The sequence below is a fragment of the Cibotium barometz genome, chromosome 45 (genome assembly GCF_041138505.1).
Source record: "Cibotium barometz isolate CiBa-2024 chromosome 45, ASM4113850v1, whole genome shotgun sequence".
NCBI lineage: Eukaryota > Viridiplantae > Streptophyta > Polypodiopsida > Cyatheales > Cibotiaceae > Cibotium > Cibotium barometz.
In genome coordinates, this window is record NC_141090.1 from 42,320,306 (window position 1) to 42,392,394 (window position 72,089).

The 72,089-nt window shown below is 40.4% G+C and overlaps 2 protein-coding genes across 2 annotated transcripts; one reads left to right on the forward strand and one right to left on the reverse strand.

The window, feature by feature from the left end:
• Positions 1 to 10,640: 10,640 nt before the first annotated feature.
• On the reverse strand, positions 10,641 to 33,738 carry LOC147612781 (beta-ketoacyl-[acyl-carrier-protein] synthase III A, chloroplastic-like). The gene is made up of 8 exons (XM_086783392.1): positions 33,217 to 33,738; positions 32,745 to 32,893; positions 12,203 to 12,339; positions 11,935 to 12,037; positions 11,734 to 11,852; positions 11,560 to 11,624; positions 11,212 to 11,434; positions 10,641 to 11,122 (listed from the first exon to the last, which is right to left on the reverse strand). Exons 1-8 carry the CDS (start codon positions 33,474 to 33,476, stop codon positions 10,901 to 10,903), a joined length of 1,278 nt encoding a protein of 425 aa, XP_086639518.1. The 5' UTR covers positions 33,477 to 33,738; the 3' UTR covers positions 10,641 to 10,900.
• Positions 23,999 to 25,730, forward strand: LOC147612782 (uncharacterized). The gene has a single exon (XM_086782871.1). The coding sequence runs from the start codon at positions 24,105 to 24,107 to the stop codon at positions 25,728 to 25,730; it is 1,626 nt and encodes a 541-aa protein (XP_086638997.1). The 5' UTR covers positions 23,999 to 24,104.
• Positions 33,739 to 72,089: the final 38,351 nt, after the last annotated feature.

A 72,089-nucleotide genomic window follows, 5' to 3' on the forward strand; every position in this document is an offset into this window, starting at 1 on the left:
TTCAGGTCAGACCCTCAGCCATTACATTATGGATGGAAAGAATGTTTACCATGTCTCTTAATCTATAATGCAACAAAGGGAGAGAGGCATCAACTCATTGCCTAAGAGATTTCCATTATAGTGTTAACGCGAGTGGTTGTGTGTCTAGTTAATAAGTGCTAGATAATACACCACCTAATCTACCCTCACTAAAACCCGTAGATGTGGAATCATAAATATTGAGTAAGGGGAAGGAAGCGTTACCATGGAGAGATGGAGAGTGGTTTTGGTGTGAGGATCCACAACCAGTAATGCTTCATCATCATCCTCTAATGAGGAAATGGTTCTAAATCTAGCCAATAAGCATTGGGAAGTTTAAACCAATCTCCAAAATCTGCTAAAGGAGATGGCTGAGTATCCTTACCCCATTAAGATGAAGAGTAGACTAGAAGTTGCTTATGAAGGAGAGCTTGCTAAGCACAAATTGAGGAGAGCCTCTCCTAGTTCTTGTTGTAGGAATCCCCCCCTCCTATCAAGTACACCACTTTTGCAAGACCCTATAGAAGCCCTAGAAAGGAACTTGTCCACTCCAAGGTACACAAGTAGCTGGAGGTAATAAAGTTTGAGCTAAGATCATATCCGTTACATAGCAGATCATGATTATAAAATCCACCGCACTTGGGAAGATGTATCGGTAGTTGGCTTTTCCAAACTTTCCCAGAAAATTGTTTAGTAAGAGCCACCAAATCATTATGGCTCATTATGGCTTGCATGTAGGACCAATCTCAACTCCATCACTTGGTGGTGCCAAATACTTTTGTCACTTTTATTGATGACTTCTCAACACCTACATGGGTTTACCCTATGAAGCATAAATGGAGGAAGGATTAAATTATTTCAAAAATTGTGAGCATGACTAAAAATCAAAGTGTTCATAAGCTGAAAACTTTGAGAAGTGATAGAGGATGTCAATATGTTTTGTATGCTTTCAAGGAGTATTGCAAGGTTTGTGGAATCAACAAGCATCAATGCTAAGTTATATACACTCTACAATAGCCAAATGGAGTATTGCAAGGCTTGTGGAATCAACAAGCATCAATGCTAAGTTATATACACTCTACAATAGCAAAATGGAGTAGAAAAGAGAAACAGATATTTAGCGGAGGTGGCTCGATGTATGCTTAAAGGGATTTAAGGTTTAGAAAACATGTTTTGGGCTAAAGCAATGCTTATTGTAGCTCATGTTGTTAACAAGTGTCCAACAAGGGCTTTCAAGGACAAAATATATCTTCAAGAATGGTATGGTACGAAGAAAACTGTGGACTATCTATGAGTCTTTGGTTCAACTGCATATGCCTTTGTGTCTCCTCAATTGAGGACTAAGATTGACGAAGAAGGAGTGAAATGCGTAGTTATAGGATATAGTCTCATGAGAGTAAGGGGTATAGGCTCTTTAATCTCAATACTAGAAACATCATCACAAGGCAAGTTGTAACCTTTCAAGAAGAGGATACTATGGAGCCCACACATGTTCCTATAGTGAATGTTATTAAGGATTTTGATCAATCTATGAAGGATGATTAGCCTCTTCCTCATTATAGCCCAAGCATTGGTCCATATCTTCATCTCCAACCACCTCTACTGCTTCAGCTTTGGAGGGTGCATTCACACTTATCAAATTTCAACCTAAGTGGCTTGTCAATACACTCTGACAATCTTGGACCTAACTTTATCCTCTTTCCTACTCTAGGGTACAATTGAAGATAATTCAGAAGCTGAATACCATCATTTTACTATATCTAGGATAGCTTTCTTATTTTGGTACAAAATAAAGAAAACTAAAACAAGAAGTACTAACCATGCCTAAGGAGAAGATAATCTTCTTACATAATATAACGGGAGAACACAATTGACTTTTTATCATATGCCAAGTGGCGAGTTTTTTTGCCCCCTCTCCTTGCCGTCCAGGTGTCGTGCCGTCCTTGCCGTCCAGGTGTCGTGCCGTCCGCCATCAAGAGGGACTCTGCATGCTTGCCAGATGTGGAATTCTCATGCAAGCCCGCCCCCTGCCCCCCTCCCCCTGACGTAGGCCGCCGAAGGCCATCATTCGTTAAGGATCCTCGCCTCTCTGCCGTCTGTCAGTTGTCGCCTGCCGTGAGGAGTTTGCAGGCCTTCTACGTTAAGGATTTGTACCTCCCTCGTGCTCTGTCACAGCTGCCGCCTGCCATCAGGTGTAATTGGCGAGGAGCACAGTTCAAACTCACCTTTGGTAATGAGCAGGCGATGACGAAGGTGGTGGTGGTGGCTGGCCATCATGCGCATGGTTGGCCAAGAGACCATCCCTAGCAGTGGTGGCCATCTGTGGTCTAGCTGCCTACAACCCCCAAACCCATCCGCGACTGGTTGGTGGGCTCGGGTAGTAGGTCATATGGGCAGTGGTGGCGGGCGGCTGGCGGGAAACATTATAATGTTTCAGACACCACATGCCCTTATTGTGAAGAACATACTAGCGTAGTCCTTACCTGTGCAAAGGGTCTCAGCTCGACTCTAAAGAGAATGTAGGTAGTGGAATCTATGGTAGCGGCAAAGTTCTCTGGTATAGATTCGCCGGTCCCATAGAGCTTCTCTAGCAGAGCTTTCATTAATTGATACAAAAAATGTGTGTGTGTGTGTGTGTGTGTGTGTGTGTGTGTGTGTGAGAGAGAGAGAGAGAGAGAGAGAGAGAGTGTGTTTGTTTGAGAGTTTTTTTTTTAAATGTTAATAATGTTAAAGTTTTTCAAGTTTTTCAAAATGTAAGTATTTTTAATGTGCACCGTGTGTGTGTGTGTGTGTTTCAAAATGGCTTAAGTATTTTTTTATTGGGGATCAATATTTTCCAAGCGCAAGAAGATCCTAGAGATAACTATTCACACGCATGTTGGTTTTATTTTTTTAAATATGTGCACACAATAGCTTAATGTCCCATAGTATATATGAACAATGAAATAGTTTAAATATGTGTGCACAATAGTTTAATGTCCCATAGTATATATGAAAAATGAAATAGTTTAAATATGTGCAAACAATGGTTTAATGTCCCATATTATATATGAAATATGAAATAGAGCATGAGTGCAACAAGTTTGTGAAATGTTCGAAAAAACTACATCATGGTTTAAGATAGGCCTTGATCTCCTTAGTGTGTTGTGAACGCAATGGGTTAAAGGCACCCATATGTACAAATTGAAACACACATGTACACACACATAGTAGTTACAATTATTCATTTTTCACCCATGCGCACGCACATAGTCGTTACAATCATGATTCTTACACCCATACGCACGCATATAGTAGTTACAATTATGATTCATTCACTTGCACATAGTAGTCATGCATCAACTTACTTATATGTACGTTTTTTTTAAATAAAATATTGTGTTTGTCTGTCTCATTCTTTTCATGATTATTATTAATGTATAGTTTGATTATTTCTTATGCAGAACATGGCATTAGACATTCTAAAGTTGACTTATGACAATAATCAATTGTTAGATACAATCTTCTTTGAGGAGATGCCACAATTGGGTTTTTTTGGATAGCAACCTAGTCCAAAATGAGAAGTTCTTGTATTTTATGGATGGGATGATCCCAATTCACGCTATATTTATATAGTCTTAGACCCCTATAGGCTAGATGACAATCTCAAGCTCCTCTTAATCAAAGAGGCATTGGGATTAGTAGATGGCTTTTACATTGTGGGTAACAAATGTAGTAGCTCCGAGGAAAAGCACTTCATTTTTATGAAAATACTGAAGTGCATTCAGTTAAGGAAATTGGTAAAGATAATGTAATAATCTTGAAGATTATTGCTTGATGTCTACATATAGCTACTTTGTCTTTTTTTTCTGTGTATTTGGTGTGAAATGTAGCTAGGACAGGGTGAGAAAAATATACAAACCATAAGAGTTATAATTGCTTTAATGTTTGTGTGTGATTGTGTAGAGGCAAGCACAAGGACGATAGCATCAAAGTTGGTGGTTTCGAATACCGTTCTCTCCTCAACTTGAGGTTAGTTTTATTGTTGTGCTTTTGTCTCTATCTATTTGTGAAGTTGGAGTTAACATGCTTGGTGATATACTGCACATTAAAATAATTTCTATATCTCTTTCTATCTTATGGGTGTTTTAATATTGATGATTTTTATGGCAAATGTTTACGTAATTATGATCTTTGCCACATTTAATACTGTTGTGTGTGCACATAAGTGCAATTTAAGCTATAAACTTTTTCTTTGTTAGACCACTGTCTTTTTCTCGAAGTCTTTACATCTCCCTTTCTTTTTTATTCTGTGGCTCTTACTTTCTTTATCTCTCAACATGTTCTACGTTTGTTATATTGTCTTTTTGATTGTAGAGTAAGAATAGACAGAATATATGACCTAAGAGAATAATCAAATAAAAATTATTTTAGTACCTTGACTATATTAACTATTAAACAGCAGAGAAATGTGCTTGAAAGAACTTCCCAATGGTTGCTAATTTAGGATTTTAGAAAGGAAACTAGGAGGTGTCTACATGTTTATAGTGCCGGTATACAAGGTTATGAAACATGTTGACTAAGATATAAAGAGATTTTGTAAAGTTTAAAGATTATACAGAGATCTTCAAAGAGTGGAGGATTATGCATGATTCATCAAAGACCGTGCTATTCTTGCACCACGAAATCAAGAGGTGGATGAGATTAATGAACTAGCCTTGGCTGCATTACTTGGTCTTGAAAGAGAATACCTCAGTGAAGATTCAATTGTTTCTTTTGAGAGTGACATAATATTGCATACAGTTGAGTACTTGAATAGTTTGAGTCTAGGTGGTGGTTACCCTCCTCACCACTTGCTTTTAAAGATGAATGCTCCTATCATGCTTCTGCGTAATTTGGATCCTCCGGCGGGGACTTTGTAACGGTACAAGACGATATGTAAGCAATTTCACTTAAAGGTGATAGAAGCAGAAATTATTACAGGTACAAACATTGGAGATAGGGTCTTCATTCCAAGGATAACATTCATTCCATCAATGCTTTAGTTGTCTTTTGACATGAGAAGGGTGCAATTTCCTGTGAGGCTAGCTTTTGGTATGTCAATAAATAAGTCCCAAGGTCAAACATTGAGTGTGTTGGGACTTTATTTGGCTACACAAGTATTCACGCATGGATAGTTGTATGTTTCTATGTTACATTTTAGATCATCAGATGTAGTGAAAGTGTGTGTAAAAGATATCCTGGACCATGAAAGCAGCAATGTGAAGGTACGAATGAGTCTACACAGCTAATGTTGTCTACAAAGAGGTACTGCAAATGGCATCTAGAAAAATGTAAATGTAATGTATGCCCATAAGGCAGCCTACAAATGCTAGAGACTTCATTCGTAGCTATCGTTGTATCAATCAAGCAAACATTTGGAAGGAGAATGTTCACAAATAAGTGGCATGTGCAATCTATGTTGTCTTTCAGTAAGTGTACATGCTTTCAAGTTGATTGATGTTTCTTTTTTTAGATTGACATTTTTTTTGTGTGATGCAAAGACATGAAGATAAATAGGAGTTGGATGGCAAAATTCTTGCAATTTATCTCCCACACTGGCGTTTCCATTGCCAGTAATATTAAATTGATATATATAAATATACTTATATTGTCTGGAATAAATGGTTGACATTGAGGTAAAGCCACCATGCAAATCCAGAAGTATGGTATTGTTGCTGAAGGGGTGGTTTAAAATTTTGAGATGGCTATAGGGGCATGGTGAGTTCTTCTTTGTTTTTATAACCTTCGAATAAGAAAATGTTTTGCTTTTGACTTGCTTTCCTTTACTGTGGCATTATTACTATTTCTTGCTAAGTTCTAAATACTTAACGTCGAGAGAGAGAGAGAGAGAGAGAGAGAGAGAGAGAGAGACCCCATAATCATGCGTAAATGATTAGTGAAGGTATTATTATATTTGATATCACAGGTAATACTGCATAGGATGGATGTGGCAAGGAGATCATTTTCATTTATTATGCGATGGACAAGATATTGAAGGTATTGGTCCTAACGTTTGCTATAATAGTCATCATTGTTTACTATAATCTATTTAATTTTTATGGCTCAATTGTAGATCCTCCGTGGTGACAACCAAACACACATGCGCAAACCATTAAAACAATCTTCGAGCAACTGGATTTTCTTTCTTTGAAAGCCTATGCTCCTTGCCGCCATCTATCCAAAATATATATATATATATATATATAAGACAATAACATTGGCTAATAAAAATCATGACAATATAGAAAACCAACCAAGAGGGATGTAGGTAAGATATAAGGAAAGTCGGTGAGAAAAATAAAAATGGAAAGCAAGACAAACAGAAAGGAAATGGATAAGTGGAAAAACCAGGAAGAAATTTGGAGGGAGCAAAATGCTCAGGTCGACGGGGAGGACAAGAAAACTACAGTCAAGAAGCTTGCCACAGAATAAGTCCAATGGTGGAGACAGAACTACCAAAGGTTCAGAATAGGGAGAAGGTACATGTACAAGCATTTGAGTCATGTGCACTACTCTATTACGCTTTGAGACGAGGAGAAGGCAACCTTCTTCTCATTATCCTTACAGAGGAGAGCCCAAAAGTGGTATTTTGAGTACCCATCTTCCAAATTCATAGGTTATGCTTTCCTGTAAAGATTTCAACCAGCAGTTGAGATTATCTTGAATGAGCTAGGCATGTCAAGGCAAACTTCCCAATTTATTGCAAAGAGGCAGGGAGGAAAAGGATGAGAGCCAAGAGCAAGAGGAACATGAGGGGCCCATTCTAGGAGGCTTAAAGGAGGTAGGGAAAATGTGGAACTGAAAGAAGGGGAAGAAAGAAGCCATAGAATTGACTAGGAAACTCTTGGCAACACCTGCAAAACAGTCAAGCTTGAAGGAGTAGAAAGGATAAAATACAAAAAGGAATCTGAATCAAAGAATCAAAGTCAGAGAACTAGGAAGATGGCCCAGATAAGGAGGTGCCAATCAGGGAGCATTAAACCAAAGAGAAATATTAGATCACCTAAGAAATTATTACAACTGAAGACAGCCAAGATCACAGCTGGGTACATAAAGAAAGACGAGACCATCAACCTAGAAAGTCCCCAGTGGAAGAGGAAAGAGGAAACCAGTACTCCAAGTCCACAAAGTGGAGGAAAACGGGGATAGTCATCAATCAAGATCAGAAACAAAGTGGGAAAAGTAACCCAAGATGGTAAAGTAAGGCATAACAATTAAGCAAAGAAGAGTAGCAGCAGTAGAAGAGAGAGAAAAATCAAAGCAGAAAAGCAAAAGGTAGAGGAGTGGAAGGAAAAGCCAAGGGAGCAGGAATCTTGAAAATTGATCCAAATCCTTATCAAAGAAACAACATAAATAATGAGGAAGAACCCAGGAAAGAGAAAAGACAAGAAGAAGACTCAAAAGGATCAGAAGGTCAGAATCAAGAATCATCAACGGATTCCTTCAAGATGCAGGACCTCCGATCAAGAATGGACAAGGAGAACAGACAGGACAAAGAAGTTAGAAACATGAAGACAAAAGAACCAGCTCAGAAGAAGTTGAACAAGGGGCAGGATAAGGACAACAAAAAAGGACTATGGAAGAAAGAAAGCACGAATAGCTTGGGAGACATTTAAGAACTCATCAGCTTAGATCACTTTGGGACAACCCTTAAAACTAGCACCACAGTTCCTACACCTGGTACCCCAATTGCAAGTACAATGTGATGGGCATTGGGCTCACCATTGAAGGGGTCATACCAGATAGCAGAGCATGAGTGAATATTATTTCAGAGACTACCAGGGCTCAGAAAAGCTCCATTTAAAGTAGAACGTGAAGGAATAATCAACAATGTCAACATTCACATAGAGTGAATAGAATTTCAAGTGACATTTATCATAAAGAGATGTAGGAAGCATAAACTTATCCAATTCCACTGGGAAGACCCTGCCTTAGAGCAGCAAGATTCATTCAGAACTAGCAAGAAGACAAATTGGTAATCAAGGGAATTAGGAAATCAGAACCAAGGCTGGACCCCAAAGTATGGGAGACAACTAGAAGCCAGAAACAGCCTATGTGGAAACTAGAAATGATGCAGGACTTGGAGAGAAATTTGTTGTTACAAGATATTGTCCCAATAGGAGAAATAGATGTCAAGAAGTCTATCGGTGACTTAGAAATTCTATCCTAAAAATTTCCACGACGAAAATCACAAGAATTGACCCCGGAAAGGCAGAACCAGGAATGGGGAAAAGAGACCAAAGATCAAAAGATCTAAGGGATCAACCTGGGCACTAAATAAAACCCAAAACCCATCAGGATAAATTAAGAATTACCTGAGGATTTTGTACAAGAATAAATTCATGGGCATATTTTCTTGGGAGCACACGGATTTGAAGGGGGTTGACCCGACTGTGTGTCAATACAAATTCCTCCAATACCAAATGCAAGACCTACAAGATGAAAAGATACATGATGAATCCAAAGTGTGCCAAGAAGGTAAATGAAGAGAGAGATAACTGCAAAAGGCATGATTCATTACACACGTCACTAGCATTGACTGGATTTTCCCAAAAGTGGTGCTCCCAAAAGCAAACTAAATGCCCAAACAATTAAAGATCCCTTTCCACTCCGATTTATTGACACGATCGTAGATGCAATCGCAAGGCATGAGATGTATAGCTTTATGGATTGTTATAGTGGATACAATCAACTTTGTATAGCATTGTGAAGGACCAAGAAGAGACCACATTCATAAGAAAATGGGGTGCCTTCATGTATAATTCCATGTTGTTTGGGTTGTACAATGCTTCTGCTACCTTTCAAAGATGCATGATGGAGTCCTCTGCAGAATTCATGATAATCTTCCTGAATGACTTTGCAACCTTCTCTAAAATCATCAAACATTTGAGGTGCTTGAGAGGAATCTTTGAGAGATGCAAGGAAATGAGAGTCAAGAATCTACCACTGCCCTTACAATTGTGTTTTTTGCATATATCTCTAAGCAGGGAATTCAGACATAGTAGGAAAAAAAATCAAGGCTTTCAAGAAAATGTGGAGGAAAAGCATGTGCATGTATATATACGTGTGAGCCCTCTTGTGCACATGAACTTTGTCACCGACATCACCATGACACCCTTCTGCAGGCTATTGTACAATTGAATGCCCTAACCCTTACTATACAGACATGCTATGTGCAAATAGCCTATACGAACTAGGAAAAAACCCCAAATCTACTTTCTGGAAGATTGAGTCACCCTAAAATCAGTAAAACAAGTGGTTATATAAATTCATTGTCAAAAACATCCTTCTCATGGCCCCTATCATCTTCATGGCCATGTGTAGAGTGGAGGCTACCCATATATATATAAGCTGTACGTGCTTTGGATATAGCCTTGGTCATTTCATTGGGATAGTTTCCACACCTCAAATGGACCACAATGCCTCTTTGGCTTCAAGCCTTATTTATGCTACGCACTAGGTGCTTCTAGATATCATCAGAACCGTTCTTTGACAAAATCCATGGGAGTTTGGAGATTGCTCTAGGCTACCTTTCTCTTGGCCACTGCTCGGGCCTTGACAAGATCTCATGAGAGATTTGCAAATTGAAGACATGCTTATATGTTTCATGGAATTCATGGCTTCACGAGTGTCCTATGATATGTCCTTTTGAGACTTTGTTCTTGGTATTATAGATAACCTAGCTTGTTCCATGTGTGGAAACAAGAGAGCCCCCAAAGCTTATAACCAATAAATACTCCTCCATAATGACATAAATTCCAAGGGGAGTGCCAACCATTCCAATCCCAATGTGGTGTCAGATTCTCATGTGTGCATGTGGTTTTAAGTGGATAGATTGTGTGCCTTTATTTTAATTCTTTAATCACATCAATAGTTGTGTGAATCCTCAGCTTGGTTACAGTTCCATACACCTGCAAGGTAGCAACCTTGGAAAAAGGCAAGCTCATTTGCCCATGAAGGGGCATGACTTTACCTTGTTACTAAGTTCTGAATGCACTCCAATAATGATATGGTTTACCTTGCATGAAGATCATACTTATCCAACATACGTGTGCATGTTTTGTTGAATTTTCAAACTATCAAAACAACCAGAACATGTGCTTGCTACATTCTCTTCAATGTGAAGTATGTTTTGCATGTCAATACCTTGTACCAGATCAATGTAACAGAAGACTTCAACTTAAGGACATCAAAATCCCTTCCTGGCTTTTCAAAGGACTGCCTTGCAAAATCAGAGGCCTCATAGGCTGTTCAAAAGAAGAAAAAAAAGGATGTTCGAAAAAAAACACAGTATAATGAGAGGCAACATCAAGTGTAGATGTTCAGTATCCACAATGAAGGTTATGGGGTAAAGCACCTATGATAATCACCAGCCAACTTGGTGACTTCGTGATTTGAATATGCACTGAAGAGTAATGGCCAGGAATGTTTTAAAAAAAATTCACACATTTTGGATATGCAGAAAAAGGTGTCTGATATGGAAAAAGCACCTACGGATGGTGGAATGGATTAAATATTAGTAGGATCTACTCAACGGAGAAGGAAAAAAACTTCTACACACCTACTCAGACATTTACAACTCCAATTCCAAGGTGGAGAAGGATACTACATGACTTGATCTTCATACTACCTCAAAAATGGTTCAGCATACAATGGGTGAAACTATGATATTAAAATAAAAAGATGCCGGGCTACTGAATCATTTCTAATATACCCAGTGCTGCATGAACTATCAGGAGTGCACAAGAACAAATTCATCCTGTAGCAACTCCAATGAGCATGCCATAAAAAACAATTGGGTCTACAGCCTTGACATTTTGGGTATATAGCCTTGACACGAGAAGTGATCCGAACACTCAATTCATCCCCATTTGACAATTGCAGAACCCCACGTAAGACCAGCTCCAAAACCTGCTGTTGCTAAAATATGTCCAGGTTTAACCTTGCCACTTCTGACCGCTTCATCAAGGGCCAAAGGGATTGATGCAGCACTCGTATTACCATAATTAGCTAAGTTTGAAATGACCCGCTCCGGAGGGATTTGTAACCTCTCTGCAACTGCATCTAAAATCCTCTGATTAGCCTGCAAAAACGAGTAAAATGAGACCAGACCCTGAGGCAAAAAATGCACTTGCATGCTTTGCTTTGAAGTTCAGCTCTTCAGTCTTGCACCTGATGAAGTAGCAGCCAATCGAGATTATGTCCACCAAGGCCTGCTTCTTCCAAAGCTGCTTCTATAGCTTGGGGGACATATCGTACTGCAAATCTAAACACTTCTTTCCCATTCATCTGCAGACAACCAGGTGACGGGCTTGATGGTAGAAAAGCAGCACCATTCGACTTGCCTCCATCTCCGTCAGATACTGCATTTGCGCCTATGATTGCATGGAGGTGTCTGCAACAGAAATACAGGCCAGGACTTTTAGGAACAGAGGCAGCCAGCACGCGCATTAATAAAGTCCAAGTCACGCTCCAGAAAGTATATTTTGACACAACCAACAACATGAGACCAGAGCATACTTTTGCCCATGTCCATCACTATGGAAGTCGAAGCCAAGCAGACTATCTTGGTCATCACTGGCTGCCTGCCCAAAACCACCAAAATCAGCTTAGCATACCAAGATAATGGAGCCAGCCTCCTGATTGATAGTTATGCAAGAATTATGACATGAGCCCAAGTAGTTTGCGCCATACCTGTAGAACCAAAGCACCAGCAGCATCCCCGAATAAGATGCATGTCCCTCTATCGGTCCAATCTACGTATCTAGATAAAGCATCTGCACCTACTATAAGTACATTGTGAAAACCACCCCCTGCCAAATGCAAAAGCCTTCCTTGTTAGATTTGCCACACATTCCAGGTCACAAGGACCCAAAGTACCCATTGTAAACTAACCTTTGATATATCGAGTTCCGGTAATAAGCCCTAGTACAAACCCACTACAAGCTGCTGTAATATCAAAGGCCAAAGCCTTAGAACATCCTAGCTCTCGTTGAATCTGAAAAGATTAGGCACCCATTGCATGAGTAAAAATAGAATGTGCTTATATACATGTTCACATTCAATAGGTCTCCTTGCTTCCTCCAAACATTACAAACCCTGTGTTTTTCAGAATGTACAGGACTTTTTAGAATAAAAAGAGAACTGAAATTTTTTGAGATACCTGTGGAGCACTTCCAAACAGATCATCTGGACTGGACGTGCACAAAAGCAGCAAATCAATATCTTCTGCCTTTACGCTGGCCATTTCAAGAGCTTTTCGTGATGACTCCACAGCCAAGCTAGTGATCGTCTCCCCATCTGTGCCACCACAAAAAGAGAAGCATTTAAGGCACAATCACAATAATTTCCTAGCAGTACATGCAAGCCAGTACAGTAGGAACTATGCTTTTCCATGTGTGCCACTGGCCACAATTGTGTGGTAAGGATATTGGGAATAGCGATAACACCAATTCATGTTTGGTACATAGTGGCACTGAAATGCATTTGAAAGGTTCAAAAACGTTTCGATTGAAATGCGTCTCAGGCATGAAAAGTTTCGGATGAAACCTTGTTTCTTCAAGTGGGGGCAGATATTTCCTAAATTTGGACAAAATAGAGGGGAGATTTTTTTTTTAATGACATTTTAGGATGAAAATTTATTGTAGCTCATAAATTTGGAATAGATTTGCACAAAACCATAGTTAATCGAAAAATTTGGAGGAAACTAGAAATTTAAGACAAATTCAAGATACCTTTGAAGAAAAAATCCAATTTAAAGCAAAAGCAAGGGAAACATGAAATTGAGGCAAGACTTGGACAAATATGAAAAACAAAATCTAGGAAGTAACTAAGAGGCAGACACAAATTTGGGCAAGTTTGGAAGAAGACCTAAATTTGGGTGAAAAGTTAACAATTTAGGGTTGTCAATTTCAAGGAGACTGTGAACTTTGGAAAATTTCTGTTTAGGGCAGGGAGCCAAAAATTAAGGGCGAATTTGGAAAAAAACCCTAACTCTACGGTGAAATTGAAGAGAAATTCGAGCAAACCAACAAGTTGGGGTGCCACTTAACATGAAATCAAAAATTTAGGGCAAATTTATGGATAATCTTAAAAATGGAGTTATTTACAAATGGCACTACACCTAAAATGCAAAATTGTTATGACTACTACTCTAAAAAATTTGCTATTTTTTTACACACGCATTTCCTGCACTGTTTCGGATTCTCAGCACTAAAACATTACCACTTTGAGCATTTCAAAAACAATTTTGTTTCCGAATTGAAAACTTTTTGTACCACGATGGTTTGATGTAATCTTTCATGCTGGGAAAAGTGAACTCTTGTTTGCATTGTTTGCTTTATGGTGTGAAACTTTACATACTAATTTGTTATATACATATATATGTATATATATACATTCATACCTATGTATGCATGCATATATATGTGTATACATACGTGTGTGTGTGTATATATATATATATATATATATATATATATATATATATATACATATATGATGTCATCTAATGTCCGACATACAAGCACACACAAGAGTCCCAAACTACTACTCTATATTATGTACAAGAAAGAAGTAATACAACTTGACCTCAATACCCAAAAACTCCCAAATCTTTCATGTCAAACTTCCTTTTGAGAAGACTTTTCACATGCTCAATCTCTTCCAAGTTGTCACCCCCAACAATAAGATCGTCTACATAGATGGTGATGATCACAATACCCTTATCACTCTTGTGCACATACAAAGAGTGATCTTAATCTGCCATATGAAAACCAATAGTGACAAGATACTCAACAATCTTGGCATGCCATGCTCATGGAGCTTGCTTCAGCCCATACAAGGCCTTCAAAGCTTACATACATACTCTGGGTGACTTGTATCCTCAAAACCAGGTGGCTCATCCATATACACTTCTTCTTGCAAGTCACCATGCAAGAACGCATTTTTTACATCCATCTGATGTAAAAACCAGCCTTTAACTACAGCCACCACAATCACAACTCTCACAATTGCCATCTTTGCAACTAGGACAAATTCAAGTACAAGATGTGGCAAAGAATGAAGATGTCAAAAAATCACAGCCCTATGACCTATTGCACACTTATGACTAGCTCTTTGCCCACAGAGAAATGCTGTGTGAAGTCCAACACTCAAAAAGCAGATGCACATGACGATTTGGCTACCCACGTATAAATATGCACCAATGCTTCTAGTCAGTCAATAGTATTGCTGCCGGCCACCACCCAACTGCCACGTTATCAATGCCACATGGCAGTGTCACACACGATGTCCGACTTTGCCTATCGCGGTTGCTATCTAATGTCCGATTGTGTCCTGCATACTCGTAGGTGTGTCACATTCTCCCCTACTCGCATTACAACTCTCCTCAGCCACACGGTGTCCATATGAAGTGTCCTTCCATAAAAGGAAAAGAGCCGAGCAAAGCTCATCCAGGATACCCAAGATCCCGAACACTATGAGACCACTTTGCGTCCATTGGGAAGACTCACATTCCGTCCTCGGCCGCGTAAGCACAAAGACATGCCAAGAAACATGCGGAGGACCAACTTCCATTGAATCAAGCACTTTCTACCTGTCCATGACTAAACACTCCAAATCGGTTATCAATTCACCATGTTTCTGCAAATGCTCCCAGTGGTTCTTCAATTCACGCTCGTAATCCACGGGAATAAATTGTTGGGATTCAGAGTTTTGTATGTGCATATCCATCACTGTACGTGTACCCATCATGTACGTGTACCCCTGTTTGTGTCTGTGTGTGAACAGGCCCTAAAAGGTTTATTGTTCTTGTGTATGTGAACACTCACTTACGCGTGTAGGTGAGTAAGTGTGTGTGAACCCACTCTTGGAGTGGTTAGAATAAATATCTAGATTCTAGATATTATACCTCTTTGACATAAGCAGTGATGTCATTCAGATGAGCCTCTAAGGCTATAAAAGCATCGTACTTGGTGAAGCTTTAACAATCACATCAATCAGTATCATTGAGCCATGCAACACACATCTCTCTCTCTCTATCACCACACATGCACATCATGGCTCTCAATAAACCACCTTAGAGATGTACCTGTGCGATTGAGAACAACATAAACTCTTCAAGACCGCCTTGCGACAGTCATCCCAGCCTCCCCCCCCCCCTCTACATCTCCCTCGGCTCTAGCTGCACCGGAACCCCCTCCTCCTCCCCCCTCTACCTCTCCAGAGCACTCCCGCCGGCCCTCGGCTATGCCAAACCCAGAGCGGAGACAACCAGCGAGCTAGGTCTGCCGTTTGATCCATCATTTTTCGGAGTTGGTAGAGATGCATCTCAAGCCCCTGTAGAAGCAAACACAACACTCTAAATTGTCAAGTAGGACAATCAAAACAGGGTGGCCGGATCAGTCCAACCTTACGGTGTTTCTGCAAGTCAAGGTCAGTCCCAGTTCTTCAGGGCACCATTGCTGCCTCTCTAGTGCAGGCTCTCCCTGCGGAGTCGCCAAGCTGCCCCCCCCAAGGTGCCGGGGCAAACAATTGATCACAGCTTCTTCCGGTGTCTCCCCGTCGAAGGCACTGGCATATTCAAGGAGATGGTGGCTCCCATTCGCATGTGTGTGGTACTTTTATCAATCCAGACACTTCACCTGTCATGTGCACAGTGTGTATCTATCGTGTGCTACACGCACACAAGACTAGCTTCGAGGTTGGGGAAGCTTCGAGCTAGGCAGGCTGATTGACGAGCTGAGTTAGGGATAGACTAACGGGCGGGCACCCAAGTGTGGACGCCCGATGACCGGCCAAGAGCCTATAAAAGGGTGGCCAAGGTTAGTCATTAGTGATATAGAGTCTCGCGTGTCTTTGTGAGAGCTCTATGGTCAGGAGCTTGGATCTAGTGCAGACGTGCACCTGCTTCATGCAGCCAAGGCCAGCAGTCAGCCTCGAGGCCTGCAAGGGTAGCTTCGTGGCAGTATGGGACGTCACGAGGTAGAGATTGGTCGGTACATCCATCTAGTTAGCTCAGCTCGTGGCTCGGTGGGGACAGCCAAGACTTGTGGGCTTGCCTACGGCTGTCAAGGTTGGGAGGTGAGTCAGGCCTACACCCCCGTCATGTTTGTTTGGTTTGTTGCAGGTTTCGAGTCTTGTACCAAGAGCGTTCTACGAGGTGATCCTTTGGGGATTTGACAGTGGTATCAGAGCAAGCCTCGAGAACAAGCAAGTCGGCAGGTAGAAAAAAAAGAGGTCAAAGAAAAGGTACGAGTTCAAGTAGACTGCTGTTTTTTCGTGCACACTGCTGTTTTTTCAGATTTCAGCATGTTATTTTTGCATTGTTGGAACCCGTGTTGGGGATTTTGGTCTTGTAAAGGGTTGTCTTGCTAAGCAAGAAGAGGGGTTATTTTTTTAATTTTTATTTTAAAGAAAAGCCTGTCGGCTGTGCGAATCCGTAAGAAAGAGAGAAGAGGAGAGTAGAACTCATTGGACTGTGTGATTCAACGAGGAAAAGCTATCGCAAGCATGTGGGTTGGCTGTGCATGCATGTCGGCTATGTAAGCTGCGCAGACCATATGAGGGAACATGGCAGTCGAGAATCCCCACGAATCAATCGACGACGAGTTCGTGAGAAGCATCGCTGCAAGTCGGCGATTGAATTCATGAAAGGCACGTCGAACGAACCGCCTTTCGGACTAGGTATGGCCATTATGAGTTTCTCGTATCACCTTTTGGGTTAACCAATGCTTCAGCCACTTTCCAGCAAATGATGAACAATCTTTTTCGTGAACATTTGGGAAAATTTGTGGTTGTGTTCCTGGATGATATTTTAGTATATAGTCGTACTCTTGAGGATCACGTTAGACACCTCACGATTGTCTTAACTATTTTAAGACAGAACCGACTGTATGCTAAATTAAGTAAATATGAGTTTTTTATGACAAAAATCATTTACTTGGGACACAAGATCACTAGAGACGGGTTAAGCATTGACTATGACCGAATTCAGAAGGTTTTGGCTTGGCCTATACCGCAGACTGTGAAACAACTTCGTTCTTTTCTTTGTTTTGTTGTTTTTCTTCGGAGATCTGTGCGGGAGTACTCTTAGCTCACACTACCGATGACCGACTTGTTGAAAGGTCGTGGACGTAAGTCGAATCAGCCTATCACTTGGAATAATGATCTGGATATGGCCTTCAGACTTTTGAAAGATAAAGTCATGGAAGCACCTATCTTAGCACTAGACATGTTGCTTTCGAGAGTAAAAAGCAGGACGACACTCAATCTCATTGGCCAACCCTTGAGAAGGAGCTTTATGCTGTCATTCACACTCTTAAGGTTTGGAGATATTATTTATATGGCTCCAAGTTTGTGGTATTAACTGATCATCAGTCAATCAAGTATGTGTGTGATGCGGCTGATTTGAGAGGAAGGAAAGCTCGATGGGCTGAATTAATGCAAGATTTTGATTTTGAGATTCGTTATAGAAAAGGGTCCATGAATAGTGTTGCAGATCCGCTTAGTCGAATTAGAGAGGTGAATACTTTGTCGTTCACCGAGATTTCTACTGATTTATTTTAGTCATTGAGAGGGCTTTGCAGGACTGATAGTTATTTTGGTCCATTTTGGCAGAGGAGCTCATTGATTAACCAAGACTCGATGACTGAGCAGCCTACCATTCAAGCTGCAGGAGGCCAGTGGATAATTCGAAATGGTTTACTATTCCGTAATGACAAAATTTGTGTACCACAGAACCCAGACATTAGGTCCAAGATTCTTAAGGAGTGTCACGACGCCCCTTCTGCTAGACACCTTGGGGTACATAGGACATTAGCTTTAGTGAAATATACTTTTTATTGGCCAAAGATGAAAGGGTATGTAGAAGATGTCCTCAAGTGTCAAGTTTGTCAAGCAAATAAAGCTGAACGCTTTAGACAGGCTGGGATGTTGCATCCCTTGCAAATCCCGAGTAATAAATGGGAAAGTATTTCCATGGATTTTATTAGTGGATTGCCAAGAACACGTCAAGGCCACGATTCTATTTGGGTTGTGGTGGATCGCTTGACAAAAATGGCTAGATTTTTACCAACACGGAAGACCATTACAGAGCTACGCAATTAGCAAGGCAATTTATCGAGCAATTGTTTAGACTGTATGGGTTACCACAGGACATAGTCAGTGATAGGGACTACAAGTGACTTTTGGAGGCTTGTTTTTGAAAAGTTGGAAACGACTTTGAATTTGAGTTCCTCATATCATCCTCAATCTTATGGCCAGACTGAAAGAGTGAATCAGATTTTGGAGGATATGCTTTGAGAATATGTATCCAAAAGGCAGAGTTCATGGGAGGATTATCTTCCTATGTTAGAATTTGCATATAACAGTACTAAGCATACGAGTACAGGTTTTAGTCCTTTTATGCTTATGTATGGTTTTCAACCTAGATCACCTGTCACAACGGGATTTTCAGAACTTCAGCATGATGCTACACGTAGCTGTCAAATCCCCATAGGATCTCCTCGTAGAATGCTCTTGGTACAAGACTCTAAACCTGCAAACAACCAAACAAACATGACGGGGGTGCAGGCCTGACTCACCTCCCAACCTTGACAGCCGTGGGCAAGCCCACAAGTCTTGGCTGATGGACGTACCGACCAATCTCTACCTCGTGACGTCCCATACTGCCACGAAGCTACCCTTGCGGGCCTCAGGGGAGTATGTCATGTGCACAGTGTGTATCTACCGTGTGCTACACGCACACAAGACTAGCTTCGAGATTGGGGAAGCTTGGAGCTAGGCAGCCTGATTGACGAGCTGAGTTAGGGATAGACTAACGGGCGGGCACCCAATTATGGACGGACGGGCACCCAAGTGTGGACGCCCGATGACCGGCCAAGAGCCTATAAAAGGGTGGCCAAGGTTAGTCATTAGTGATATAAAGTCTCGCGTATCTTTGTGAGAGCTCTATGGTCAGGAGCCTGGATCTAGTGCAGACGTGCACTTGCTTCATGCAGCCAAGGCCGGCAGCAGTCTCGAGGCCCGCAAGGGTAGCTTCGTGGCGGTATGGGACGTCACGAGGTAGAGATTGGTCGGTACATCCATCTAGTTAGCTCAGCTCGTGGCTCGATGGGGACAGCCAAGACTTGTGGGCTTGCCCACGGCTGTCAAGGTTGGGAGGTGAGTCAGGCCTGCACCCCCGTCATGTTTGTTTGGTTTGTTGCAGGTTTCGAGTCTTGTACAAGGAGCGTTCTACGAGGTGATCCTTTGGGGATTTGACACCACCCCAAAGAGTGGCCCGATGATCTTCTCCTTCCCCTTGGGTGCAACACAGGGAACGGACTAGAACATAGAGTCCGCGTCCACCACTATTCAGGGTCAGGCCATAGAGCTCTCGCATCATCTACACGACCTGCGTATCGCTGATGTGCTTACCCACCTTTAACCTTCCCAAAGAGTGGCCCGATGATCTTCTCCTTCCCCTTGGGTGCAACACAGGGAACGGACTAGAACATAGAGTCCGCGTCCACCACTATTCAGGGTCAGGCCACAGAGCTCTCGCATCATCTACACGACCTGCGTATCGCTGATGTGCTTACCCACCTTTAACCTTTGGCTCGGATGGAGTTGGGTGGCTTGGGCCTTCGGGATCACGCAGGGGAGATGGCGTCCTCTAGCCTAGAGGTGCTTCTTTTTGTATTTCATGTTTCAGTGGCAGTATACTTGCACTGTGACAGGTGGAGTCCAGAGTATGCATAATGCATACTCTTAAGGCTCGAACAGAGTGGCTACATATGGAAGCCAGGATTTGTGCCCATCTAGCACAGCTTTGCCCCTCATGATTGACAGTCATTACTCTCCATCGAAACCCATGCCCAAGACTCTTCGAGTGGAGGGCAGTTCAAACAATTCCGCTTCCCACCGATCTTAGATATGCAAATTGTTTCATGGAACATCCAAGGTTTGGGAGGCCCACAGTGCTTACAAAGGTGTGGTGTCCTTAGAGAGGAGCTCCACAGAGCGGCCGTTGTTTGAACTTGACGGATCCATTGATATTCTTTTCATTCAGGAGCACCATACATGCCACTGTGGGAAGATCTTGCAAGGCAAGAGTCACACCTCTGGTCCCACTCTTTTGGCCTCTATCGGACACAAGGTGGTGTATGCATTTCCATTAGTGACAATGGTCGACTCATCCACCATTGTCACTAGACGTGCTTAGAGGGTGACCGTCAGGATTGGAGAGGACATTGTGGGCTTCCTGAATGTATACACGCTGAACGCTGCAGTGGGCAAAGCCACCTTCTGGAGTACAGTTCGTCAATCCCTGCCATAGGCAGATTTTAGGTGTATGGGGGGGAGATTTTAACATGTTTGAGTCGGCAGAGGATAGACTTGGTGGTGGGATGGCTACAATTTCAGTTGCAGAGTACTCGACTTGGGAGGAGTTGATTCTAGCTCTCAGGGGACAGGACCCTTAGCATCTGCCAAAGTTTGGACATAGTACCGGAATCTATGTTTTTCAAGATCCAACAAGAGAAGTATAGGCCCTAACCTATCTAGATTAGATTGATTTTATGCAAATGAGTGGACTTGCGGTCATGGTGGCATGATTGGTATTTTGATTGGCACTACTTTCTCTGATCATGCACCAAGTATTCTCTCCCTGGAGGCAAGACAAACACTTGAGCACCCAGATTCCATATAGCCTCATCCAGGACCCTGAGATTTGCCAGCAAGATAGAGAGAGGGGATTTGGGAGAGGCTAGATTTTCACTCAAGAGCGGCCGCAGGCGCCTTGGATGCAGACCTTGGAGAGATTAGCAATCTATTACAGGAGGCAACACAAAGCAGATTGGCTAGCTTCTGAGACCAAGAAAGGAGCATTCACAGGGATCTTGCTTCTCTACAGCGGCTTTAAGAGAGTGCACTAGATAGCCCGTGGATTGAGAGCCAGCTGGCTACCGCCCGTACAGAGCTCACATCCATCAAGGAGTGGCGGGTGAATTACAGATATCATGCCAGAGGCGAGAGATAGGGTCACTGGAGAGTTCTCTAAGATTGTAGGCCCATGCAGGCAGAGGGTATCCGCAGAGTACGAGGCTAGGATGGACCCATTGTTACAGACCCCCCTCATGTGAGAGCCATCACCAGATTTCTTCAAGAGCACCCTATGAGAAGGGTGCCCCCATTTCCTCACAGGTGTTGGATGCTTGTGAGCGGGTTTGGCGGCAAATACGAGAGAGGTAGTCCCGTACTCTCTCCAAACTTTCCTCTTGACCCCTTCACATCGGAGGAGTTGGCAGAGGCTATGCCGGCACTACCTAGGAGCAAATGCCGGGGGGGGGGGGGGGGGGGGGGGGGGGGGGGGGATGGGCTTCTTGTCTCATTATTTCTTCATCACTGGGATCTCATGGAAGGCGGCCTCACTGCTGCCTTCAACGAGATGATGGTTACGAGATCCATGCCGAAGAGGCTGTCTGAGGGTTTGATACACTTGATTCGCAACAAGGAGGGTGGTGACAGACGAGATTCAACAATGGAGACCCATCACCCTCTTAGGGACAGCCTACAAAATTCTAGCCAATGCCATCAACCGAAGAGTACGATTCATGGTACACAAACGAGCTTCATTCAAGATCGAAGTATTCTAGACAACATCTTCACCTTTTGGGAGGTAACCGTGTCAGCCAAGATGCATCAGCAAGATCTAATTGATAATATGCTTCTTGATTTCGAGAGAGTCTATGACAGTAGATTGGGGCTTTCTGGAGGGGACGATGAGTAGGATGGATTTACCGGAGGAGTGGGTCCGAGGTGTAAAGGGACTCAACTTGACTTCTCACAACCAAGTTCTTTTTCAGGAAGCTAGAGGTGACAGATCTCCGCTTTCTCAATCAGTCCGACGACGGGGGTGCCCTCTAGCACCCTATCTCTTCTTGTTTGTCGCCAAGGCCATGAGCAATTTTCTTTCCATCTAGGACACCGGGCTCCAAGGACTGCGTCTTCCCATCTGAGCACAGGAGGAGCTGCTAGATTTTGAGTTCATCGATGATACGGTAGAATCAGGGGACGAGGGGAACCTCCAAAGATTTGTAGAGGCGATTGAGACTTTCTGTCGTGCATCCAGAGCATAGATCAATTGGCACTAGTCATCGCCAGCCCTGACTTCACGTCCAGTTGAGGCTTTTCAATGGGTCCCGAGGGGCACTCCAGTGCGTTATCTTGGATGCCAAGTTGGCATCGACATCTCCCCGGAGTAGCAACTAGCCCCTCTTCTTCTGAGCTTTCGGAAGAAATTGCTATGCTGGAGTTCTGCCAGGCCTTCCTTAGCTGGCTAGGTTGTGGTGGTGAACCACATTCTTCTCGCCACCATGTGGTACATCACCTCTTGCTAGTCTTTCTCCCGGGTCTGTATTGGTCAAGTTCAATGTTTGATCAAGAACTTTCTTTGGGCTTGCACTGACGCGAGACCTGCCCAGGCTGAGGTGGCCTAGAGAGTGATCATTTGGCCGCAACGCAGAGGGGGCGTGGGCATCATCTATTCGAGGTCTTCTTTCGAGTGGTGAGCCTTGGAAGGATTTCCTCCTAGCTAGGATCTACGCCCGCACCTCGATCCTAGGGGAACCTTGGCCTTAGCGCACAAGATGGATTTTCGTAGAGATGCGGGCACATGGCTTTATCCCAACATTTGAGGACAGATTTGCAGCCAGTCTTTTGTGTGCTTGGGATCATCTTAGGCCAACCCTGTAGCAGTCAGCTCCAGCAGCTCCGGTAGCCGCTGAGCTAGAATCTCATGGTTCATCTGCCTACTGGTCACATGCTCATGGCTCGCCCGCACGTATCGTGGGGAGCCTTGAGTATGGGCCCTGCTAGGTCACTTGGAGATGGGCTTGCATTCACACAACTGCCCCAGAGGCTCAGGAGAGAGGCCTTATTAGGATTCGGAGCAGAGATTGGCTGAGCCACAACATTGACTCCTCCATCCCTCCGGAGTGGCTGTTATACAGGATTGAGTATTTTACCTCTTTGTCTTAAGCATTGTTAATTATGTTTTAAGCATGTTCAAGCATTCACTAATCATGTTTAATCCAGTAAATGCATCTGTACATGTGTGTGGATTCAGATACATGTTTGGTGTGTGTGTACATGTGTGCATGCTCATATGTTTGTGCATATGCATGTATATGTGTGTTTCTCTTATCTTGTTGCAAGAGCATCAGCTGAGGCATCTTGTGGGTTAGCTCTGCAAGTACCATCAGGTACAGGTGCAGCAGGCGATGGCACGTGTACAGGCGCTATCGTATGGTTGGCTGCAGCAGGCGATGGCACGTGTACAGGTGATTGGCTGCACTGCAGCGCCTGGAGCCAAGCGCAGGCAGCAAGCAAGCGAAGCGCGGCATGGGCAGCGTGGGCAGCCACCAGCAGCAGCGCAGCATGGATAGCGTGGGCAGCCACTAGCAGCATAGCAGGCGGCAGCAAAACATGCGCAAGAATGAAAGTGCCGAGCAGCGAAAAGCAAGAGCGAAAGCGCCAGACAAAAGCGCATGTATTTATTTATTTATTTATTTTAATTTTTTTTTAAAAGAGAAAAAAAAGAAAAAAAGAAGAAAAAAAGAGAGAAAAAAAGAAAAGCTACTCGATGGCTTTTGGGTAAAAGCCCCTCTAGTAGATTTTTCCAAGGGAGGAAAAGCTATGCTTTTCCCCAAATTTGTATAAATAAGAGGCCAAGGCCCTTGTATTCAACAACACACATCTTGGGTGAAAGTTTGAAGGAAATCTCCTCCCCGTGGATCAAGGAGGAATTTTCCTGGGAGTTGTGCAAGGGCTACGCCGACTTTGAATTATAAATAAATACCTACGGGGGCGCCACGCTTTGGGGCCAATTGGTCTCTTGTGCAGGAGCACTCTAGCTCCATTTAAATATTTTCTTTTCTTCCAAATTTATTTCAGTTCATAAAGTGATTAAAGTGTGTATACCGCCCGTCAAGTTTCTGAAGGCCAGTTTCAAGGTTCCATTGCCGGGATTTCATCGTCAACTTTTTCAAGAGGGCGAGCCTGTGGTCAACACATTTAATCTTATGGCTGGAACTAGTGCAGAGATGAAGGATTTATCTTCGGAAGAGGACGACTACTACTTCGATGAAGACGAGGAAAGTGAGCAAGAAATACCTTCCGATATGCCAGAACTTGAAGATGATGATGCCACCTATGAAGCAAAGATGCAAAGTTTGATGGAGGAATTAATGGAACTCGCAAAGGACTCACGTTTTCCACGAAACTTCAAAGCTGATTCCAAACCACGGAGGCAGGGGTCTGAGAAGAAAGTTAAGCCTCAACATTCGACTCCCATCCACCCAAACTTTCAGCCATACCCTGATTTTTCTTCCTCTTTTCCCCCACCTATCCATGGAAACCCTTTCAATACTTCTCATCCTGGTTACTTTGGTGGAGGCTCTGTTTTTCATTCCATGACGGGTGTACCCAACATGGACATGACTGGGAGCTATGGTATGCAACCAGGTATGCATGGAGGTATGTATGGAGGTATGCCAAGAGGTATGTATGGAACTTATGGTGGTGGTGGTGGTGGAATTGCTTTTGGTATGCCTGGTATGGGAGGTGGTATGATGGGCATGGGATCTAATGTTGTGGGCAATTCTTTTCTCAAACCACATCCCTATAATAATCTTGTTCAAGGCGAGAAGCCAAAAGATTATAAAGAGGGTGGTGCTGCAGTAAAGTTTGATACTTTTAGTGGTGCAAAGGACCGTTTGAAGGCCCTCACCTTCATTCAACAATTTGATGCGGCGTTTTCTGGTGGTAATTTCGCAGAGGCATCTAAGGTACGAAAGACAGCTTCTTTCCTCAAGGGTAATGCTCTTCAATGGTGGTCGACACTTCTTCATCAAGGGATAGCACCTAGCACTTGGGTGGAATTCAAGCAAATCTTCTCTTCCTTATGGTTGACACCGACTTTTGAAGTGGATGTTATGACAGCTTGGCATCGATTGGATTCCAGAGATTGTAATAATTTGGAAGAATATAACAAGAAATTTTGGGATGCTCTACTACCAGTCACATCCTTTAGGCCCGTGTCATTGGTTGAGCAGATAGAGACTTATTGCTATGGGTTACCCAAGGAGCTTCGAGATTATTGCATCAAAACAAAGGTCATTAATATGACTCAGATGATAGAAAATGCTCAGACTGGATATGCCATGCTTACTGGTCAGATGTCACGATTCAAGGATCAACGTCTCTTCTCCAAGAAAGCATCAAAGGAGTCGAAAGAGACCAAGAACACTGAACCACGAGAGAAGGGGCAATCCAAGAAGAGAAAATTTCAGCCCTTACCTCAAAGGACAGATGAAGAAAGGAAAGAGCTTATAGCTGGCAACAAATGTTTCTCCTGTGGAGAAGCAGGGCATCGGTATTATAGGTGTCCGAAGAGAGCACCTAAAAACGCAGATGATTCACAGGAAGAGCCTAAAGCAAAGAAACTGAAATCGTCTGCTGGACTAGTACCTGAATTGATAGGGATGAAGCAAGGGGATGCATCTTCAGAGTTATGTAGAGCATGGGGAAGACTTCGAGATCAGGAGGTTTTGATCTTTTTCGATTCTGGGGCTCGTGCAAACTTCATCACCCCCGAAGCTTGCAGCAAAGTTGGGCATCAAACCAGAGGAGATGGGTGTATTACATGAAGCTACTTTGGCTTGTTCTGGACACTCGGTTGAGGTTACTCCGATCATTGGGAAACTGCGTCTCAGTGTGCAGACTTACACGGATAGAGAGGATAACTTCTTCATTATGCCTTTGGAGGGTTGTGATGTGTTGTTGGGTATGCCTTGGTGCCATAAGGTTAAAGCGGTGGTAGATACTTTCAACAGAAAAATCTCTCACTAATAAGAATAAGGAACACACTCTTGATGTAAAGCTTAAAGGGGAATCTATTCCTGTTGTATCGGCCTCGGCCATTTCTCGTCTAATAAAGAAACCTATTTCTGTTTACTTATTGTTTGTTAAAGAGAATCACGATACCACGGATTCTAACTTATCTGAGTTGGATAAGGAAAGATTGGATTTTCTCAAAGGTTTTCAAGATTGTTTTTCAGAGGCTTGGCCGGGGGAATTACCGCCTGCCAGGCCTGAGGATAATGGGCTTGATTTGATTCCTGGAAGTTCACCACCGAATAAGCCACCCTATAGGGTGAGTGCAGCCCAACAAGAAGAGATTATGAGCCAAGTGCGTGATCTGTTGGACAAAGGGTTGATTCAGCCAAGTTCTTCGCCCTATTGTTCACCAGTGCTTTTGGTACAAAGAAAGATGGTTCTTGATGGATGTGCATTGATTACAGAGCACTAAACAAGAATACCATCAAGAACAGATTCCCTATACCTCGAATCGATGATATTTTGGATCGGTTACAGGAAGCAGCTTACTTCAATCGCATTGATCTGAAGAGTGGATATCATCAAATTCGCATCAGGCCAGAAGATGTGCACAAGACAGCTTTCAAGACAACTTTTGGACTCTGAGTTTTTGGTCATGCCTTTTGGTCTTACGAATGCCCGAGCGACTTTTAACAAATGACGGATCGAATTTTTCGACCCCACCGTGCTTTTGTGGGCACTTTCTTTGATGATATGATTGTGTTTTCTCACTCAGAGAAGGAGTATCGGGAGCATTTGACCAGAGTCTTTGAGGAACTCAGAAAGCATAGGTTGGTTGTCAATGAAAAGAAAAACTGCTATTTTCGTTGCAACGGGTTTACTGCTCAACAACGAAAATAGCAGCGATATTTCGTTGTTCCGTAGTGAAATATTGCTATTATTTCGCTGCTATGTTTTTTGCTCAGCAGCAACTGATATTTTCGCTGCTGGAGCAGTGAACGCTCTGCACAGCTAAAAAAGAGCTAGGACAGACTAGGGAGTCTACACAAGACTCCCCAGTCTGCCGCCCCAGCTCTTTAAAAAAAAATTTAAAACAGAGTCATAGTTTTAGATTTGTAACACAAACACAAATACAAGAAACACATACATTGTGGAGAATGCAATTGAGCCCAAAAAGTTATCATATTTCGTAAATTGTTGGCCTTTAGCCATATATACATAAAGTTTTACAAAAAACGTATGAAGAGGTGGGTGTCCTGTTGAAATTCATGGATCAAGCTCCCTAATGACAATCAACTATCTAATCCTAATCTAATCCTACACTAATGACAACACTAATCTAAGGTGGATAAAAATAAACAATACTCATGGGGTGATGAGTGTGTGCTAATTAATTTAGACTCAAGCTCAGTTAGGTTACAAGATGGAAACTTGTACTCATAAAAAAGACTTGAGATGTTGTGCTTGTATTCCAATGCTTGAAATGTCCTCCTTTTATATGAGGAGAGTACAACAAAGCTATGATACCTCATGTGGGATAACTTGGCTAGGTGACAAGAGTGAATTCTTCATGCAAGAGATTCACTTTCTTGGGCACATAGTGTCTAAGGATGGTGTAAGGATGGATCCAGCAAAAGTCGAAGCGATAAAGAATTAGCCGGATTTGCAGACCATACATGATGTGAGAAGTTTCTTAGGACTTTGTTCATATTACAGGAGGTTTATCCGATTCTTTGCAGAGATTGCTTCACTTTTACATCACCTGACCAAGAAAGATGTAAAATTCCGATGGACAGTAAAAGAAGCGGAGGTTTTCAACAAGCTTAAGGAAAAGCTAACCACTGGTCCAGTTTTGGTTTTTACCAGATCTTTTGATGATATGCGAGAACAGTACGCTAATGACTCAGATTTTGAGTGGATTTTTGATCGTTTGACCAAAGGAGAGCGAGTTGATCATTATTCTCTCAAGGAAGGATTCCTAATGATGCATGACAAATTGTGTCACATCTCAGCTGAGGCAGAAGGTTTTGACAGAATGCCATGCTCCGCCTTATACAGGCCATCGTGGTATTGAGGCTACAATGAAGGCTTTGGAGGCATTCTTTTATTGGCCTGCTATGCGCAGGGATGCTGATACTTTTGTTCATGATTGTATCATTTGTCAGAAGGTGAAGTACGTCAAGTTTCTGAAGGCCGGTTTCAGTGGCTAGCCCCGAGATTGGACCTGTCATCATTTGGTCCCTTCACTAGTCTTGACCAGTGTTTCACACACTGAGCGAAACCAAGGTGTGAATCGGGATTTTCCACAAAAGAAAGCTACAACATTTTACTGGCATGGATTGGCGTGAAAGATGGCCATACAGAATGAGTAGCATAGGATTTTATTCATCAAAGTGACTTACAATATTTATTAGTCAGTGTGTTCACATATCATTAATGATGGGCTGGACATATTATTGTTTTTGGGCTTGGACAGGTGGACAAAAGGAGGCGCCTAGATGAAACTTGGACATCAAGCCAAGAAAAGCATAAAAGTTGACATTTTGGGCAAAAACTTGGAGTACAAGCCAAGGAAAGCATAAAGTTGATATTTTTGGGCTAAAACTTGGAGTACAAGCCAAGAAAAGCTAAAAAGTTGATATTTTTGGGCAAGCTCAGCTATTTTGGGCAAAAAGGGAAAAGTGTTGCAAATATAGCAACTTGACTTTATAAAAGGAAGGCTTTGGGGCAATTTTGAGGTAGGCACATCTCCCTCTGGAGTTCTCTCTCTCTCTCTCTCTCTCCTCACCTGGGCGACTGCAGATTTTCTCTCTCCTCTCTCTAGTGTTGGGCGTACAGCAGGTTTCTAGGCTACTTTCAACTGGTCGACTCCTCCTAGGGAAGCCATAGAGCTGGTCGACTCCTCCTAGGGCAGCCATAGAGCTGGTCGACTTCTTCTAGGGCAGCTAGATGGTTGGTCGATTCCTCTCAGAGCCTATCAAGGCTGGTCGACCTGTTTTTGGAGCTATTTGTGCACTGATTGAGGGGATGATCTGAGAGCTCCTCTGGGGCTGATTTATGGCGCAGTTTTGGGGCTGATTTGGCATGGAATTTGGAGCTGTTTTGGGCTCCATACCGGGCTGTTTTATGGACAATTTATGGGCTGTTTTATGGATACTTTATGGGCTGTTTTATGGACAGTCTCTGGGCTGATTATGGGACTGTTTTGAGACAGTTTATCGGATGGCTTTTTGGAGCTATGTTTTGTCTTGGTTCTGGATAGATATCCAGGCAAGAGATTTGTGTTGATGCTTTGTGAAAAATCCAGTGCTGTATGCACCGGCACCTTGGTATCTTGTAAAAGCTTCTATGTGAATAAAGAAGTTCTTACAGGGGACCGGCCGTTCCGGCTCAGTGCGGTGTTATTGTATTATTTATGGTTCTTCCACTGTGTTATCATGTTTTGTCTCTGGTATTTGAAGTGTTGGTCTTCCTTCCAACAATGAGAAAGAGAAAAGATTAGAAGTGGGGACTACCCTAACCAACAGTTTTGCTATTGAGCTTATGAAGCAGTCATGAGCATGAGCAATAGACAGCTTGGTCTAAGGATTTATGGATTCACAGATTTTATCCTCGGAATATGGAGTTGGTTTTATGTGCCCGTGTCTAGCACTTTTTCCATATGGATTATTGTGAATTATAAATCAAGCTTATGAGTAAGCTATATGGAGATATATCTCAAGATATCTTATGTGTATGCTGAGGAGATATTTCTTTTGGCTTCATGACGAGCCTGGCAAAGATAAAAGCTAAGTATACTTTGAATTTTGCAAAGTTGCTGCTTTTTGCAATTTATTATAAGTGTTTTAGACATTTAACCCCTGTATGCATGTACAAGGAGAATTGTGTGTTGTTTGTTTGCCTTGAATTGTTTCAGATGAACATTATGGTTGAAAAGCCTGGTTTACATGGTTTTTCATATGGACATAACCAAAGACTATGGACTGAGTTTTTGGTTCCTTTTTACTGGGATGGAGTATGTTTTTGGCTCCCTTTATTTGGGATGCAGTGGATTTCCGGAATTTATGGATATCTTATGGATCGAGGATTTATCTATGGATTTCTTTTATCGGCCGAAACGCCTGGAAAACTATTGGCGGCCGAAACGCCTGGAAAACTATCTGTCTCGCAAACATGTTTTTGGAGAACCAAGAAATTTATGCCTGTGACTTATTCTTATCTTATCTTTTCTACACTTAAGCCCCTCTCTCCTTCCAGGTCTGTGATTAGGATACCGCCACGGAGTGCACATGGTAGAGTGAACTTGAGCCCACCTCTCCTCCTAGGGGTGTGGTTGGAGTACCAACACAGAGTGCATGTGGTAAGAGTGAACTTGAGCCCATCTCTCCTCCAAAGTGTATGTTCTGGGTACCGACATGGAGTGCATGTGGTAGAGTGGACATGACGCCTTATTGGCTGAGGACTTATGTCTACGCCAAGGGTCATGTGATCTGGATTCACTCATGGAAGGGTGGTAGCCCTGGTGATTGATGACATGAACTCATGGAAGGGCAGTTGCCCTGGTGAGTAAAGCCTCGTGGAAGGGGAAACCCTGGAGAGCATGTTCATTCATGGAAGGGTAGTAGCCCTGGTGAGTGACTTCTTTTTATTAACTCATGAAAGGGCAGTTGCCCTGGCGAGTGAAGCCTCGTGGAAGGGGAAACCTTGGCAAGCATGTTCATTCATGGAAGGGTAGTAACCTTGGTGAGTGAATTCTTTTTGTGAACTCATGGAAGGGTAGTTGCCCTGGTGAGTGAAGCCTCGTGGAAGGGGAAACCTTAGCGAGCATGTATGGTTTCATGGAAGGGTTATTGCCCTGGTGAACCATATGGCTCGGCCATGCGTATGGATCATAGGGGTGGTGCCCTTATGCAGTCCAATGACATGGCAAGATGTTTTGTGGCGATGTATGCTGCTTCTTTATTTTTGCAAGTACTTAAAGCTACTTATGGAATTATGGATATTTGAGACACAATTGGCTCTTGTGCCTGTGTCTATTGATTATCTGGTTTATGGATTTATGGATATTTGGGACACAATTGGCTCTTGTGTCAATGTCTAGTTATTATCCGGCTTATGGAATTATGGATTTTTGGGACACAGATGACTATTATCAGAGTTGTTGACTCAGGATATGGATAAAGTTTCTTTTTTGATATGGTTGGCTCTTGTGCCCATATCTGACTTTAGATCGTGGATCTGATTGGCAGTGCATCTGCTACATTTGAAGGATATCTCAGTGGTATCAGGTTTTATTCAGCTACGGACAACTGCTTTATAAGACGGAGGGATGTCATCATTTGGTTCCTTCACCAATCTTGACCAGTGTTTCACACACTGAGCGGAACCAAGGTGTGAATGGGGATTTTCCACAAAAGAAAGCTACAACATTTTACTGGCATGGTTTGGCTTGAAAGATGGCCATATAGCATGAGCAACATGGGATTTTATTCATCAAAGTGACTTATAATATTTATAAGTCGGTGTGTTCACATATCATTAATGATGGGCTGGACATATTATTGTTTTTGGGCTTGGACAGGTGAACAAAAGGAGGTGCCTAGATGAAACTTGGGCATCAAGCCAGGAAAAGCATAAAAGTTGATATTTTGCCAAGGAAAGCATAAAGTTAATATTTTTGGGCTAAAACTTGGAGTACAAGCCAAGAAAAGCTAAAAAGTTGATATTTTTGGGCAAGCTCAGCTATTTTGGGCAAAAAGGGAAAAGTGCTGCAAATATAGCAACTTGACTTTATAAAAGGAAGGCTTTGGGGCAGTTTTGAGGCAAGCGCATCTCCCTCTGGAGTTTTCTCTCTCTCCTCACCTGGGTGACTGCAGATTTTCTCTCTGCTCTGCTGGCGTTGGCCGTACAGCAGATTTCTGGGCAGTCAAGGGGGTAGAGATGGAAATCGCACCTGAATTTTTATCAGTCAGTGTAACACCTAAAACTGTGGCAAAATCTTCAAAATCTGCTGTAGTATTACACCTAGAATACAATCGTATGAGCCCATATATTAAAGGCTCTGAGGTCATATGCTCCGGCTCCCCCTTTCCACACCCAGTCAATCATAAGAGGAGGTGACTCTCTATAGTAACCCCACAAGCAAGGTTGTCTCTCCAGTTTAGCAGGTCTTTGACAAGCATCAGAGTTCTGAGTATGGTGAGTAACAGCCGGAAAAATGGATGCTATGTGGAGTGATTTAAAGTCACAAGAAAATGAATTAGCTAGCAAAACACTTACTAAAGAGTACGAGTGGATAGTGTGAGCTAGCAAAACGCATTAATAACCATCATAAAACTCCCAAGGCAGTAGCCATCACAAGAGATGCCTTCTTTTTCTGCCGATGGCAGGGATAGTTTTGAAGGCCAGGATTGCCCAAGGTATGTCAAAAAGGTTGCTTGGAAGTGAATTTTTTTCGAGAATGCTTGGAAGTGAATTGGAAACGTTACTTCCGGTTCTGCACAAGGCATGAGAAACAGAGGTTCGAGAGGCTTAAGGCGGGGGTTCAAAAACTGAATTTTCATAGCTATTACTTTTCAAAACCAACATACTCAATGCATGCAAGATAAGACTTTGACCACAGACTAAGAGGATGTGGAAGAACTGCATAGCTCCTGAAAGGCTTGATAGAAGTTCTTGTGTGTATGGGACCTGTGTGTAGATGCATGTGCTCTGTGGATGTGTGTGGCGGGGCCAAGCATGCTACATGCGTGTGTGTGGTGTGTGCATGCACCCCAGTATGTGTGCGCGCGCATGCACACTTATTACCAAACGGATTTACATGCCTGACAGAACTCTCCGATTGCGAATCCCTGTCCGCACAGAAATCCATTCGTCATTGGTGTCCACAATCTTTGAGAGATCATCGTTGGAGAGGACACGCTTTGGAATGGCAGAGCCGCAACCGATGAGCTTGGAGCCTCTTCCTACAATTCTGCAGAGGGAGTGAGCCCATCAGAAACCAAAATCCAAGCATGTAATAGAGGTGCCAAAATGCATGGGAACTAAAATGGCATCATGCTGCACCATTTGATGTAAATGCTTCAATGCTTTTGAATAAACGTTATCCAGTGCAACAGTGAAACGCATGCAAAAGCTCGTTTTCGACAAAATGCAGATTGCATGTGAGCGAAGACGATCTGAAGGGGGGACGAAACCTTTCATCGCTGCGTTTCAGAAAACTAAGAGGGGAGAGGGAAAGGTCCCATGATTTCTCAGAAAGTTGAGAAATGTTTCTCAGAAAGGTAAGGAAATTACCTTCGAGGCAACTGCGGCGGGGCTGAGAGGCCAGGGAGATCTTCGGCAACTTCTGTTATGGAGCATTTCACCAGAAAGGGGCTTCTTCTGCAGCGCGCAGCTCTAAGAGAGAAGAAAAGCTCGTGCGATTCGGTGAAGCGAAGGGGATGGGAGCAAGAAGACGAAGGAGGAGGAGGAAGTGAGCAGAGCGCCATAGAAGACGAAGAAGAATCTTGGAAGCGTGGAGATGATGAAGGAGGAGGAGGAGGAAAACATGCCATAGTTATAGCTGCAGAGCTCGCGAGCACAACAGGAAGCTCTGATGTGTTTTTTGCAGCTACGTAGCGATGGTGGAAGGAAGCGATGGCGATGTTGATGTCAAATCCTAAAACCGGGGTGGGGCCATGGCGATGGAGGAGGAGGAGGAGGAGGGACAAACAGGAAGCATAGGGGAGAGCGGGGCTGGCGAGCCATTCGAAGCGTTTTCCACGACCATCGCCATAGCCTTTAAGCTTGTGAGCAAAATGAGGGAAGACAGATGGACAAGTGTAAAAAGCAGGTTAAGTTAGAGAGAGACGTCAATATATATATTTTTTTTTTCAGAAAGAGACTTCTATTAAGTATGAAAAAAGATGTTAATATTTAATAGTTATAATATATATAATTATTGTTAAAAAAAGAGAGAGAGTTAGAGAGAGAATTTAAGACCTCCTAAGTGTGTGTCGGGGAATCATCCCAACTTTGGGGAGATCTCTCTTGCCCAAGCTTGTAGACTAGAGATGGACTCCCTTGCCAAAGCTCAGAAACGGGGAATCATCTCGTAAATCGCCAACTTTGGGGAGATCTCCCTTGCCCAAGCTCGGGCAATCATCTCGTAAATCGCCAACTTTGGGGAGATCTCCCTTGCCCAAGCTCGGGGAATCATCTCGTAAATCGCCAACTTAGGGGAGATCTCCCTTGCCCAAGCTCGTAGACGGTAGAGATGTATAATAACTCCACACATCACTTTCTCTGCTAGAAAATGAAGTGTAGGGGGTGGGTGGGTTGTTAGGTCGTTGAGCAAGGGAGAGCATTATCTCCCCACTCTAAGTAAAATGTGCACAATTTAACACTTACCATTTCCATAACTTGTTTGGGTCCACAATCTAAGCCAACTTTCATTGTTCTTGCTAAAAAAATTCATGCCTCTTAAGACAGCAACGGTAGGTTTCTAACAATAAGGATCTAGTTAGACAAATTAAGTGTTGACTCTTATGTCATGGCTTCAACCTTCATCATCGTTTTTAGGTGTGAGAAGGTATGGATATTAGTAAAAATATTTGAAATGATAATTGATTTTCTTTCATCGAGTTACCACTTAGTTACCCCAATATACTAGGTTGTAAGGCTACACCAAACTATTAATTTCATAATTGATTATAGAATCTAATCAAATTCTGTAATGCTAGTCTCCAACCCCTTTTGATTGATAGTGCTCTCTCTCTCTCTCTCTCTCTCTCTCTCTCTCTCTCTCTCTCAGTTGAAATGTTGCCCTATTTCTATGAATTTTTCCTCACTCCTATATCTACACTCATCTACCCATCTATAAATTTGACTTCGTTACCTTTGTTCGCATGATGTCTTATTTCTCTTGAGATCTCACCTAATTCTCATTTGAAGCATGCATCTCATATACGTGTACCTATTCCCTATCTCAATTTGATTTCTTTGAATCTTTTCTTCCTTCACATATCAAATACCACCCACTCCCATCTGTAATTTTCACTTTATGTCCCTTTCTTAAAAATGTGTCCTTATTTCCCTTAAGATGCCATGCAAACACTTCAAGGCATGCTCCTTATATTTGTAAAAGTATGGATGATTCTAACCAATTTGAGAGGTAAGGGGCATCCTTATATTTGATGCTATATGGAAAGAGGCATTTGAGATCCTCTACATGGCTTTGTCCTGACTGCAAGCTGATCATTGCTCCAACCTAAATCCGTATCATCAGTTCCATTTTATAGCCATTTTCATAAGTGATATAAAGGAATGCCCCTTACCTCTCAAATTGGTTAGAATCATCCATACTTTACTCAATAATCTATAAGGAATGTGTTTCCATAGTTACTTTATCTTGCATGCCCCTTACCTCTCAAGGCTTATAAGCAACCATGGATGCTAGGTGTGCCTAATGCCACGAGAAAGGTGTAGGTGCACTACCAATATCATGGGGAATCACTAAACCACCACTAGGAGCACACAAGAGCTCAGCTGAGCAATATACCATGGTGTTGCCTATAATTCACCGCCATAATATGTCACTTACCTCGTGAATGCTGGCTTCCTCGATTCTCGTAGGATGCATCAACAATGGAGCATGTTAGAGCTTGACCTCTGCATTGCCATTGCACACAAGAGAAGCTCCACCTTCCTCCTCAATCTCTCACTCACACACGTGCAGACAAGCACACTATAGCTTAAATCAAGCAAGGCAAGTGATAGGCAAGAAGAAGAACACTCAATTGCTTAGCATATAGGAGAATACAAGAGAGAATGAGGGGTTGGGGTTGCATTTCACCTTATCTCCAAGGCAAGTGATAGGCAAGAAGAAGAGAGTAGAGAAGAAGAACACTTAGTTGCTTAGCATATAGGATAATACAAGAGAGAATGAGGGGTTGGGATTGCATTTCGCCTTATCTCCTTGGTTTTTAGGGTTTACGCCATTTAGGTGGCCAAAGCTAAAAATTAGGTCCTAGACCTCCTAAACCACTTACACTAGTGTAAACCTTATACTTGTTGTGGTACCCTTAATTAAGCTATCATGTGGCACCCCTTTCATATACAAGTGGTAAGATCACGCATGTAAAATAATACATAACAATTGTTTTTAATGTGAATTTGACCTTCCGACACCCATCATCAAAAGAGGTGAAAATGATGGAGTGGCTGGCATTAATAGCTAAGAGGTCTAACATGCCCCTCTTCCTGATGCAAATTCCATCCTTGAAATATGTTGAGGAAGATGAGTTGATGCTACATGCATGATAGGTTGAAAAGTGTTCTTGTTGAAAATAATATAACCTTAATAACGATGTAAAACTCAAACATTCAATCGTGAAACTTTGTTTTATGAGGACTAGTTGAATTTCCCTAGTTATTACACGGATTAATATTAAAGTTTGTCCAAATTCTATCAAACCAAAACTTATTTACGAATATGTATATGGTTATTGCCTTAGTCTCAACACGCTATCACTTATGTGAACCTAGCTCAAGCTATAGTCTAGCCTTATAAGTAAAATTGCTAAGTGATTTGTTAATAAAGCTCTTTATTTAAAAAAATCCAAGATTGGTTTTGAATGCACATGGTTTGGAAGTTGCTCTTGTAGAATTACATCTTGTACTATGTAGACTTCTTTTCATGGTTGCATCATGTATTATGTAGACTTCTTTTCATGGTTGCATCTTGTTGAACCTATAAAAATCTTCAATCAAACAGCAGTTCGTTCATCAGATAGCCATAACTCGTACATCGGGTCCGACTCAACAACTTCACTAGGGTTCACGAGTTAGAACACCTCTTTGGGTGCATGGCGCAATGATATAAGTGCATGCTGAGTATAAAATGACGTGAGTAATATAGGCAAGTGAGCTAAGTAGCTACCTCTTTCTAAGCTATCAACAAGGAAATCACCCACTATGCTCCAAAAGGGACAAATGGTTGGCAACATTATTTCATAGAATGATAGTGTGAGTGCATAATATCTTTCCTTTCTCCATTGTTCTACAAGTTCTTCTTGGGTAGTCCTTACTTGATAGGGTGGTCCACTAACTAGAAGCACACTCAGGTTATCATGTCATTGTGGGGTTTCTCCTTCTAGGGACTAACAAAGTCCCATCCCATAGCGCCTAAAGTAAGTTCTATAATGCTAGCATATGTAGGATACTAAGAGCACATGACACTCACAAGTAAGACATGGTGTAATGGGGTGAAATTATAAGAAAAATAAGTCAACAAATGTAGTTCCACAACATTGCTCTCCTAATGATGCATAAAAATAGCACGTGTGAGTTTGGAAAGGGGGAATACTTAACTCCCCTTAATAGTACCACTCCATACAATCCGTGTGAGTTTAGAAAAGTGAAATGATTAACTCCTCTTCATATTACCAGTCCATACAATCCATGTGAGTTTGGAAAAGGGGAATACTTAACTCCCCTTAATAGTACTAGTCCATACAATCCGTGTCCAGGATAGGGGTACCCATATTAATCCATGATGAAAAGTCCATGCTGAAGGCCTATAGTAATACAAGAGAGATTTACATTTACTCTCTCTCTCTCTCTCTCTCTAAAAATATGCTCTTTCTTACAATCATTTTTTAGAATTAAAAAAACGTTTTCTTTATGTTGGTGCAAGCTATATTATTATGGGGTTGGCCTTTCCCACCAATCTCCCTCCCTATACGAGCATGAAAATTGTCAGGGAGCAAAAACGTGGGGATAGAAGTGTAGCAAATAGCATGTTTGTCCCCCTTCCTACTTTATGTCATACCTTTGTATCTTGAAAGGTGTTATAGATCTTACTTAACCATCCTTTCCAGCTTTGCTCCATGAGTGTTAGTTGTTTAGAGGCGCACCTCGTTGCTTGTTGTGGCACGTTTATTTACAGCTTCAAGGGTGGTAAGGGGCTTTCATAAGACCAATGGAGCTTATGGGTTTTTCTTCATAAATGAGCATTGGAGATGGCACTTGCAGTGGCAAGGTGCATTCTATTTGTGTGATAGGCCCCCCTGGGGACATTAATAGGATTTGGGTTTTGATATTTAATGAGGATACTATAACCTTTTGCAACTTAACCTTGTTTATAGTTCTTACCTAACCATCATCTCCAGCTTTTCTCCATCAGTGTTAGTTTTTTAGAGGCACGCCTCATTGCTTGTTGTTGTAGCATGTTTATTTCCAGCTTCAAGGGTGGTAAGGGGATTTCATAAGACCAGATGGGGCTTATGGGTTCTAATACATATAAATATGGGTGAGTGGTACAAGGGCCACACTCATCCACCGGAGATTTAACCCAATCTTGTATCAACGATGATCTCTTTCTTATTCTCTAGCTCTCTTGTTTATTTAATTTTATTTTTTAAGTTTTGTGATTTTAATTTTCTATGATATGCTTTAATTTTTGTACTGAAGAATTAGAAATTTTTTTCCAAGTGTCTTAAAGGTCCTAATAGATTCTATGGCTTCACAGACAAGCACAACTATAACAGCCTAGTTGAGTGGAGATCCTAAGTTATTTGTAGCAATGAGAACAATGGAGAACTTAACATAGGATTACCACCATATGCGGACATACATAAGGCATGCCCCCATTATGCGATGGAAACACCTCAAGTTATGTCTAAATCAAAACCCCAAGGCAAGATCTAGTAAGGAAAATACTAAAAGAAGCAGAGCCATACCAATTGATTGTTGGAACCCTTTATAGAAGAGGTAAGGATGACATACTAAGACACTGACCCGGGGAGGATGAATAATTATACACAGAACAAGTACAAACAAGGGATAACTCATGGACACTTTCATAGTGGACATTACAGAAAGTAAGATACTTCAATCTGGGTATTGGTAGTCCACACTTTTTTAGGATTGTGCATTATTTGTCAGAGGATGTGACAAGTGCCAATGGTGTGCCAAAAACCATAAAAAACGACATGATTCCTTTGCACCCTATCAAAATTTTAGAACCCTTTATGAAATGAGAAATTAATTGTGTGGGCCTCATCAATCCGGCCACACATAGCACCCAATCAAGATACATTTTAATAGCTATAGACTATGGCGCAAAATGGGCCAAAGCAGGCGCTTTGAGGATGGTACACTATGGCCACATCTAAGTTTCTTTATAAGAGCATTATTACCCTTTTTGTCTAGCCTTTTGAAATGGTAAGTGACTAAGGAAAACAGTTTATAAATGATGTAATTAAACATCTTACCACAACGTTCATAAGTGCACATTGCAAAACCACACCATACTATCCACAAGAAAATGGTCAACCGAGAGCACCAGCAAAGTCCTTATTTCTATACTAACTAAAACTATTGAGGCTTAACGCAATAACTTTATGGGCTTATCACATCCCTTACAAAGTTACAATTAGTTGCACACCTTTTAAGATGGTATATGGGTTTAGGTAGTAATGCCTTGGGAATTCATGATACCTACTTAAGGGTAACAATAGCCAGGGGAATTGAGGGTAATATGTTGGCAAACTGATTGTTCTTTCTTGAAAAACCTAAGGAAGAAAGACAGATTGCTATGCAAAACATGTTAACTGAAGAGGATCACCAAAAAAATGGCTCGATACTAATCTCAAGAATAAAGAAATTAAAATTGGAGATCTTGTACTTATGTACAGGGTACGCACACCGAGAAAAATAAACTCAAATATACAGGTGGATGAAAGATGCAAAGTGCACTATTGACTAGTCAACGGGAACATGTCTGTGTGGGAAAATTTTTAACCCCCGCTGCTGCTAAGACCTCTACACACAACTCTCCGCTTCTTACTCTCATTGAGAATCGCAAAGAGGAAACCTCATCGTCGTCTAAACCTAAAGAAACCTCTTCCACCTCATCATCCATTAATTATCGAACTCTTGGTTCTTTTCCCTCCATGTTGTCAAAACCTCCGTATCAAAAAAACCAACCACTCGAATGGACTAAAAATCGTCAACCCCAATCCACCTTCAAATGGGTTCCTAAAATTTCATTATCCATGTCACCTCAACCAACCCAATAAAGAAAATCTCAAAGAGATATTCTCTATTAAATATCCAAACCTAAACCCCATTCATGTCCCAGGGGGGCCCAAAACTAATGCCAAAATATGAAATCATAAAAGGTGTTCACATGTCTTCCAAAATATCTCATAGTGGTCAACACATGTTCCACCCATGATTAACACATAATCTAGAACTCAATCATCTCCTACATCCAAAATAATATTAGACAGTTCACACAGCTGATTAAATACATTAATCTTGCCTATATCATACCAGCGCACACAACTAATTAAGCACATTAATCTTGGTAGATGATATAAATAAAAGGCGTATCCAAACTAAAATATCTCAAAATAAAATAATGGGCATCCCCTTAGAGGTTATGACTACCATTCGCTCTTGCTCGAGTTGGAGATTTTGATATTAAAAAAAAACTTTTCTGGCATCCATTTGGCATCTTCAATAGGATGATTCTTGAAAGTCACAATATACTTAATATAAGTGTTACTTATGCGTGTAGTGATGGTCTCATGGTCAATGATGACTCAGGCACAAGATGCTCTTCTTTATCTACCAATTCAGGAGGTTGTTCTAATGTAGGATGAGGAGGTAGAGGTTCTCTAAAAGGTAGGAGCTAACTTTACTACATGATTGGTCTCTAAAATATATAATATATATAGGCATACTTGGATGATAAAAAATATTCTCATGTTTAGAATTACTCTCTTTCTCGAAGTCGTCACCTCGATGATGATTGAGTCATGCAGAAAAAGATGTCAAAGAAGTCCGTATGGTGGAGAACCTTGATGATGTATTGTCCTTGAAACCTTTGATTTAATCTTGACAAATAACCCTTGATAAACCTTTGAAGTTCATGTTGAATGTACTTCAATATTTGCCCTTTATATGTACGCCTCTTTCTTCGTAAGCTTTGAAGGGTATAAGATTTGTAAGCTTTGAGAAAGAAGTGTTGAAGAAGCCATAAATATGAGATTCTTTGATGCCCAAAATTGCCTTTGAAATATTTGATTTTATTCCCAAAATCATCCTTTAAAAAATCCTTTGAAAATATCCTCTTGATTATAACCCTTGATTAAAAAGGAAGCCTTTTGAAGTTTTGTACCTTGGTGTATCCCTTTAGAAGATTTTGAGGGAATAAAGATCTAAAAGATGTTGAATGTACTTGAAACTTCACCCTTTAGATGTACTTAAGGGAAATTTACAGGGTACTCGAAGACTTGATGGTGAGGACCTTAGTAGTGGGTTAACACTGAAGAGGCACCCTTGTTCCTGTAGCATTTATGTCCCGGCCCCTTCCTACAATGGAAAGCTAGTAAATTGGCTTGACTCCTCCCCTCTCATCAACTACATAATAGTCACGTTGAAGTTATGTGGGATCCTCAAAGAAGTGTGTGATGGGTTCAATGTCAACTTCATACTATTAGTAATCAGTAGGATCTTCAAACTCACTTTATTAAGTGGTGTAACCCTTGGTGGTGTGGTGGCTGAGGTCCTAAAACTAGTGGAGGTAATTGTATGTTAGACACATTGTTCAAGCTCTTGGATACAAGTTGTTGTGTGGGATACTCAACAATGGCCTAATTTGTTGTGGCAAGTACTAGGGCTAATTTTTGTGGTGGTGTTAGTAAGGATAGATGTGGTATGGCTCTGTTATTTGCCTTTGACAATCTTGGGCTTTGTGACCATAGCACCCATAGAAGCCACAATTACCATCGTAAACAAGGTCTTAGAATTGGACATTCACTTGTGGTATGCCCTTGTGAGACGACAGATTGAACACCAGCTCTCTCCTTGGGAACATGTGTACATTGTCAAGAGCTCTCTTGGTCTTCATTTCCTCTTGCAGAGCCTTTGTAATTAGTAGGATCTTCAAATCTTACTTTATTAAGTGGTGTAACCCTTGGTGGTGTGGTGGTCGAGGTCCTAAAACTAGTGGAGGTAATGGTATGTTAGACGCATTGTTCATGCTCTTGGATACAAGTTGTTGCATGGGATACTCAACAATGGCTTGATTTGTTATGGTAGGTACTAGGGCTAATGTTTGTGGTGGTGTTAATAGCAAGGCTAGATGTGGTTTGGCTATGTTATTTGCGTTTGACAATCTTGGGCTTTGTGACCATAGCGCCCATATAAGCCACAATTACCATTGTAAACAAGCTCTTAGAATTGGACATTCGCTTATGGTATGCCCTTGTGAGATGACACATTGAACACCAGTAAGCCAGATTGAACACCAGCTCTCTCCTTGGGAACATGTGTACATTGTCAAGAGCTTTGTTGGTCTTAATTGTTCTTGTAGAGACTTTGTAATTAGTAGGATCTTCAAAGCTTACTTTATTAAGTGGTGTAACCCTTGGTGGTATGGTGGTTAAGTTCCTAAAACTAGTGGAGGTAATGGTATGTTATATGCATTGTTCAGGCTGTTGGTGGATACAAGTTGTTATGTGGGATACTTAACAATGGCATGATTTGTTGTGGCAGGTACTAGGGCTAATGTTTGTGGTGGTGTTAGTAAGACTAGATGTGGTATGGCTGTGTTATTTGGCTTTGAAAATCTTGGGCTTCGTGACCAAAGCGCCCATAGAAGCCACATTTATCATTGTAAACGAGCTCTTAGAATTGGACATTTGCTTGTGGTATGCCCTTGTGAGATGACAGATTGAACACCAGCTCTCTCCATGGAAACATGTGTACATTGTCAAGAGCTCTGTTGGTCTTCATTTCCTTGCAGAGCCTTTGTATTGATGCAACAAACTTATAATTTGAAGCTCTGACTTCCTTATCATCAAATTATCTTTTAGCAGATGGCATTAGTTGTGACTTCATCTCATGTAGTGATAGCTCTAATGACTAAGCCATTATAGCTATCGTTATGCTTAAGCCCCCATAGATAAATCAATCAAGAAATTGATTAGTTAAGAAGCACTCATGTAGTGCATGATGAGAGTTGAAATGCTTAAGTCAACTAATAAAATTTCTCACTAACTCGTCTTCTTCTCTCTTGGCTTTGTGTAGCTATGAAGCCATGCTCCACAAGGCTCCTTCATGCACAAACTACTTTAGGAATAACCTTTTAATGCTTGTAAAGTTCCAACACTCGACTCTCATACTAATCACCAACCTTGCCATCTAATGTAAGACTATAGTTAGTCTTTGCAAGCTCATTCCTCTCAACTAGGGCTTTGCAAACTTGATCAAATAATTTGAGATGTCTTCTAGGATCGTCCTCTCCGTTAAACTTATGCATGAGCTTCGCAATCTGTGCAACCTTTTTGAAGCTGCTCCATCCATTATCTCTCACCACAAGTGCTATACTGCTCTGTAGTTGCTAGAGAAATTGGTACAACATGTGTAACATGTGGTATGAAGGGTGCTACCTGTGGGCATAGAGGCATGAATCCTGGTGAAGTAACATGAGTATGATAAGTGGATGGTTGTATAGAAGCTCCAATGGGTGTTGATGAAATATAGGCTAATGGTGCACCAATGGTCTAATTGTTTGCAAAGATATCCCCCTTGCACTTGAGTGCATTTGTGGTATTGGCTTGGAGCAATGACTGTGGGGTTTCATTGATTGTGGTTTGCCACAGTTATGATCGAGGACATGAGACCAATAAGTAAGATTGTGGGGTTAGACATAAGTATTGTTATGAGTGGTGTAGCTCGGTGTGCTAGCAATATCTTGTGTAGGCGCATCTCTACGATCAAGAAACGTGAAGCTCATGCTCATAGGTTCTTGGATTCCCACTTAATCTTGTGGAATGAAAAATGTAGCTTGGTCTATGGTGTAGTTAGGTGTCACTACATATGTGGGACTAGCTAGGCTTATTAATGGTGTCTCCATCTTGCTTAGGGTAAGACCCCATCCCGTATATTGCTCACCCCAATATGTGTCACATGATGTCAAGTGGGTATCGTGATTCCATGTCTCAGCCTCTCTTACTCCACCATAGCATGAACACAATCCACAACCATCTAAAGACACTCTTCCTTGTCCGTTGTGGTGGCAAAGGCAGCCTACTTAATTTCATCCCAAACTGATAGCATAGATGAGGCCCATAGCTAGGTCCATCAAGGTTTCATGAGTCACATCAAATTGCTAATTCTTAATCTGTAATAGTGTATCTAAGAATCTTATGCCTAGATTTGTTTTGGAGATAAATTCACCATGTTTGGTACCCTCTAGAATATCAAGAACATACCATGTGTTACTTTGGCATACCAAACCCTAATGTGTTCCATCTTAGCTAGTTTCTTAGACAACTCTAATTCCAACTAAGAAGCATGTCTTTGCTTTTTGCTTGATGAATATCCCTTGTTGCTTCCTTGGCTCTCGACCTTTTGCTCTTGGCTTTGACTCCAGCTTTTGACTTCTTGTCCTTGCTTGTCTTCGTGTCCACCTTTTGGTATTATCTTCTTCATTTCGCCTTTGGTGTTGACTTTGTCTTTGCCACTTGATTTTGATGTCTGTGCTTGGTGCTTTGATTCTTCCTTTGATGCTTTTATGTGTGAGTGCCATGTTTTGTGATACAATCACTCCATGCATTTGTTCTCTTAGCATACTTAGGATAATATTTAATGCACCTTTTATTTTCTTTTGGTGTTTATGCACATGTATTTTTCCATGCATGATTTCCCAAGGATTTAACCCCTCCCCAAATGATGCTTTGAGAGGTGAAGAATGCCATATTTGAGAATGTCTTACCAATGAGCTTGTGTTTTGCTTCAGGGGCAGTGTCTACTTTGATACAAGATTGGCAATGTGCTTTGGATTTTCTTACAATGATGATTTCAAGTTGATACAAGTGATTAAAATGCAAACTATGTGCTAAAAGTAAACTAAATGCAATGAAAAATCACTCAAATTGAGCAATGCAAATGGATGAGATGGATTTGGATGCAAGAAAGGGCTTCCCACAATAGATTTATACCCAAATTTTCTAATTTTAATATTAATTTGGCCCAATTTGTGTAAATCAATTCTTAATGATAGTGATTACATGCTAATCATAGTGATTACATGCTAATCATAGTGATTAATAGAGTTGAATCTTGGAGGCTTCAATTGAGCAAATCCAAAGGGATTTGGATGAGGATTTTGTACTAGGGTTGATGCCCTTGAAGACCTTTAGATAGAGCCCTCACACTAGCTCAAATCTCCATGAATCAGGCATAAAAACATAGATAAGGTCGACTAGCTTTTTGCTTCGTTTTCGTTGCATGAAGTTCCAATAGCTAAGCCCTTCAATAGGTAGGTTCCTTAGATAGTGTATGAGATTCCCTAGAAGGATTCGACCCACCTTCAACTAGTTGAGGAGAATGATGACTTGCAAAATCGACGCAGATGTTAGCAAAAAATGCCTCAATTTATGGCAAAATTGATCAATTCCTTCAGTGAGGGGGGATGCCTAGATGACCTTATGGTGGCCCTTAAAGGGTTTAGCGGTGCAAGGATTGGCAATGGTAAGCTCAATAAAAATAGGCCACAAGCAATGGATGTAGATAAGGGTGGGATTAGTGAGCTTAATGGATGATTAATACTAAATTAAATGACTAATAAGATGTTGAAGACTAATGTAGCTATGAGAGCTTAACCTAAGCTTAAAATGGAGAAGCTATGGGGACCTTGATACCATGTTAAGAAACATGGATATCCTAAGAAGGTTAAATTTATCTTACACTTAATGGATGATTAATACTAGATTAATTGACTAATGAGATGTTGAAGACTAATGTAGCTATGAGAGCTTAACCTAAGCTTCAAAAGGAGAAGCTATGGGAACCTTGATACCATGTTAAGAAACATGGATAGCAGGTGCATGTGGCTATGGTGAGGGTAAATTAATCTTACACTAATTACAATGTGAGTACTAAGCTAAGGTGGGTGATACCTAAGTGCGATCATGATGAACAAACTAAACTAATTAAACTTTAGACTCAAGCATATTTAGGTTACAAGATAGAGACTTGTACTCATAAAGAGGATTCAGAGCTTGCTTCATTGCTTGAAAGTGACTCCTTTTATATGAGGTGGGTACATCTTCGCTTTGATAGCTCATGTGTGGGCGAGTTCCTGTTTGCTCGTGTGGCTTCTTGCTAGGTTTGATACATGTTTGAGCTTATTCATACTCACTCCCTACCTTTCTTGTACTCAATGGCACCACATTTCTTAACAAACTCTATAAGAATAATGGATTGGGGCATTGAGGGTTTATTCCAAATCGTTTATGAAAACATCATGACCTATAATCTCTCTATCTTCCTCTAGTTATCCTTCTTGAGGTTTTGTCCCCAAAAGAAGGATCTCTCCATACATCATAGTACGTCACACACACACACATATAAAAACACACACATGCACATGTACACGTGCGTGCGCGTACGCGCACACACACAAAAGACACATTTGCATATGTATTTATAAATTGAAAAAATGTTCATGATGTGCTAATGGAAAAGAAGGCACTAGAAAGAGACAAGTTGGGCACTCACTTATTGTACATTCAAAAAACACATTTATGTAACCTCAAATGTTCATGATGTGCTAATGGAAAAGAAGGCACTAGAAAGAGACAAGTTGGGCACTCACTTATTGTACATTCAAAAAACACATTTATGTAACCTCTCATATGTATCATGTCTTTTGTACATTCAAAAAACACATTTATGTAACCTCTCATATGTATCATGTCTTTTGTAAGGATATTTCCATAAGAAATCCTTCCAAGGTCTCCTAAACACAAATTAGGGTTTTGCAAGCTAGCTCACCACGGAACTATAGATCTAGGACATCATATCTCGCTTAGGCATAGGAGCTAAGGCTCCATTTACTTCATCGATACAAACTCAAAGTATCCCATACCACCAAGATCTGCCCTAAGGGGCCAAAACAATACAATAATCCACTCTATAGGTGCATCCCACTTATATAGCCACTTATGGGTTATAATAGCTATTACTTATAGGTTCCTTGAGGAAACTTGCTACCGACTCATCTTCTAGTCAGCAAAAGTAACGGATGGAACACAAAGTGTGTTGTCCCACTTGTTTAACCAAGAGTGAATACACACTCATGGATCTTCTCCCTTTCATGCCCCCAACATATCAAGGGTAAAAGGAGAACTACATATCCAAGGCTCTATTTCTCGGGATACAAGATAACATGTTGTGCAAGTTTGACTTGCTCTTCCAAATGTGGCATCTCCATTGGAATCTAGTCAACTTAACTTTCTAAACATAATCAACTCTAGTTCGTCCCATGGTCCTATTGGTTTATACAATCATCATAGGTAAAGAGGAGAGGATTAAGAAGGTAACCACCTTGGAAAGAAGAAAAGAAACTTGTGTCATGTATCACTAGAAAATGGGAGAATAGAAGTAGATCCAAGACTCGAAGCTAAGGCTCTATCCATACCGACTCACACTAGTCGCGTTCCATACCACACCGGACCTATCGTGAGGGGATATCAATAGATTGCCCGCATCTAGGATGGACACTTTGGAGTGGATTGCATCCATGGTCCAAGTACATACAATCTTGTCACATGACAATACAATAATCCATCCTATAGGCTCATTTCAGTGACATAGTCACTTATTCGTGATAAATCTATAAGGACCGGCACACTCGTTGAAAGAATAAAATTTAGAAACTTTATATTTGTTAATATTTAGAAAGAATAAACAGTTGCACGTGTCCGCTCAATCGGCTCCCATAATGAATTCTTATTAGATATTGGGTTCCGCCAATGACGAGACAACGCCCCTGACTCAATATTGGCATTAGTAACAATATAACCTCAATTAATGATCAGGTTAATAGATCATTAATGAAGCCACCGAGGAGGTAACGATGCTGGATGAGATTGAATTATTTTTTTCCCAAATAAAAGGCCGCTTATATTAAGAAATTAGAGAAAGTTACATCATATAAAAGAGCCCTAACAAGAAAAAAGTTCTATGATGTCGAAAAAGCTGCAGAGAGATTTGTTGCACCCATATGATGTGAACCACCCTAAATATCTCAAAAAATAAACACAATTTGCATTTGCAACAATCAGTCTTTTTTTTTAAAGGAGACATAGATTAGAATTAATGAGAAAAAAAACTACTAAAAGGAGTATAGAGGGGATATATAATATCAAAGGGGCGACCCAAGGATACTCTTATTTAAATATGTATTTACAATGCAATTTTGAAGCCGAAAATATCAGAAGGTGGACATTAAGATAACTTTTAAATAATGTGCAAATAGATCCAAGAATGAAAAGACACAAAAATAAATTTCTGTATATTATTGTAAGTATGATTGTTTGTTTGTGTGTGTAAGTGTGTGTGTGTGTGTGTGTGTGTGTGTGTGTGTGTGTGTGTGTGTGAGAGAGAGAGAGAGAGAGAGAGAGAGAGAGAGAGGGAGAGAGACTCTTGCATTAAATAGTATTAAATGCTTTTTTTTCAAACTATAGGTTTACCACTTTGGGCAGACACATGCTCCTTCAATCAGTCTTTAATGCACAAAGACTTTACAAGGTTAGATTACTGAACTATCTATCTTTTCAATTATAGTTATAATTTTATATTAAGCTTATAGTTTAAATAAAGTAGTTTAGTCTTTTCTTTTAAACACTTAGATAAATATCTATCTTTTTCTGTCTATCTATCTTATCCTCTCTCTATCTCTCTAATTTTGAGTCTCTAACTAATTTAATAATATATATGCTATAATGTTTTCTAATATTAATCTTCTTAGCTCTTGGCAGGTTGCTAAAGGTCAGAGATGGAGAAGATGATTGAGGGTGGTGCATGGTTGTGAATGTTGTGAAGAAGCAACCAGGTGGACGGTCAAGGACATCATGATAGAGAACATCGAAAAGGTATCTTTGAAGACTTTGGTTATAATTTAAATAAAGTAGTTTAGCCTTTTCTTTTAAACACTTAGATAAATATCTATCTTTCTCTGTCTGCCTATCTTTTTCTCTATATTAATGTAAGTATGATTGTTTGTTTGTGTGTGTAAGAGAGAAAGAGAGAGAGAGAGACCGAGAGAGACTTGCATTAAATAGTATTAAGTGTTTTTTTCAAACTATAGGTTTCCTACTTTGGGTAGACGCATGCTCCTTCAATTGGTCTTTAACGCACAAAGACTTTACAAGGTTAGATTACTGAACTATCTATCTTTTCAATTATAGTTATAATTTTATATCGAGCTTATAAATTTAAATAAAGTAGCTTAGCCTTTTCTTGTAAACACTTAGATAAATATCTATCTTTTTCTGTCTCTCTATCTTATCCTCTCTCTGTCTCTCTAATTCTGAGTGTCTAATCAATTTAACAATATATATGCTATAATGTTTTCTATATGTTAATCTTCTTAGCTCATGGGGCAGGCTGAAAGATCAGAGATGGAGAAGATGATTGGGGGTGATTCATGGTTGTGAATGTTATGAAGAAGCAACCAGGTGGACATAATACCCTTACTTCATCTATTTTGATACAACCTTGCAATATAAAATATAACTTTATAAAAAAATAGATGTAACAAAGTTTGAAAGATAAATTTTAATTAATGTGCTTTTTATTGATAGTTAGAATCATAAGTTTATCTAATGAAGATACAAACGAAAATAATCAGACATGCATAGATTACGAAGAAGTAGTAGAATCATCACAACGAATTACACGAAAAAGCTTACGAACAAAGACGTGTCCATGAAAATATATTGAAAGTGAAACTACAAATAAGAAGGGAAAGAAATGTTCTTCATCGAATATTTAAAAAATCCATATGTCAATAAGATCACAAGTAATTAAAGATTTGCTAGATCTAATTGAGAAAAATCATAGTATATTTAGAATATATATGGAGTGAAATCAATGGAACAAGCATAGATGGAATAGTGCCTCTTTAAGAACAAAGTTGGAAAATTTATCAAGAACTTTGATATCAAATATAAATCATATACAACAAGATATTAAAGAGTTGAAAGAATCTACAGAAAATCTTAGTATTAAGAATATAGAGAAACATTCTAAAGAATTTAAAGAGATATTTTCTCTCCAAACAATGGATTTAAGAGAAGAAATATCTCATCTTCACAAAGAGATTATATCTCTTAGAAATAATTCAAATAGATTAAATGCTATAAACATCAGGTTTAGTTCTCAATTGAAGCTATTGGCTTCAAAAAACAATGTACAACCTGAATAAATTTATCAATGATTATGATTTGACTATCAAGTAAATGTATCATTAATCTTATCTTATTATGATCAAAATCTAAAAATATATATTAAGAAACTAAACTATATTTTAAATTAAAATATTAAACTTTAATAATTAAAAAATACATTAAAGTAAACAAATTATAAAATATAATATATATATTTTTAATCTGAAAAAATCATGTAGACAATGGGAAGACCGAGTAGAATATCTACACGTCCACAAATTTTGCATTCAACATGAAGAGTTTGATAAAATAATGCAAGACAATTGTCTTCACGCAAGACATAAATGTCTTTGGTCATCAGCAAGAAGTTGAAAATAGTACCCATATAAATAATCAAGAAAGTATTCAATCTATATCTCATGGAGAGGGTATTTATCCATCTATGTCTTCATTACTTAATACACATATATAATGTCATTCTCTTGGACCAATGGAATTTGGATGCTTTTTTAATAAAGCAAAGCTATAGAAAGTAGAAACAAAAAAATAAAAGAGACTGCATTATGGAAAAGCACTATTGTAAACTTGGAAGTATTTCATTATTACCTCTAGAAGAGCCACCTGAGGTACTAAAAAAACTACTTCAAGAGAATGATGTAAAAAGCAAAAATTTCAAAAAAAACATAAGAGCATATAATAGTCTTCTTGCTTTTGTATCCATGGGTGCTCAAATCAATGAAAGTTTCTATATAAACAAAGGTATTTATGCTTTTTGTATTCATGAAAGTATATATCATCGCATTGGTAATTTATTACCAAACAAATTACAAGGAGAATTACCAAGTTATGCATAACTATACATGTATGATACTGATCAAGAGTTGCAAAATTGGATTAACAACATGCCAGATTTAGATTCTTCAACTCTACAAATATTGCAAGATATGCCACATGTTTGCAATCCTTATACTCATACTTTTAAAGCAATGGGTGAACTAATAACTCATCAACCATATGCTGATTTGAAAATGGTGATTTATGAGTCTCGATCAACATCTAAGCAATATATTGCACCTACTTCAAGTGAAGTAGTAGCTATTTTACTACGTTAAGGAGATGATTTTGAGTTGGGACACCAAGAAATACAACTCTTCCTATAGAATGAAACTTTAAGAAGAATATCTAATCTACACTACTCTTATATGCCGTTATTATATGGTTTGTTATTTCCAAAAGGTACATCTCTTTCTATTAAAAAAATAACAAAAATATTTAATGTATATTGATCTTATATGCTCTATTATATGCTTTATTTTTTTGAAAAGGAGAAGATGGTTGGCTAGATATCTCTCAAAATGAAGATCCCTCAAATTTGTCTACATGAAATTCAAAACCATAAACAAGTAACACAAAGGTAGTATTATGCTTATCATTTGCAAACAAGAGCAGATACTAGTGTGTGTCTATTATGAGGAGGAAGATTATTACAACAATATATAGTGGATGCGTATAGTAGTTTTGAGGAATCCAGATTAGTTTGGATAAGAAACAACCAAACAAATTTGAGAGCAAAGGTATATCAAGGCCTTTCAGATATGATATCAACTAATGATGGAACCACGAATATTATGGGAAGAAGGATTGTCATGTCATCATCTTTTCTAGGAGTCCCTCTATTTATGTATCAAATTTATCAAGTCTCAATGGCTATAGTCAGAAACAAAGGAAAACCAAACTTTCTCATTACATTCACATGTAATTCTAGATGGACAGAAATATCAAAAACACTGTTACCTAGACAAAATGCAAATGATCATCTAGATCTCACAGCACGTGTATTTTTTGAGAAGCATAATGATTTAATGAAGTCCATAAAGAATGATAACTTATTTGGTAAAGTAATTGGTCATGTCTCAATGATTGAATTTCAAAAAAGAGGCTTACCTCATTCTCATATATTGTTGATCTTGGAAAATCAATACAAGCCAGCAAATATAAATGATTATGATAAGCTGGTATACACAAAAATACCAAATAAAGAGATGTATCCAGAGCTACATCATAACATTACACAATTCAACATCCATGGACCATGTGGATCCATTAAAACTCCAGTACCATGTATATCAGAAGGTAAATGGACTCGCTATTATCCATGAAAATTCTCAGAATCAACATTGGTTGACAAAGATGATTTTTCAATTTATATGAGACATAATGATGGACAAAAAATCAAGTAAAAGAAGGTTTCCTGGATAATCATTGGGTTGTACCTTACAACCCATATTTATCATTGAAATATAAGAAGGCACTTATCAATATACAAGTATATTCTACCATCATAGGAGTGAAATACTTATATAAGTATGTGTACAAAGGACATGACAGAGCCACAATAAAGTTTCAAGCAACAAATCAAACAAATTTTCAGCAATAACTTTAAAATCAAGATGAACATAACATGGATGAAATCAAAAAAATTCTTAGCCGTGTAATCTGTGTCTGCCCTCAAAAGCCTATTGGAGAATTTTTATCCATCATGACATCTCATATAAATTGAAAAACCATCTTCATCAACCACTAGCAAGTACATTTTCCTTCTGACATGCATGGTGTTGAAGGTTTAATGGATCCACATGGTCCGTGGATATTGAATTGTATAATGTTATGATGTAACTCTAGATACATCTCTTTATTTTGTACATACCAACTTATAATAATCATTTATATTTGTTGGCTTGTATTGATTTTTCAAGATCAACAATATATGAGAATGAGGTAAGCCTCTTTTGAAACTCAATCATTGAGACATGACCAATTACTTTACAAATAAGTTATCATTCTTTATGGACTTCATTAAATCATTATGCTTTTCAAAAAATACACGTGTTGTGAGATCTGGACGATCATTTGCATTTTGTACAGGTAATAATGCTTCTAATATTTCTATCCATTTAGGATTACATGTGAATGTAATGAATAAGTCTGGTTCTTCTTTGTTTTGGACTATAGCCATTGAGTCTTGGTAAAGTTGATACATAAACCGAGGGCCTCCTAGAAAAGATGATGGTAGGACAATCCTTCTTTTCATAATATTCTTGATTTCATCATTAACTGATATCATATCTGAAAGGCCTTGATATGGTTGTTTCTTATCCAAGCTAATCAAGATTCCTCGATACTACTATACATATCCACTATATATTATCATCTTTGCTAAATTATTTCTATCATAAATTAATCAATTTCTCTATCTCTCAACTTCATTACCCCTATTACAATAAATCTGCAACCCCCAATTGTGGAGGAACAATTGCTAGCTCTTCAAGTTCAGATTTTAGAGGAGAGGGAAAAGAGGGAGAAGTTAGAGAGGAAGTTGAGAAAGAGGAGTAGAGGGGAGGAGTTTGATTTAGTTGATGAAATCCGGCGTACGGTGGAGGCTACCCTTAGAGCCCATGATTCTAGAAAGGAGAAGAAGATTAGTTGGAAGGCCTTTTCCTTCCAAAATTATGATAGGAAAAAGGACGCCAAGTTAGTTCTCTCTTGGCTTAGTTAGTTAGATGACTACTTTTCCGAGGAAGACTTCTCTGAAAAAGATAAAGTGAAATGTGCTGCTAATCATCTTATAGAGGGAGCTGCGCTGTGGTGGAATGCTACCAAGACATGCCATCATAAGCCTCATACTTGGAAAGAATTTAAGAAGGCAATTAAGAAAAACTTTTTGCCACCACAGTACAAGGCCAGGAGTAGACAGCAGTGGGATGGCTTACGTCAGTTTGGAGAAAGAGACCGTGCAAATGTATGTAGACAAGTTTTGGCAAGTTCTCCTACAACTTAAAGCCATTGAGAAAGTTCATGAGAAGGACTAGAAGAGGAAGTTTATAGTGGGATTAAAACCTCACATTAGGGCCGAAGTGAACATATTCCATCCGCATTCTCTCAGTTCTACAATCTCTTTAGCCATTAATTGTAAGAGAAAGAATAATGTTCCGAAGGCGAATTGGAGTTTGGAGCTTTACAAGTGAGCTTGGAGTTTGGAGTTTTACAAGCGAGCTTGGAGGCCTCAAGGGACTCGAGATCAAAGCATTGGTAAGTACCCCACGACGGTTGTGTTCTATTGCTCATCCATCAGGTGAATGTTTAGAGTTCCCTCTTGGAGGTGAGGTAGCCCATAACAATGTTGTCATCTAAACATATTGCTTCTTTACAACATTGATCGAATGTTTTCGGATTGGATACAATGATCAAGTTATGTAAGTTGTTATTCTTCAAGCCCATCATGAAACATTTCTTCAATTGAACATTGTTTAATTTTTCCCATGGCTCACAACATGAGTCCAAGAGTTTTATCCGAAGGATAAAATCTCTAATGGATTCATTTGGTTGATGCTCAATTAAATAGAGTTCTGTTGTTGCTGCACTTCACCGATCACCTTGTCTAGAAAATCCATGTATAAAGGTTGATTTCAAGGTTTTGAAGTTGGTCTTGATCGCGGGCATCAATGTGATGAACCATCGACTAGCTTTTCCCTCTAAGTATAGATTCAACGCATGTACCTTGGTGTGGGACATTTGGAATTTCCAAAGGCTTCACATCTCTGTTTAAACATTTGAATGAATTGAACAGGGTCTGTTGTTTCGTCGTATTTGTAAATAATTTTAGAAATTTATACGGTTGATATGTGAGTGCTCTTGTTAGAATAGACTCATTGAGTCCTTGGGCCACCCCCTTCCTAGACTGGTCAGTATGTCCAGGGTGTGGGCATCCAAGAAAAGGTTGGTACTTATAGGATTTGCGGGAATGTTGGGTAAGGGACCAAAGCTCGGTGGGATTGAAGTGATAGGGGGTGTAAAACCTGATGATACGCTTGTTATAGGCATGGCCAATGGTATGGGGAGGTGAATTTGCGGCATAGATCTCAATGGCTCAAAGATGTCAGCCATTGGGTTTAGTCCTTGTGTGATCCCTGGCACTCCCTCTATCGTGGCCATGTCGGAGCGCCTAAATGCTCCTTAATGAGCAAACACAATTTCTTTTTTTTTTCTTTTTATATTTTTCCACAACCTGTTATTACTGCCTCAAGAGGCTTGGCGCACTCTTCGTCAGATCAAACGGATGTCCCTATGCTCTAAATAGCTTAGCTTAGACGCTATATGCACATGAACGACCTTAGATAATTTTTCAAAAAAAGCGTATGCTAGTAACTTCCCAAATGGATGAGGAGGTCCTAAAACCTATTTTCCATCACTGTCTCAAGACGAGAAAAAAAATCCAAGAATTTTTTTCCTATTTCATAGCACATTTTTTAAGGTGTTCCAAAAGGAATTTTGAAAAACTCTGTATGAGGGAGTTGTAATATTTTTGGAGTACCATAACTTTGTTTCCCTGAGTCGTCTGTGATTTTATCCTTTAGACCTTCAAAAAGTAGCCCAACTATGGCTCGTTGCCATTTTCGCGCAGTTTTTTTACGATTTTTCGTGGTTTTTGGGCTACTAGTCGGAGGCCAAAATGGTCGATTTCGACTTTGGACGACTAATCCAAAGTCAAAGAGCTCGATGTTAGCTTTTCGATGAGCCCTAGAGCGCCTTCATTAGATATACGGGTTAGGAGATACAGGGGTGTTTCCCATAGTCGACGGAGCCCTTATCACGCCGACGAACTTTGCGACTTTTATATAAAAAAAATTTAAAGATTCCGTGAGCTCTAGTTCCGTGAAGTATTGAGATTCCGTGAAATATTGAGGTTCTGTGAACTATTGAGGTTCCATGAAATATTGAGGTTCCATGAACCGGTTAGGTTTCGTGAACCCTAGTTTCGTGAAGTTGCAGAAAATAGTTCACGCCGTGAACTGGACTTGATGGAATATTAAATTCATTTTTTTTCATCGGGTTCCTGTGATTAGGACATGAACCTTTTGGGCATGAACTCAAGTTCCGTGAACTTCACAAAATATTAAATTTGATATTTTTTTAAAGGTTCCGTGAAGTTGCAGAAAATGGTTCACGCCGTGAACCAGCGGACTTCACAGAATATTAATTTTTTTTAAAGGTTCCGTGAAGTTGCAGAAAATGGTTCACGCCGTGAACCAGACTTCACAGAATATTAAATTTGACTTTTTTTAAGTCTAGTGGATATCTTTTGACCTTCAAGAACCATCCAAGAGAAGATGCTCGTTGGATGCCCGAGCGATTTTTTCGCACATGCCCTGACTTAATACACTCCTATCAAATATGCAAGTGAGGTCAGTTGGCTAACCCGAGCAAGAGCGATGTTACATTATTGGCCCTCTATAGTCTATTGGGAATGCCCATTCGACCATTGTGCCATGCTTGCAATTAGTATCGTGAGTGATGTCATTTTAAATACTACATTGTCAGTGTGATTGGCATATGCTTTGCGGGTCTATGCTATGTATGCTGTGATTGGGTGATGCCATGTGTACGCATGCTAGTGTTGTTGATATTGGTGTTTGATTGCCTCACCTAACATGTTGACTTGTTGAGTATAGGTGATGAGTACGAGGATGCCGAATGAGGCGTTGTACTTGTGCGAGGATCATCGAACAAGGTGTCGCACAGGCACGAGTGTGCAAGGGTCACCGAACGAGGTGTTGCATGCGCAAGGGTCACCGAACGAGGTGTCACACGGATTTTGTCATGTGCATGGGCATTTACATCGCTTCGACATTTATGAGTTATATTTTATTATTGTTGGTTGGCCGTGTGCCATTTATTTGTACTCATAACATTGCCAGTTCTAGTAGTAGTCTGCTCATGGTCAATAATTTCATCAGGTATTAATTGCTCTTCATCATCAACTAGCTATGGAGGTTCTTCATAAAGAGGATGAGTAGGGATTGGTCCTTTAAAGGGTCTCAATAGACTAATATGAAAAGAGTTATAAATCCTCCAATGGGATGGGAGACCTAGTCTATAAGCCAAGTCATTGATTTTGTCTACTATCTTGAAAGGACCATAGAATCGAGTTGCTAGTTTGACAATAGGATTCTTTTCTACACTTTTAAGTCTCCTCTTTTCTATCCTCAAAAGTACATGGTCTCCTTTTTCAAAAATCATGGGTTTTCTTTTCTTATTGGCCTATTTTACATACTTTTCCTGAGCCTTCCTGATAGCCTCTTTAACTTGGTCATGAATAGAGCTAAAGTCTCTAGTAAATTCATTAACAGCTTCTATAGTGTGGGAAAGACGAGTCATCAGAGTGGGAAGGGTCTTTCCATACACTATCTCAAATGGTGCCTTTGTAGTGGCAGAGTGAGGAGTGTTATTGTAGGCAAATTGGAGAATATGTAAATATTTATCCCATTGCCTAGGCTGTGATGAAACGTAGGTTCTAAGAAGGTCTAGGATAGTGCTATTGGTCACTGCAGCCTCGCCATTAGATTCAAGGTGAAAAGCAGTAAAGAAATCTAATTTTGTGCCTAAATTATCAAATAATGTTCTCCAAAAATTGCTACAAAATTTAGAATCTCTATCTAACACAATGACTTTAGGCAAACCATGATGCACAAATATATGCTTTAAAAATAAATGAGCAGCTTGATGAGCAGTCAGTTTCTTTTTACATGCAATGAAATGAGCATGTTTGCTAAATCTATCAACTACTCTCCAAATCATGTCATTTTGATTAGCGGTAAGCGGAAAACCAGTTATAAAGTCCATTGAAATCTGCTCCCATGGTTCATTAGGAATTGGGAGTGGCATAAGTAATCCTTGAGTTTTTCCCTTATAGCTTTTAATCTTCTGTGTGGCAAGTAATGCATTCGGCTACAAACTTGGCTATATCTTTCTTCATAGATGGCCAATAAAAGTCTCGGGAAATGGTCTATAAAGTAGATGATACTCCTCTATGCCCTGCATATGGGGGTTGGTGCAACTCCTCCATAACAGACTGTCTTGGAAACTCTGAATAAAAGCAGCCCATTTGATGTGTTTATCAGATATCAAAGGCTGGGTGAGTAGGTGCCTGATACTCTGCTGGTCTATTTTAATGAATTCTGATCCCATCAAATAGTGTTTCCAAATCTTTAGGGCATGGACTACAGCAGTCAATTCTTTGTCATAAGTGTTGTACTTGCACTTGGGGGGTCTAAGTTTCCTACTCTCAAATGCTATGGGGTGACCATCTTGCATTAATACTGCCCCTATGCCTGTACCAATAGCATCAGTCTCACAACAATAAAGAAAGGTCTAGCAAAGTTTGGTAATTGCAGAACTGGTGCTTTAGTGAGTGCTTCTTTTAAAGAATTAAAAGATTTTTCCTGTTTATCAGTCCACACATACAATTCATGAATATCTTTGGGTCTTGGCCAAGTCACTATAGTCTCTATCTTTTTGGGGTCCACACGAATACCATCAGTAGAAACAATGTGACCAAGGTATTCAATCTCTGTTTGAAAGAAAGAGCTCTTCTCAGGATTGAGGTACAACTCATTCTCTTTTAAGAGACTAAACACTATCTCTAGATGTTTCTCATGCTCAGCAATACTATCACTGAATACAAAAATATCATCGAAGAAAACTACCACAAAGTTTTGATATTTGAGGAAGATGCGGTTCATCATGCGGCTAAAAGTTTTGATATTTGAGGAAGATGCGGTTCATCATGCGGCTAAAAGTAGCCGGAGCATTAGTGAGTCCAAAGGGCATCACTAAGAACTCATAATGACCCGTCTGCGTCCTAAAAGCAGTCTTGTATATATCTTCCTCCACCATCCTCACTTGGTGGTATCCGGATTTCAAGTCTATTTTACTGAATACCTTTGCTCCTCGTAATCTATGTAGAAGATCATCCACTCGAGGAATAGGATATCTATTTTTTATTGTGATTTTATTCAGGGCTCTATAGTCAATACGTAGACGGTAGGTTCCATTCTTCTTTTTGACTAGAAGAACTGGAGCTCCGTAGGGTGAACTACTAGGCCTCATCAATTTCCTCTCTAAAAGGTCTTCTATCTGTTTCTGAATTTCTTTTTGCTCAATCTGATTTATTCTATAAGGTGCCTTGCAGGGAGGTATACTACCAGGGATAATGTCAATCCTATGGTCTTCAAGTCTAGAGCTAGGCAAGCCAGGGGGTAGGTCATCAAGAAAACAATCAGAAAACTGAGAAAGGAAGGAATCATGCCAGGTGTCCTTGGAAGGAATCATGCGAGGTGTCCTTGGGAGGTGGTTCATGAGCAGTAATCTCATTCACAAACAAGAGAAATGTCTTCTCCCTCTTCCTCAATGCTTTCTTAGCCTGGGTATGGCTAAGGAAAGGTGCACTCCTGTCTTCCATCATTCCCCTAATACACAAATGATGATCATTGAACATGAAATACAATGAATGTGTGTCATAATCAATATATGGATTATATTGGTGTCGCCATGGCATGCCAAGAATTACATCTACACCTTGCAGTGGTGCAACCAAAAAAGTTCATTTTTTCCTCATAAGGTGAAAGTGATATTGTTAAATTCCTTACTTCTTTGGTGTAATTATATTTTTGATTTTGAAAAGCAGACTTAACCTTATAAACGAGATGGAGTGATTTCAAGATTAAGTGCCTTTACCATCTTTTCAGAAATGAAATCATGTGCGCTCCCGTCATCATGCAAGACTGTAATAGATTCATTCTTAATCTTTCCTTTCATTCTCAACAACATATGTGGTGTGGAGCTTGTAAAGCTCCAAACTCCAAGCTCCGTGGAGTCGCTCACACCATCACATAGACCAATCACACTCTCTCACACAAGCATGAAAGAGGCACAATGCTAGAATGCTCTCACTCTCTCACAAAGCATAAGGGAAGAGCTCTCAATAGAACAAAGGGGATTGTGTCCTTTTCATTATGAGAAAATACCTTATATACAATTGGCCCTTATTCACACTTGGGCGCCCAAACTTACTAACTAGGCCTTGGGTGGCCAATATCTCATAATGTACAACCTTTATAGTGCCTTTACATGAAACTTATTAATGTCCTCAATTGAGAATCATGTTGTTAATCCGAATGGGATTAACATTCCCCCCTTTCTTGATGTAGGTTCTACCCTCAGAACTTGTTACCGAGGTCGGAAGACCTGGTCACCGAATTTATGTCAATAGAAGTTACATCTAGACTGGAGTTTCTGGAGTGTTTGACGGAATGTTGAGTGGGACTTCCAGAATCCAATGTCGATCATGTCTTCAAATGTCAGATGCATATAAGCTGGAAGACATCTTAAGTGGTGGTAATACAATATCATCCCTTTGTCTAAAGGCCCTTGGTTCATGTCAAACTGTAGATGTTGTGCTTCTTCAAAGCCATCATAAGGTTCTTTAGGTTGATCTATGAGGACCACCAATAATTTCATGAACCTAACACTGGCCACAATTGCAAGATTAGGTATTCTGCGTACCAAGCCCTGATCCAGGTTAGCAGTTGTTGCTGTCGTTGTTCTTGAATATTGTCAAATGTTGTTAGATTGAATATAGGAAAGTTATAGCAAACATGAGAGTCCCTATTTTTGGCATTTTGGAACTCCATCGGTGTCCACCTTCTCTTGATAGGCATGTACAGTGGATCCACTCGTAGTCTTGGTGGTGCACACATGTAAACTCTGCTGTATTCTGGAATTATTAGAAACTCTTGTCTCCATGTAGGTTGGACTCCAAAATCTGGCAGTTGTGGTTATTCTTCATTTATGTGGATGGTGGTGTACCACCTCTTATATGCACATGATGCCGCTTCCTCCATCTTCTATAACAATAGCTAATCATGAATGTGACTAGGAGGCAAATTTCCAACAAGTCAGAGAGATGAGGGTTCACTAGCCTTGTGTGTTTTGCGACATTTGCCCACAATGTTCCTTCTCTTGCCAACAAAAGTAATTCCTCTAATTCGAGACGTGTGGCATGGAGAGGGTATGGTACATATAGTGTTGCCTTATGGATGTCACTGCACAATATGCTTCTGGCAGAATCTAGGATCGAATGGAGTAATCTGCATCAGCACTTTGAACATGAGCTTCGGCTTTAAGATTGGATTACCTTCTTGGATAAACATCTCATACTCTGCAGCTGTCAAGGAATCCAAAACATTTTGTTCAGTGTAAGGCACAACATTATCATGTGGAGGCAGATTACGTACCTCTTGAGGTTACCGTGATGGAGATGGGATAGCTGCCAATACCTCCTCGGGGGCAAGATTGTTAGTGGGAAAATCTAATTTTGGCAGAGAGAAGGGAGAGTAGATACAGTTAGCTTGGGAAGATGTAGTAGGTGGCACGCTAGGATAAGGATTGAGAAGCCTACTGGGGCGATATTAGAATATACAGGGTAAGTGTTTTTGGAAAAAGAAGATGGACCCTCCTGGGGTGGGTGGCTAGGCTTATCAGCCTTAAAAAAGTTTTGAATATCACGAATTTTTTTGTTATCAATATCCGGGTAATTTATGTTAGTGGCATCAAAATTATAGCTTACGTTGGTGAGCATAGCTTCTAAATGCTTGTGTATATTAGTATAGAGCTTAAGTATGCCAACTAGGTGATATAAGCTAGACTCACAAAGATTTAAATGTTGGTGAGTATTATCTACTTCTAGCCACCCATGACTAATTACCCACCATTGATAAGTATTAGCCACCACCCGTAGTTGGCTGGCGTCGCTGGTATGCCATCTGGACAAATAGATCGAGTTTGTCGACAACACTGTTGTCCAGGATGTCAGAATTTTGTAACACACGACACCAACTATGGAGATTGAGGACTATAGGATGCAAGGGATAGAAGAATATGTCTTATGGGTTAGTTAATATAAGATCCCCCTCAAAATGCCCATGATGATTGTTGGGTCAGCATCTCTTTCAGTATTTTATTTAATTAGGGTTAATTCTCCTAGGCCTATATCTTCAGCTAAGTTGATGTCATACTGAAGTAATGAGAGTGTTAGTGTAGATAAAAATAAAATAAGAGTTTGAGGAGGGGCCCGAGGAGTTACTGGCAATTGTCCCAATTCCGAGGCACCCTCAAGGAGGGTACGTAGATCAGCTATGGGCTCTGGGCGTTGAATCCTTTCTTGTGCAGCTAATTGGCGAGCCAGATCCTGCATGCGGATGTTAGCATTGCTGAGTTGGTTGGAGATGGATGTTTCCCGGATCATTCTCTCATCATCCATTTCCTCAAACCTTTTTGTTACAGGTTCCTGTGCTCTCCTGGTAGTGGCTTCCTTTTGTTATGCCTTAGTAATTTGATTTAGCCGTTGTGCTGCCAATCTTTGTGTATCCTGTAATTGTACTTCCAGTTGTGATATGATCTCTTGACTCCTTTGCACCGCTGCTTGGTTGGTGACGATGGTTTCGTTGAGGGCCTTTATTTTTTCTGCATACACTTTGTTAGCTTGTTCTCTTTCCTATTGCACACTTTGCACTTTTTCTTGTTCTTCCTTTAGTTGGGCTGTTAGGAGCTCTAATTGTTGTTGAAGCATATCTTCATTATGCTTTGCACTATCTTGGCACTCCTTTATTTCCCTGGCATCATGCATAGTTGAGAGGCTCTGTGTGTGTGCAATCTCTTTTTGAAGCTACTCTTTTGCGTGCTCTAGCCTTGCATTCAAGTCGGCGTTTTCGTTAATTTTCTATACAATGGTCTGATTTAAAACTAGATTATTGCTTTCCAAGGCACTGTATCAGGTTTCTTGTTTTTTTGTAGCCTTAGCTCTTCGTGGTCACTTCTTTATGAGTGTCTCTGCTGCCGCGCTAGATTTGCTTTTACATTTTGTATTCGTGCATTGTGCCAATTTCTAGCTGCTTCCATAGGTCGGCGTTCTTGTCATGTAACATGTGTGTTGTCAATAAATGGCAACATCACACCTTTTGCTCCTGTTCCAGTTGGTACTAGTGTTAACACCTATTTCTGTAAGGGGATCATGGAGTAGTGCCTCTAATCCTTCCAATATATCCTGGATGATACACTGTGAATCCATGTCCTTGAAAGATGCAAGTTGCGGGGCAGTGGCTCCTTATCATCCAACCTTCTCCTTTTGCTTGGACTGGAAGGATCTCGCGAGCGTTGGCGCTTACTAGATTCTGCTAGATCCTCCAGTACTTGTGTTGCGACGACTGATACTTCTTCGATTACTGGTCCCTCCATAGCATGGTCCTTCTATGTCTGTTTCTCATAGCCCCCTCTATTGTTGTATCCATAGTCTCGTGAATCCTTGAGAGGGGAGAGATCTTTGAAGATGAGTTGTGCAGGGCTCATTGGAGGGGAGAGCTGTTGTTGTTGTTCCTGCACAGTGGGGCTTTGTAGTTTTTTATGGAGGGCCTCTTGGTATGTTTTGATCTCAGATGCTAGTGCAGCTTCCAGTTGTTGAGATTCTGTTGTGACGTCTACTAGTAGCCCTCTCATTCTCTTGTTTATCTTCTTCTTTCGGTCCTTCTTGACTGTTTTTATGAGCTCATGTGTTTCCATTAACACTGCTTGCCTCTCTTCCATCCTTCCAGTAGCTTTTGCAGGTTGTTGGGCAGGGATGATAGCTAGCTGTAGGCTTTTCTCTGGTTCTGGCTCTTTCGGCTATTAAGACTCACCCTAACCCTCCTTGAAACATATCCAAAAAGAGCTTACCTAGTGAACCGCAACAGTCGTGTGAGGATCTTTCCAATGGCCGAGCCGTAACCCTCGAGGATCTCCAAGCTCTACAACTCCTTGAGAAGCAATTCCACCGCGTCTCCCGCGAGCGTTGTCACACCGCCGCGTTGCACTACGGGTCCTCGTCCCTCCTCTCACCTCACTTCACTCACACACACTCACTAGCATAATGCATTAGGGAGAGAGATTAGCAAGAGCAAGACTCAATTGCACAATGGGAGAGTCCATTGTATTATGAGAGAAATTCACTTTTATACATGGCCATAAGTGTTCACACCTCACTTAAACTATGGCCGGTGTCGGGCACTTTAAGCTCATAATAAGAGGCTTAATGCTATTACAATGACTACTCTCATAATATATCCATGAAGTACATCACTTAGGACTTCATCCTAACTTGCTACCACATGCTCTTGAAGCGAGAAATGCCTAAAATACTCCGTCACACCATTACGAGCGCCCGTCCAAGTTGTAGCTTGGACACTATTGCTTGATATCTTAAATATATGACCCTTTGGTGTATCTATCGTGACTCCCTCATGTAAGATAACGGCAGTAGCTCTTGTTAATCCTAGAATTGGATTAACATCCCCCCCTTCTTGATGATGACGATCGCGTCCTCGTGATCGCGTTTGAAGACCTGTGTGTGGGGAGAATGAACAAGCTTTGTTGATGGCTTTGATGTTGAATGACGTTCAATGGTCTGTGTTCCTCCAGAAGGAATAAGAAAAGCTAGTTAATGAATTAAGAGGTTAGTGGTGTATTGGGAACACCTAACGGGGTGGGGGGTTTGTAAATGATTGTATTTTTATATTTGTGTGAGTCGTTTTTTTTTTGGCTCGCTTTGTTTTTGGCAATCATCGGCAAGGTTACATGTGATTTTTGTTAGTGGGGACACTAAGAGATGTTAATAATGGGAGAGAGGAGAGAGAAGGATCCGGAGGAACATAGACTTTATCATCAAAACGAGATGGTGATTCTCAGTTCCTCATTTGAATCATTGAAGTGACATTCATCATTTGAAATAATTGGCTTGTGATCATGTCCCTTGGTGTGGCAGGATTCTTGTCAAATGTTGTTGAGTAGGATCGGATCCTGTCTTATTCTGCCTATGTGTTTTTTATGTTTTTATGTATATTTAAGTGCTCTTAGAAGTAGATTTTCTTGAAGTTTAAGAATTGAGTCATATAGACTCTTATTGAATTGCTCTGTGTTGAAGTAGCCACTTGTTGGTGAGGATCATTGAGTTGTGATGAAGAATGTGGCATCTTTTGGAGAGGTTTGTAATTTGAAGGAAAATTCCACGCGATAGGTTGTACCATTGACCAGGCTTCCGCCCACCATGGCCCCCCCATCCGAGATGTATTTGGAAGTTGTTGATGGTGAGGCATTGGTACAAATGTTCTCTAGTGCATGAGTATAGATTCGTACTCATGGAATAGCTGCTACAATTTAGCCAAAAGAATAGTAAGCAATAAGCTTAACAAATATATAGTGGCTATTGTGTGATATGGCTTAATCCATGATGAGACTTAAATCGTGAAAGTGCAGGTTCTTAAGCCTTGAGATGGACTCCTTGAATTTATAAATTTTGACCTTAATTTTTTTATTTTTTATGTGAATTGCTAAGACGTGAAACACGGAGGCGTGAAAGACCAGACGTGAAGGTCAGGACGTGAAATAGTAGACATGAAAGTCATGATGTGAAGGTGCAGACGTGAAAGTCATGACGTGAAATAGCAGACGTGAAAGTCATGACGTGAAGTTGCAGATGTGAAAGTCATGACGTGAAATAGCAGACATGAAAGTCATGACGTGAAATAGCAGACATGAAAGTCTTGATGTAAAATTACAGACATGAAAGTCATGATGTGAAGTTGCAAACACTGACCAATTGTGTTTGCACATGCTTAGGATGGATCATTTATCATTTCCAGAGGGGTGACAAGAGCATTGTTATTTTGTTCTTGATGTGCTCTTAAGTCTCTGTATTTGATCTTGAATTTATTGTTGAAATGATGTCGAGGCAGTAGGGAAGACTGATAATTGTTTGCTTGAACAGACAATCTCTTGTGTTGGTGCTGGATGCACGAGAGTGGTTGAGGGATTTGCTTGCTATTTCTTGGGCCTCCATTCTTGTCGAACTATAGGTGAGGTTGTTGGGGTTGAAGTCGGTGGTGAGGTTTTCTTCACATGGTTTGATTTTGGCAACCATATGATGGAATTACCATCATGGTATCCTTGTTGTTGAAGTACATGCACAAGCATCCATCTTTGATGATGAACGCTGTAATTTGGTTGCCGATGTGCTTGGTGTGTTGAGGCTTCCTTCTTTATGCAAGCTTAGGGGACTTTGTGATGCGCTTGGGGACCCAAGCTTTGGTATTTCTTTGGTATTTCCCTTGTGTTTGCAGCAATGTTTTTGGTACCCACACTTGTTGCATTGGTGGAGTTCATTGTGGAACTTACATAGGCTTTTATGGACGGTGTTGTGGAGTACTCTTGTTCTTCCTTTGCATTCGAGTGTTGCATTGAGGAAGAGGTTTTGACTATCAAGGCACCCAAATTTGATTGGCACCTTCATAATATTCTTGAGCTGCAAGTAGCTGCTTCTCCACCCACATTTTGATACTATTAAGGTATCATGATTGTGGTAGTCTCGGTGGAGTTTTCTTTTGGGTTGATGTGGAAGGTTTGGGTCCTTCCTTAAGTTTGGTTGGTGCTGAGGCTACAGGTTTGAGACTCATTAGCATTGTTGATGATGAGGTTAGAGTCTCTTGTTGAGTGGCTATTGGATGACAAGGCCTTTGAGCATGTGGTTGTCTCCTTTGATGAGGTTTGTCGATGAAGATGCATAGGATCTCGGGTCTTTCCTTTGAGTTCCTTGTTAGAGATAGATGGTTGGGCTCTGGGAAATTCTTTAGGAATAGCTACTGATTGTGAGGTTTTAGCATCGAACTTCGTAGGTGAGGATGGGGTTGATGGAGTAGAGGCTTTATCGGAGTTGGTTGTTGATGCAGATAGTAGGTCATTGTGTAGAGGGGCTTTTGTGGAAGAGGCTTGTATCCTTTTGAAGTTGGATCCTCCTCTTGGTAGTATGGTATTATCAACTTCTTGTCGTTGACTATCATGATGACCCTATCGCTATAGCAAGGCATAGTGATACTTGGGTAGCAATAGTCCATTTATGCCTCAAGATCAAATCTGCTTCCAACACATACTCAACCATAAAAAACTTGCAAGTGAGGGGGTTAGTTTCAATATACATTGTATGTTCACAGTACCCTAGACATGGCATGTTCAAGTCTTGTGTAAAGATAATCCTTTCAGGATGTTCCGCCGTGAGTGTTGGTTGACCTAACAAATCCCATAGCTCAAGGGTCATGAGATTGTGTTCTCGTTTTGGATAAAGCTGTGCTTGAGCTATGGTGATTTCATTTGAAATTCCCAATCCAATCAAGATCCTAGGGATCTTTTCAGTCAGATATGTTTGAAGTTTCGGCTCCTGTGAGGTTTTTTCCTCCCGTGATAGCAATTGTACATTGCATGCAGGAGTGTCAAAGGTGACTGTTTGCATGTAGGAGTGTTAAAGGTGACTGTTTGCATGGATTCATCTAGTGAATACAACGATTCACTTATCCAAGGTCCACAAATGATGACATCATACTCAAGGGAATCTAGGGTGACATGAAATGTAAATTCCATATCGTCATCGATTGTTTGAGTAGTGTATCTAAAGTAACCTGGAACTTCAATGTTTTGTTCATTGGTTCCTTTTGTAAGACCATTGTTTGTCAGGGTGAGTTCAGGTTGTCCCAATGACACCCAAGTGTCTATTGTCATGACATTATGACTTGCTCGAGAGGGCTACTCAATGCGTGCTTGTGCGCTGAACATCATTGCTTGTAGGAAAATCCAACCATATCATGATAGAATCTTCCAAAGGAACCATGAGTGTTTTAGTTAGTGTTTTAGCTTCAGATCCTATGTCTGTTTCATATTCCCATTCACTTTCATCCTCTGTTTGGGTCTCAGCTTTTTCAAAAGTACCCAATACGTACAATGGCACACTTGGCCCTCTTATAATTCTTAATGAGGGCTGTTTGGAAACTTGCAAATCTTGACAGTCCTATTTTACGTAGTTCGCTATGTCCTTGTATAACTCAGGTTGATCCATTAAAGATGCAAGTGTTGATATGATTCTGGCTTTATCATGAGAGAAGAGCATTCCTCCGTATGAGGTTTTGAGAGACTGTTTTAATCTTGTAAGGGAATTATCGAATTCCGTACGTGCTTTCTCAAGCCTATAGTTCGTATAGTCTGTTTTAAATGACTCTTCCGTAGAGGAAGTATGTCTTCCTCTTGAAAGGGAAAGCAATACTCCTCTAGGTTTTGTATCTTGGTTGCTGTTTTACTTTTGGCATTATGAGGCTCAATCACAACCGGTGACTCTGTAAGACATTCAACCATGCCATGCACTCTTGAGCTTGTTTTTTTGTGTTGTGCATATATCATGTGATCATTATTATCCATTTGGGGTGGTTGGGTGGGATTCTTAATTGGTCTATGTGATGCACTGGGCAAAGAGTAAGAACTTGTCTCATCCTCACTTAGTGATGTACTAGAACTTGTTTCATTCTTTGACTTCCTTTGGTTTGTCAATTTTTCACTATGTTTATCCATGCGACGGGATCAAATTTTCTTTTGGGTTTTTGTATCCTGTGTCGCACATATGGGTGTTGAAGTTTATGTGGTGGTTTTTGATGTGGATGCTTCTGCATCATGTATAGCTTTTGGCTCTTTTGTGTTTATGTCCCCTATTGGGCTTATGTCCTCTACAGACTCCTTTTACTTGTCTTTTAATTCGACCTTGGTTTCGACAGTTTGTTGTTCTTTGTGTTTCTTGGTTTAGAAGGTTTTGTTTTCTCTTTTGGGTTCTGTTTTAAAGTATGTTCTTCTACCCATGTTGAGGTATTGTTCTTTGTGTTTCTTGGGTTTAGAAGGTTTTGTTTTCTCTTTTGGGTTCTGTCAAGCGCATTCACGGCCCCTTTTGTGAGATAAGTTGCATTGAAGCAACTCGTCTTGGGCAATCTTGGAACATGTGATCAATACCACACTGTTGACACACATTAGTCTCGCAAAGTATCAGTGACTATGGGCATGGAAGTATTCCAAACTGTGCATTCTACCACCTTGTGAGGTCCACGACAATAGAAACACTAAGTGTCCGATTAACTGCCTCCTGAGCAGTTTCTACCCTTTGGACTGTTTGAGTCCATTGTGGATAAAGCGGGACACTTTTTACTATCACGGTTAAAGGTTTTATAATACATGCAATATAGAAAAATAGGTGCCTTGTCTGCACAATTTGTCTGCACAATGAGGATTGGGATGGTCATAGTGATTGCATTCAACACAAGGCATTTCACTCGTCATTTTTGTAGGCATTAAGAATGTCTGATTTTGAAGGTTTTCATCCTCTCTTCGAGATGTTGGCTATAAGGTTTTAAGCAAGGCTGCATAAAATTCTGGAAATGTCAATTCTGAGATCGATCTTTCTTTTGCCATTGCTTCATTTGGTTTAGATGAGTAACATCTTGTAGCATGATCATCTTCTAGCATGTCGTCATCTCAATGTATTGCTTCTTTACAACATTGATCGAATGTTTTCGGTTTGGATACAATGATCCAGTTGTGTAAGCTGTTATTCTTTAAGCCCATCATGAAACATCTCCTCAATTGAACATTGTTTAATTTTTCCCATGACTCACAAACATGAGTCCAAGAGTTTTATCCGAAGGATAAAATCTCTAATGGATTCATTTGGTTGACATTCAATTGAATAGAGTTGTGTTGTTGCACTCCACCGATCACCTTGTCTAGAAAAGCCATGTATAAAGGCTGATTTCAAAGTTTTGAAGTTAGTCTTGATCGCTGGCATTAATGCAATGAACCATCAACTAGCTTTTCCTTCTAAGCATAAGTTCAATGCACGTACCTTAGTTGGGATTTCCAAAGGCTTCACATCTCTGTTCAAACATTTGAATGAATTGAACAGGGTCTATTGTTCCATCGTATCTGCCCATGATTTGGGAAATTTGTATAGCCATATTTCTGTATGAGTGAGTGATCTTGTTGGAAGAGACTCACTGAGTCCTTGGGCCACCCCCCTTCCTAGACTAGTCAGTATGTCCAAGGTGTGGGCATTCAGGAAAGAGTTGGTACTTATAGGATTTACGGGAATGTTAGGCAAAGGACCAAAGCCTAGTGGGATCAAAGTCATAGGGGGTGTAAAACTTGATGACACGCTTGTTATAGGCATGGTCAATGGCATGGGGAGGTGAATTGGCGGCATGGATCTCAATGGCTCGAAGATGTCAGCCATTGGGTTCAGTCCTTGTGTAATTGCAGGTAATCCCTCTATTGTGGCCATGTTAGAGTGCCTAAATGCTCCTTAATGAGCGTGTACTCTTCGTTGGATCAAACGGACACCCCTAATTAGCTTAGGCGCTATATGCACGTGAACGACCTGAGATATTTTTCTGGAAAAAGCGTATGCTAGGAACTTCCCAGATGGAAGAGGAGGTCCTAAAACCTATTTTCCATCACTGTCTTAAGACGAAAAAAAAATTTCGAGATTTTTTTCCCTATTTCACAGGACGTTTTTGAGAGTGTTTCAAAAGGATTTTTGAAAAACTTTGCATGAGGGAGTTGTAGTATTTTTGGAGTACTACAACTTTGTTTCCCTAAGCCGTCCGTGATTTTGTAGTTTAGACCTTCAAAAAGTAGCCCAAATATGGCTCGTCGTCGTTTTCGCGCGATTTTTCGTGGTTTTTTGGCTGTTTTTTGCCTTGATTTTCGAGTCGAATTTTGAGGCTGATGGTCGGAGGCCAAAATGATCGATTTTGACTTCAGACGACCACGTCCAAAGTCAAAAAGCTCGATGTCAGCTTTCTGATGAGCCCTAGAACGCCTTCATCGAATACACGATTTAGGAGATACAGGCCTCCAAACAGGGGTGGTTTCCAGAGTCATGTTTTTTTGGGCCGCAATGTTAATCCAATTCTAGGATTAACAAGAGCTACCGCCATTATCTTACATCAAGGAGTCACGATAGATACACCAAAGGGTCATACATTCAAGATATCAAGCAATAGTGTCCAAAGCTATAACTTGGACAGATGCCCGTAATGGTGTGACGGAGTATTTATGGCAATTCCCACTTCAAGACGTGTGGTAGCAAATTAGGATGAAGTCCTAAGTGATGTACTTCATGGATATATTATGAGAGTAGTCATTGTAATAGCATTAGGCCTCTTATGAGCCTAAAGTGCTCGCCCGGCCATAGTTTAAGTGAGTGTGAATACTTATGGCCATGTATATAAGTGAATTTCTCTCATAATACAATGGACTCTCCCATTGTGCAATTGAGTCTTGCTCTTGCTAATCCTCTTGCTAATCTCTCTCCCTAATGCATGCTAGTGAGTGTGTGTGAGTGAAGTGAGGTGAGAGGAGGGACGAGGACCCGTAGTGCAACGCGACAGTGTGACAATGCTCGCGGAGACACGGTGGAATTGCTTCTCAAGGAGTTGTAGAGCTTGGAGACCTCGAGGGTTACGAGCTCGGCCATTGGAAAGATCCTCACACGACAGTTGCAGTTCACCAGGTAGGCTCTTTTTTGGATGTGTTTCAAGGAGGGTTAGGGTGAGTCTTAACATTTTTGGCGCCGCTGTCGAGGAGCCATCCCTTGGCTTTTTCCATCGTTTTGTCTCTAATCTACGCATAATCCATTGCCCATTATCTTGATTAGTGGTTTTCCATGAAAAAGATGTGGATTTGATGGTGATTTGTGTGAGATTTAGTGTAGAGTAGCTCTTTTTTGTTTTTGAAAAGAATGCTTTTTTCTTAATTTTTAGATTAATTTGTTACTTTTGTTGTTGTTTTTGTGGTTTTTCATGTTCTTAGAGCTTGCACATAGTTTGTATAGGCATAGTTTGTATAGGCTTAGTTTGCATCCATTGCATCCAACAATGCAAAAGAATACATTTCTTAGTGAATGTTAGCTCTCTTTAGTTTAAACATAGATCTAAGATCATTAATTCTAGTTTAATTGTGTGTGTTTTGTTTAAATTATTTAGATTAGAGTATTAACAAGCATTAGGAGTAGCTTAATCTTTCAAAAAAATTCTTAAAACCATCAAAAAATCCTTGAATTTGACTAATTTCTCTTAATGGAATGGTTTTTATCATTAAGAGTGATTAATCTTGATCAAGAGGCTAAAAAAATAGAAAATATGTTAATTGGGA

Bases quoted from the DNA above. Each gene is read 5' to 3' on its own strand.
- LOC147612782 (XM_086782871.1), top strand. From the start codon at position 24,105: ATGGCTGGAACTAGTGCAGAGATGAAGGATTTATCTTCGGAAGAGGAC.
- LOC147612781 (XM_086783392.1), bottom strand. From the start codon at position 33,476: ATGGCATGTTTTCCTCCTCCTCCTCCTTCATCATCTCCACGCTTCCAA. The intron at 11,853-11,934 runs GTTAGTTTACAA...TGCATTTGGCAG, and splicing joins CGGAACTCGATATATCAAAG to GGGGTGGTTTTCACAATGTA. The intron at 11,625-11,733 runs GTATGGCGCAAA...GGTTTTGGGCAG, and splicing joins CTGGTGCTTTGGTTCTACAG to GCAGCCAGTGATGACCAAGA.